The 60,948-nt window shown below is 43.9% G+C and overlaps 2 protein-coding genes across 14 annotated transcripts; one reads left to right on the forward strand and one right to left on the reverse strand.

Annotated features, from left to right (window-relative positions):
• The first annotated feature begins 15,066 nt into the window (after positions 1-15,066).
• Gnpda1 (glucosamine-6-phosphate deaminase 1) lies at positions 15,067-27,525 on the forward strand. Of its 2 annotated transcripts, none has more exons than XM_034518444.2 (7): positions 15,067-15,170; positions 15,822-15,951; positions 18,785-18,886; positions 21,571-21,753; positions 22,827-23,011; positions 24,639-24,813; positions 26,104-27,525. In XM_034518444.2, the coding sequence occupies exons 2-7, from the start codon at positions 15,828-15,830 to the stop codon at positions 26,202-26,204; spliced, it is 870 nt and encodes a 289-aa protein (XP_034374335.1). In that variant the 5' UTR covers positions 15,067-15,170; positions 15,822-15,827; the 3' UTR covers positions 26,205-27,525. The 2 variants fall into 2 exon arrangements, with proteins under 2 accessions (XP_034374335.1, XP_034374336.1); XM_034518445.1 differs by having other exon boundaries at positions 15,165-15,479.
• A 9,436-nt stretch (positions 27,526-36,961) lies between these two features.
• Positions 36,962-60,618, reverse strand: Rnf14 (ring finger protein 14). 12 transcript variants are annotated; one of them, XM_034518021.2, is made up of 9 exons: positions 60,461-60,618; positions 57,380-57,549; positions 56,733-56,894; positions 55,584-55,735; positions 48,949-49,479; positions 47,579-47,807; positions 44,325-44,497; positions 42,137-42,267; positions 36,962-38,204 (listed from the first exon to the last, which is right to left on the reverse strand). In XM_034518021.2, exons 3-9 carry the CDS (start codon positions 56,884-56,886, stop codon positions 38,144-38,146), a joined length of 1,431 nt encoding a protein of 476 aa, XP_034373912.1. In that variant the 5' UTR covers positions 56,887-56,894; positions 57,380-57,549; positions 60,461-60,618; the 3' UTR covers positions 36,962-38,143. The 12 variants fall into 12 exon arrangements, with proteins under 12 accessions (XP_034373912.1, XP_076768859.1, XP_076768857.1 ...); XM_076912744.1 differs by having other exon boundaries at positions 56,839-56,894; positions 60,461-60,617; XM_076912742.1 differs by lacking the exon at positions 60,461-60,618 and adding an exon at positions 59,987-60,453.
• Between the last annotated feature and the right edge of the window lie 330 nt (positions 60,619-60,948).

Consider the following 60,948-nt stretch of genomic DNA (forward strand, 5'->3'; position numbering starts at 1 on the left):
CACTCAGAGCAAGCCTGACACTGTGCCCTGAGCACGAAGGGCCTTGCTCACCCAGGATCTTTCTTGTGTTTTGGGCTATGTATAAGAGACTCTGCAACCTAAACAACCCCACCCCCACCCTCCACACACACACATACAGGCCTCAACTCTCCATGTCCCCCCCACCCCACTCCCATCCCCACCTCCACCCCTTCCCTGACGGTATGCTCCCACTTCATCCCCTAGCCACATGGCCAGGGTCACATGATCAGATCGTTGTGTCACAAAGCACCATACCATACCTCCTTCCCTGGCAGCACATTTTATTGTTAAAATCGTTGTTTCCCAGGCTGTGGATGCAGCTCACTTGGTAGAGTGCTTGCCTCCCACACAAGAAAACCTGGATTCATTCCCCAGCACTGTATGAATATGTTCAGCACTCTAGAGGTAGAGGCAGAAGGATCAGAAGTTCCATATTTGTCCTTAGAGAAATAAGTTTGAAGCTATCAATGGAGAAGCCACTGCTCTCACCTCAGAGAGGGTACGAGTTTATTCTGGAGCCAAATATGGATGACTATGGTCTGAAAATACAGATTTAGGTTACCCCAAATGTATTTCAACATGGCAGCAGTCTCATGAAGCTTTTATAGTAAGAAGTAAAAATTAGTAAGTTATAAAAGCCAGGAGTACTGGCTCATAACTTTAATTCCAGCACTTGGAAAGCAGAGGTGGATCTCTGTGGCAGATCTCTTGAGTTCGAGGCCAGCTTGTTCTACAGAGTGAGTTTCAGGACACCCAGAGCTCCATAATGAGACCCTGTCTCAAGACAACAACAAAAGAGGAGGAGGAAGAAGAAGAGAGGAGAGAAAAGAAGAAAGAAAGTTGTAAGTCAAGACATTTTTCAAACATTGATAGAAATACCAGGTAGGTGGGTTATAGCAAAGCTGGGAAACCTTTGATCTAGGCCTCAGGCACTGGCTGATGATACTGTTTTTGTACATCCCCAAAAGATTTACACAATAATCACAGGATGTTAGGTTGTACACAAAGGCTGGCAGTAAACGTCTGTTGTGGGGACTGAAGATAGCCAGAGACAATTCGGCTCCCAACCTCCGCTATCCCAGGTCTCCACAGCCAGGGAGTTTGAGTTCACCAACCAGCCTGTAGAATGTTCCACACAAGTGTGGATTTTATCTGGGAACTTTAGTTCATAATGCCAAAGTAAGGAACTTAAGACTCAATGTTTAGCAATATGTCACTAAGCATAAATAGATCAAACAGCATCAGAAGGATTCAGAGTCCTCTGGTCCCTGCTTGCAGTTCTCTCCTCCATGTGTCCATTATCTTTCCAAAGACAGTCTGGGTATCTGAAATCATTGGGGGTTCTCTTCTTTCTGATTCTTAAGCATATTTTAACATTCCTTTTTTTAAAAATAATTTATTTATTTATTTAATATATATGAGTACACTGTAACTGTCTTCAGACACATCAGAAGAGGGCATCAGATCCTATTACAATGGTTGTAAGCCACCATGTAGTTGCTGGGAATTGAACTCAGGACCTCTGGAAGAGCAGTCAGTGCTCTTAACCACCGAGCCATCTCTCCAGCCCCTTAACATTCTTATGTAGTAAGAATTTTGGTTTGTTTAAAAATCCAATTGTTATGTGAACATGTTTTTAATCCCAGGTGTGGGATAAGAGACTGCTTCACTGCAGGCGATTATGATTTGCCCTGTGCACTAGCAGAGGTGTGTGATTAAGCTATAGATAGTTTAATTCTGGGGACACTGGAGAGAGAGAGCCCATAGAGGGCCACTGGAGGCTGCTCCTCCCTCTGCTGCTGGTTCCTGTTGTTGCAGGTTGTCAAGTGGTCATGAGCAAAGAGACAAGAAGTTGAAGCATTCCTGATGATGAACATTGGACTAGCCCCAAGAAATATGATGTCTCTAACCAGCACAAAGTAATCTAAAAAGGTCTCTGCCCCCTTTTCCCTCTAACTTTCTTTCTCTCCTTCCTAGTGTTGGGAAGTTTGGAAGGGATTAGGGTAGAATACAGGTTGGAAGGGAGGTAGCTGTATAAGAACCCAATAAAAAAAGGCAAAAAAAAAAAAAATTCAACATTCTTATGCTGAACACTGTCCTCACAGAGGTTTATAGAACCAGGCCCTTTGATTTTATTTATTAATTTGCTTATTTTGCAGCTCTGATTGAACCCAGGGCATTTTAGGTAAATGCTGTTGCATTGAATTATATCTTTAGCCCATTTTGCATGTTTTTTTTTAAATTTGATTTTGTGTATGAATGCTTTGCCTGTATGTATGTATGTATATATGTATGTATGTATGTCACATGTGTGTCTGGTGCCTGTGGAGGTTAGAGAAGAGGGCAATGGATCCCCTGGAACTGGAGTGACTGATGGCTATGAGCCATCACGTGGATACTGGGAATCAAATCCAGATCCTCTGCAAGAGCAGCAAGTGTTCTAAACTTTGGAGCCATCTCTCTAGCCCCAAATTTGTATGTTTTTTGTTGTTGCTGCTGTTGTGGTTTTTGGTTTTTTAATTTTGAGACAGGGTTACTAAGTTGCTCAAGCTGGCCTTAAACATACTCTGTAGCTCAGACAAGCCTTGAATTTACATTTTTGCTGCTTCAGACTCCAAGTAGCTGGGATTTTAGGCCTGGCCTCCACACCTATATGTCCTTCTGTGTGTGTTTTCATGCAGGTGCATATGTGTATGCACATCAAGGTCAGACGATCACCTTGGTTGTCCGTCCTTATGTGCAATTCATCTTGTTTCCAGGACAAAGTCTCTCATTGGCCAGATCTTGCCAAATAGGCTGGTCCATCTGGCTAGCAAGCCCCAGGTATTGGCTCTCTTGCTTCCCTACCACTGGGATTACAAGCATGAGCCATCACACCCAGGTCTTGGTGCTTACAAGGTAACCACTATGGCAACCGAGCTATCATATCACCCCTAATTGTGACTTTCCAATATCTGCAATTTATTCTACATTATAGCAGCACCAAACTGTTCAGGTTTTGATGAACATTTTTGGCTCTTCAACTGTGTTCCTTGAACAAGCCTGGTTCTTTTAAAAGGAGGTAAGAATCCTCTTTTTCTTCTGTTGCCTTGGCCCTCCTCTACTTGACCCGCCCCTTCCTTGAACAATTGCTTGCATATACTGAGTACGTCGTGTATTTTGTCCTATGACTTTTATCTACACACACACACACACACACACACACACACACACACGAAAGCTCTGTGTTTTTTCGTCTTCCAATGCATTCGAAAAATCTGTCCGTGTTATTTTTCTTCCACAGTAACGGGCACTTAAATCACTTTAGTGGCTGTGCTTTGCTGAAAAGCTTATTATCTCCACAATAAAAGAACTGAAAAGTTCCTTCTGCTCTGAAGCAGATTGGGCCAGGAAAGAACAGACGGGAAGACCTAGAATTAAATCCATATTCAGGAAGGAAAGCGCTGTTCTCAGCAGAAATCCCAACAGTAGCCACCATTAATTAAAGAAGATAACAGCGCAGGCGTCCTCATCCTCAGCCAGTCAGAGACAGCCTCACTCCAGTAACCAAGCTGCTCCGGAGCCAGAGTTAAAAAGACAGCCAATCACAGAAGTCCTTCCAGACCGCAGCCAATAAGCGAGGACTTCTGGTGACGTCAAAGGCAGCCTTGAGCTGATGAGCTAACACAGCTGAAAGTCCTGAGATGCCTCCACGCTTCTTCTTTTGAAAGTCTGCCAGGCTCGGAATACCAAATTCCCCAAAACCTCATAATACCAATTCTAGGTTCTTGAGGAGACTTTGTGAACATGCGCAGATGTCTCTTTCTGGCAAACAGGAAGTTCTTTTTTTTTTCTGCTTTGTTTTGCATTACATGCCAACTTCAACTTTATGAAACTCTTAACAGCTGGAAACCTCCACCCTTCTGCCATCCCTGTTTATGGTTTACAGCGAGTTCAGACTTGTGAGTGACTGATGAAAGAAAACACTCTGCACTTAGCAAATTCAGTATCTTCCATTATTGCGGGGGTGGGGGGCGTACATTTTCTTGGTTATGAATATTTATCAAGTGCTGAAAGAACGCCATTACGCTCCTAGTGCATCATGCAATTGTTCGTTTAATATAAAAAATGGTAGAAAGACTAAAATAAACTAGCATATATCAACAGGCATAAAGAAAATACATGAGCCAGGCAGTGATGTGTAGGCCTCTAGTCCTCTAACACTTGGGAGACAAAGGCAAGCAGATCTCTATGAGTTTGAGGCCAGCCTGGTCTACAGAGCAAGTTCTAGGCCATCCTCTGCTACATAGTGAATTTACAATAACAAAGAAATGTATAGTTTCTTCATTTGTACTAAGAGAACTGCAAATCGGATGAAGTTTTGATGAAGAGAAATCCAGGTTAAGACAATAGTGAAAGTCGGGCATGACAGTACAAGCCTTTATTCCTTATTTTCAGGAGTCTGGAGAGAGAAGACTAAGTTTGAAGGTTTCCTGGGCTGTATATTGAGACAATCTTAAAAGAAGAGGGTGGGAGAGTATGAGAAGAGAGAGAAGAGTAGGGGAGTGGAAGCAGAGGTTGTAAGAACTCCCCACCTGAACTGCTAGAAGCATTTTCTAGTTTGGGGGGGTGGGTATTTCTGTTTTATGTGTACAGGTGTTTTGTCTGCATGTGTGTCTGTGCACACATGTACACCTGGAACTGGAGTTACAGGGAGTTATAAACTGACATGGTTATGGGTACTAGGAATCAGACTTGGGTCTTCAGGGAGAGCACTGAGCCATCTCGCCAGTCCTGCATTTTCCAGTTCTAAACTTGAAAGCACATTTCAAATGCTGAAATAAAATCTGTTGCCAAAATACAAGGAGCAGTGACCCCATGTCTTATCATAATATCACAGAATGCTTACTTGGTATGCTGTAGCCACAACACAGGTGATCAGCATGCAGAGACAGCTTGTCCTTTGTGCTGTATTTTTCTCACAGAGGTTTGCTTATAAGGCTCTTGCAAGTAGAACCCTTTCCAGATGAGACTTGAGAAACTTCGCAAATTTCACAGTCTTTTACGGAATTAGCAGTTAATTGGAAAACTTTGCTTTTGTTAGTGATACTACAAAGAAAACTTGTGGTGAATGTTTGCATAAAAGTACACATAGTGGTTATTCAAAGATGAGGCAAAGCATGAAGGATGTTATAGAAGGTGTCAGCTGTTGCTCATATTCTGTGTGCTGCTGCACAAACAGCACCCGGTATCTTCCATCAAGACTGTGGTAATTGTCGTGAAGCTTTGTCTGCGTCAGCATCCCTGGTTTCTAAAGGAACAATTCTGAGATTTTAATGATGTCATTGGCATTCAGAGTTTTTCATTTCACTCACATCCAAAGATCCAGGACAATCTGTAACAAATGCTATTGACAGAATGCTTCACTTATTTGAAGCACCGTTAATTCTAAGTAAAAGAACCCCCAGATTCTTGACCATTATAATATTCATTAAATAACCCATTGAATGAAGCCTACTTGCTCGTTTAGAGTTTTCTATGTCAATTTAGCAATAGGATTATGCAAATTGAAGAGCCATGTGTGTCACTGGAGTACTCCATTGTTAAAGGTGGAGTGCTGACTAAGATTCTTTTTGTCAGGGGGCAACATTTTAGAAAGTCATCGACCGGAGAGTCCCTGTGGCCTTGGAGCACGGAAAAGAGAGTTATGCGCCACAAAATTTGTTATGTGCTTCAGCCAATTAAGTCTGGACCACGTTTCTCAGCACTGTTAAGTCTAAGCTAGTGTGTAACAGTACTCTGGCTCAGGTGCTAGTCTTAAGGACGGGTTCTCATCATGAATGCAATGGCCAGATGCTGAGTTGATGCTGAGAGGGGAAGTTGGTATATAAAAGTGCTTGTTGTAAAAATAGGAGGACCTGAGTTCAAGTCCCCCGAAGCTTAAAAAACAAAACCAAACCTGAAATTTCATCTGAAATCTCAGTACTCTTGTGGGAAGGTGACAGACAAAGACAGGAAGCTTGTGGGCCAACTAGACTAGCCTATTCATCAGCAGACTGACAAAGAGACTTCTCCTCTTCCTCTTCCTCCTCTTCCTCCTCCTCCTCCTCCTCCTCCTCCTCCTCCTCCTCCTCCTCCTCCTTCTTCTTCTTTTTTGCACTTGCGAGCACAGGCACACACACACACACACACACACACACACACACACAAACAGTAAGTCCAATAAGACACTGGGAAGCCATGGTAAACTGTTAATGGAACAGGGACTATATCTGTAAGAAGTTTTCAAGAAAATTCTGCAAAATAATCTAGAATTAAGGTTAAGCAAATCATCAGAGAAATAGAGGTATGTGGTTAAGGCATAATTTATTTCAGAGAATTAATATGAGTATAGCAATATATTTCTTTTAATGCACACATGCACAGAGTAATCAAATGTGTTGCTGTATCTCACGTTTTTATGTATTAAGTCTATAACCTGCTTCCCGAGCACATGTGCCTCTGTGCCTTTGTCCATGCCTGGCTGCATGCCTCTCTCCTCCTCTACAAATATCAAATCCTACTTATTTTTCACATCAAATCAAAATCTTAGTAATGACAATAGGAATTTCTTAGGGTTTTAAGTACACTAAAGCATTTACTTCTCTCTAGAGATCTCACTCTCAATAATAATAGTTCATACCATACTGTAAATTTTTCTGTTTTATAGACAAAGGAATTAGGGCACAAAGAGATCAACTAGTTTATCAGAAGTTAAACAATGTCCAGTGGTAGTAGCTCTGAGACTCAGAACCAGACAAAGTGTTACCAGACATGGTGGCACATACCGTAATCTCAACACTGGACAGACAGAGATAGGAGGTGCTCCACTTTCAGACCCATTTAAGCTACATAGTAAGCCCCTATCTGAAAAAGCTGCCACCTATGAGGTGTAGCTCTGATGTTCTTTACCTGCTCCACATGGCACCCTCTGGCCTTTGACCTGCCTTCTCATGTCACTTTTTTTTTTGAACCACACCATCAGCAACTTATATAATTGCCATTCCTTTGTGATGACAATAACTGTTTGTTCTCATTTTTTCCCTTTTAAAAGGAATTCTGCCATAGCCAAGGGGTGGGGCCAGCCAAGCATCAATCTTCAGATGAAGAGCTACTTAGAACTGGATGAGGAAAGGCAGAGACTTTCCTGACAGAAGACAGCTGAGTAACCAAGCAGAGGTTTTCTGTTGTCATTTGGTTCTGTGCGGTGAAGCTACACTGTGTGATAAACTGTAGATACCTGGTGCTCTGCATTTGCTAAAACTTGCAGATTTTTACCACAAAGAATGAATCTTGCTATATACAAAGGCTTTTTGTTTGTTTGTTTCTTCGATACAAGGTTTCTCTGTGTAGTTCTGGCTATCCTGGAACTCACTCTGTAGACCAGGCTGGCCTCGAACTCAGAAATCCACCTGCCTCTGCCTCCCAAGTGCTGGGATTAAAGGCGTGTGCCACCACTGCCCGGCAACCAAGGCAACTCTTATAAGAACAACATTTAATTGGGGCTGGCTTACAGGTTCAGAGGTTCAGTCCATTATCATCAAGGCAGGGGCATGACAGCACCCAGGCAAGCACAGTGCAGGAGGAGCTGAGAGTTCTACACCTTCATCTGAAGGCTGCTAGTGGAAGACTCACTCCCAGACAGCTAGGACAAGAGTATTAAAGCCAACACCCACAAGGCCACCCCTACTCCAACAAGGCCACATGTCCCAACAGTGCCACTTCCTGGGCCAATCATATACAACCCATCACAGCTATAGTCCCCCTCTTAGTTTAGATACTTGTCCCAAAATGACCTTGTATGGAAAGTGAGTTGCAAGCTTGGTCCTAGACGGAGGTGGTAGAAATTTGATGCCGTGAGACCTCATGGGAAATAGGTTACTATTGCTGTGATGAAACACATGACCAAAAGCAACTTGGGGAGGAAAGGGTTTATTTGGCTTATACTTCCACATCACTGTTCATCATCGGAGGAAGTCTGGATGAGAACTCAAACAGGACAGGAACCTAGAGGCAGGAGCTGACAGAGGCCACAGAGGAGTAGTGCACTCATGGCTTGCTCAGCCTGCTTTCTTATTGACCCAGCCCAAGGGTAGCTCCACTCTGATGGATTGGTCCCTCCCATGTCAATCACTTATTAAGAAAATGCTCTGGAGCTAAGCAAAGAAACCCTGTCTCAAACTGCCTCCTCTCCAAAGAGAAAATCTAATTAACTAGTTGGGCCTGGTGGCATATGTCTTACATCTCAGCATTCAGGAGGCGGAGGCAGGTAGATCTCTAAGTTCAAGGCCAGCCTGTGTGGGGCAGTGGACTGTACCCCCTTAGTAAGGTTGAGTGTGGGCTCAGAGACCCCAGCACCCATCTGAGGACAGTAGGTGTGTCCTTGCTCCCTACCAGATTCCTGGCCTGGAACGCATGACCATACTCCCCACATAGGGACATGACCAAGGGTCACAGTAGCACAGAACAGAGTTCTCCATGAGCTATCTAGATGGATTCTAGGGGTTTAGCCAATAAGTTTCCCTTCCCAGACATACCTTCCTGCAAAAGGTATGTAATCTCTGGTCCACCCTGAGGAAGTGGTATGCACCCATTTCCCACAGTAAACAGTCAATAAATGGTATGGACAAGCATGGACTGTCTCTCTCATCAAGAACCACAATAGGGAGCATGGGGGAAGCCTTCATCTACAGAGCTGCACCATCTAAGTCTCCAGCAGAAGGCCCCTCTGCACTCTCAGACAATCGCTGCTAAGCTAAGCCAGAGCCCCACCCCTGACCCCCATTTTCATCTTCAGCCAGAGGGCCACCTCTGTTCCGGACTCCTTGAGATTTCCAGCAGTGTCTGGATGTTCAGGAGTCAGGGAACCCCAGCTTCGGCCTCAGCCTGTGTCATTTCTCACTTGGGCTGAGGCCCCCAGCCGGGGTTGCATTCTCCCACCCTGAGTGGTGTATCCACACTTCCTGCAAGCCCATCACCTGACAGTGAGCATAGGTTAAATGCAATCCAGTATCTCCCATTTAGCCTGCCCAAGTGGCATTTCCACACCTGAGCCGCAAGGCAAAATGCAGGTCTACAGAGCAAGTTCCAGGACAGCCAGGGCCGCACAGAGAAACCTTGTCTCAAAAATCCACCACCTGCAAATATATATATTTGTTTATAGTCTAGTCTTATGGAGGCATTTTCTCAATTAGATGCCTTTTAGCCTATGTCAATTTGATATAAAATTAGCCAGCACACAGAAGTCTTCCATCAATTGAAGGCATATCCTTGAAGAGAAAGTTGGGATCCTAGAAGCTTGAGAATCAATCAATCAATCAATCTTTCTTTTGTTTGTTTTTGAGGCAGAGTATCACTCTAACACTGGTGGCTGGCCTAGTACTCACTGTCTATATGTTGTCTAGCCTTGCACTCACATGCCTATAATCTTAGCACCTGGAAAGCAATGTCACTGTGAGTTCAAGGCTGCTAAGACTTTGTACTGCTTTTGGAGAGGACCCAAGTTCAGCTCCTGGCACCTAAGTCAGGCAGCTTCCAAGTACATGTAACTTCAGCTCCAGAGGATCTGAAGGCCCCTGAATTCACACCACACACACACACACACACACACACACACACACACACACACACACACACACAGAGAGAGAGAGAGAGAGAGAGAGAGAGAGAGAGAGAGAGAGAGAGAGAGACAGGGAGAGACAGAAAGAGGCTTTTTATTTTAAAGAATTTGATTATCCCAGACATCTGTTACAGTGACACAAAGCTGAGGCACACAGCTAGCAAATCTTAAAGCCGACATAGCCCTGTACTCTTTGGTGAAGCTGTTTCCCAGGGGTGGTATAGGTTAGCAACCCTAATACTGTTACACACGTGTACTAGAATTGATGGATAGCAGATGACAGGTAGAAATATGTATATACAATGAAACATTACTGTCTTAGGAAGCAATTCTGACCCACACTTCAACACAAACGAACCGTAAACACTTATATGAAACATGCCAGTGTCATGAGACTTCTCTTCTGACTCCTCAGGGTAACTCCATTTTGTTGCAGGCTGCAATGTAGCTGATCTACTTGCCAGATGGCAGTGAAAAGAGGCATCCTCCCCACAAGCAGACAGTGTTTGCTGAGACCAACAGAATCCCCATAAGAGAAAGGGCAGAGTCCATATGAACATGTACCTTTGCCAGAGTCTGATCTGTCTCTGCTGCTCTAACTCTGAGCAGTGATCTAAGCTAGGCTTGCTTCTGAGTCATGGAAAACAGAAGCCCAGTAGACGTAAGTAACCCTAATAAACTCATTTACCCACCAGGTAAGCTTGTGTGAGTCATTCTTATTGGCTGTTAGTGCCATCTCAGTTTGGAGGCGGATAATAATTCTACATTTTCCCTGAAGAGACACCTAATAGCATAAGAAATAACAAAGCAACACATTATGCGTCATTTACTTCTGAGAGCAATGTAGAATAGCCAAAGACCAAAGACAGAGAGGAGAAAGGTAGCCGTCAGGGACTGGGGATGGGTGGGTAGGGCCGGACAAGGAGGAAACGGGAAACCAGTGTTGGTGAGTATACTCTTCCGGTTCTGCCAGGTGAAAAGGTGTATGGTTGGAGCATAAAGACATGGGCCTGTAATCCCAGCACTGGGGGAGCTGAGGTGGCAGGATCAACAGGGCTAGACCTTGAGCTCGTGGGGATACGAGCATGAAGTCCTGGGTTCAATCTCCAGGACAAAAAAAAAAAAAAACAAAAAAAAAAAAAAAAAAAAAAAAAAACCCAGGCTCTGTGTGGTGTGTGTGTGTGTGTGTGTGTGTGTGTGTGTGTGTGTACAGCCTGAGCCTGGGCTTTGTAGCAAAACCCTGTCTCTCAAAAAAGAAAAGTTGTAGAGACTGGTTATAAAGCACTGTGAACATATTTAACACTACTGTAGATGACAAATGATCATTTGCTTGAGTTACTGCCTCAAGAACATGAGACCAGCCAGATCAGTCACAATTCCAGACATTTCTGATTAACTACCAGGTTGGCTGGCCCCAGGGCTTTCAGGCTTAACAAGGGCTAGAGGGATAACTCAAGAGAGATGGGGTCAGCTGCATAGAGGCACCCTCTCCTCTTGGGAAAGATCTGGATGTGGATGCTGTAGTCCAGGCCTGTGCTACCTGATATCTTTGGAGTTTGAGGTTGGAACTTCCCTGTGGAGAATCTGCAGTCCTCATGCTGAGATGTGATTTCTCATTAAGTTCAAAAGCAGATAAAAAAAAAATAAATGAACTGTTAGCATTCCGTCTAGGCTCCGCCCCACAGTTACTTGGCAATAGCCAGGTATGCCTGACTCACTATAGAAGGGGATGTTTCCCCCCTCCTCACTCTTATCCTCTTTCTCTCTGCCCCTTCTCTCCCCATTCTCCTCCCTCCTCTCTCCACATGTTCCTTGCTTGCCTCTCCTCTCCTCTGTCTACCTCTTCTCTCTCTCTCTCTCTCTCTCTCTCTCTCTCTCTCTCTCTCTCTCCTCTCTCTCTCTCTCTCTCTCCTTCCCTCCTTCTCTCTGCCTCTACTTCCTCAACTCCCCCCCATGCCCTAAATAAACTTTAAACTCTATTCCATACTGTTATCCATCATATGGCTGGTACCTTAGGAGGAAGGGATACCTCCACATGGGCCTGCCCCCTTCCACCTCACCATACTGTGCCTCTACCATACATATCCTGGTTCATTCTTTCTTTTTTATAAAACACAACATTAACACCTTTTGTTTGTTTGTTTGGTTTGTTTTTTTTTTTTTTTTTTTTTTTTTTTTTTTTTTTTTTTTTTTTGTTTGTTTTTTTTTTTTTTTTTTTTTTTTTGGTTTTTTTTTTGAGACAGGGTTTCTCTGTGTAGCCCTGGCTGTCCTGGAACTCACTCTGTAGACCAGGCTGGCCTACGAACTCAGAAATCCGCCTGCCTCTGCCTCCCAAGTGCTGGGATTAAAGGCCTGCGCCACCACCACCCAGCCAACATTAACACCTTTAGTGAGGTCAAAGAACAAGTCCCTCAGATTGTAAAGGTCTACTTCATGGACTCTACCACCTCTGGTCTTAGCGGACGAAGCTCCCCTTGACCAAGAGAGTCATGCATACAGCCAGTGGAAAAGACAGATGAGCCCCTAAGTCTGTCCATTAAATACAGCCACTGGATAAACTGACCACATGGCTACTCCACGGAATGATTAAGGGGAAGGTTTTTATTGTCGATATGAGAGAACAGCCAGAGGCATCTGGAAGATTCTAGAGCAGAGAGAAAAAGAAATAGACCAAACATGGTAAAGCTGTCAGTGAGTGAAGGGCAAGTAACAGAGGAGAGAAGATAGGGGAAATGCAGTGAGAATGAGAGCCTGGGGATGGGGTGGGGAAGCCTGTAAGATGAAGGTGATTGAGGGGAGGGAGGAGGCCAGAAGGGATGCTGGCATGGACTTCGAAATGTATCACAGATACTTATGATACCAGCATGAGGTTTGATAGCCAGCCAGCCCCACAGGCAACCACATCTCCCTCTGCCAGAGGTAAGGGAAATCGCCCCTTTTGGCAGATGGGAACCAGTTTCACAATTTCCTGAAGAACGCTGGCTTTTATCTAACCATCAGATGTCCTCCTTTAGCCCAGGTTGAGTTTTGTTTTGTTTTGTTTTTTTCTGGATATTTGAACTGCCTTTTGGAGTTTGGGGAATTGGAGTTTCCTTTGGACCTAATAGCCACCTCGTGGTTTGTGAATGGAAATGTCACCAGGAACCAGAATAACATTCCTTCAGACTCCTGTCAATGGAGAGCTAAATGGATTTAGGAAATCTCTTCCCTATTATGAAGAGCTTACCACGGTCTAGAATGTCCCAGACTGTGAGGCCACAGGTACGTACCGTATATACACCTATAAAATGTTAACCGTCACACCTGACTCTTGAAAGGGATCACTTGAAACCATCCTTTTTAAGTTTGTAAAATATTTTCTATTGTAATTTTTTTATTAATGTGTGGTCTTGGGAATGAAAAAAAAACAAAGGTTGTAGTTTAACACTGATACATTTGTGTATCAAGTTGATAAGGGGTCAATTGTGCTGAACAGTTTTACGACAATCTGACACAATCTATAGTCATCTGAGAAGAGGGACCGTCAGCTGAGGAAATGCCTCCATAAGATCAGGCTGCAGGCAAGCCTGTAGAACATTTCCTTAATTAGTGATTGATGAGGGAGGACCCAACCCACTGTGGGTAGAGCCACATCTGGGCGGTGCTCCTGGGTTCTGTATGAAAGCAGGCTGAACAAGCACAGAGAGCAAGGCAGTAAGCAGCATCCATCCATGGCCTCTGCATGAGCTCCTGCCTCCAGGTTCCCGCCCTGTTTGAGTTCTCATCCTGACTTCCTCTGATGATGAACAGTGATGTGTAAGCCAAATAAACCCTTTCCTCCCCAAGTTGCTTTTGGTCACATGTTTTATCACAGCAATAGTAACCCTAAGACATATGGGTACCAAAGCTCTTGGCAAAGCCCAATATAATAGAAGGGGTGACCACACAAGTCCTTCCTCCTAACCTGAGTATAGGCATTTCCCAAATACCCCCAGAAGTTTGATATACTCCACGGCAGACAACTGGAGAGGTGGCTTAGCAGTTAAGAGGGTTTTCTTCTCTTATGGAGGATCTGAGTTCAGTTCTAACACCCAAGTCAGGGAATGTCACAACTTCAGCACCTGGGGATTCAATACCATTTTCTGGCCTCCTTGGGCTGTAAGGCCCGACAGAAAGGGAGAAACTCCCTCTCAGCTCACGGAATTCACGGCCACACCAATAACTATAAGACACTGAACTTGATGTAATTAACACGAGGTATATTTGATTTCAACGCGTTGAGGCTGCACTTCAAGCCTGTCCTATGCAGAGGCAAGCAATGAAGTACGACCCCCACTTAGAGAAGAGATAGAGCTTTTAAAGGAAGAACTGCAATCCAGGGAGACGAGGGGGGAAATCATGATTAAGTATCTATAGAAAGCACCTGTCCAGTGTTCAGCTTCTGTGACAGGTTCAAGGAACGGTCATGGGGAAATATCAAACCCTATCTAATTTGTCTTGTGATCAGTTCTGTTCCTGGTATCCAGAGTGCACGGGCACGCTGACCTGAACTCCCAGCTCAAACCCTATTCAATCTATCTTGTCTTGTAGATAGCTAGTTTCCTAGGACCCAGAGTGCAGAACAAGCTGATCTGCACTCTTGACTCCATCTGTGGAAGACTTAAAAATTTTTAACTCTTTCAGGCACCTACATACATGAGACTTACATACAGAAAAACACATACATTTTAAAAGCCTATATCTTGTTTGGATACTACAAAGTTTAAATGCAGACAGGAAGTAGGGAGGATCTAAGGATGTCAAGGGCCCTTCTTATTCTCCTTGTTCTGACTTCCGCTCTGGCTGGCTGACACCCAGTAATTTCGACATAAGTAACCAACCTGACTCTCTGCAAGAGAACAGTAGATCCTTCTGAGAGGCATCACAGATAAGATCATTTACGTGGTAGTTGTGCCTTTTGCCCAGCTTCCTTGTGACTTGAGCATACGGAGTCCCTTGACAGACTGCTCTCTTATCTCTGTTGTGATATACAATCGGGAGTCTGCACAACCATACCTTTTAAAAAAGTCTCCTTTTCAAGGTCCAAATTCTATCAAAAAAAAAAAAAAAAAAAAAAAAAAAAAACCACATGTTTTCCCTAATAGCCATATTAAGCTACAGATTTAGCTGTGTCCAAGGCCCCAGCGCACACAGCCAGTGCTCAAACAGAATGCATCCTCTCCTAAGGCCTACACCCCTGCATCTCGTCCAGGGCTTAGTGGACAACCGCCCTGGCTACTGCTGTATCTGTGTGCACCCCACACCGGGCTGAGGGGAGCCGCGGCTGCACAGTCAGCAGTCCACTTTGCATTTTGCATCTAATGGACACACCCAGGTCAGGAAGCCACATCTTGGGGCCTCTGGCGGCGCGGCCTGGTAGCGTAGGACCGCCCTGAGTCAGCTGCGCCGCGTGCACCGCGTGACCCGTGGCCACGTGACGCGCGCGGGCCGGGCCGCTAGTGCTGTAGCCGCTGCAGCCAGGGGAAGCCTGCGAGTAAGTGGGAGCGACCCGGCGGGATCCTCCGACCCCGGGACCTAGGTCAAGGCGGGCCTGAGGGGCGACGCGAGCGCAGTCCGGGCTGGGGACGCCGGGCTGCACGGACGGCGAGCCGTTAGCCCTCTCCGCGCAGGGTTACCTGTATCCCTTGGTGCTTTGGGGGAAACTAGGGACCTCTGGCAAACTGTGCGGGCGGGAAGTACCCCACCCTCCCCGTGCCTTGCCACCTCCTTCTTTAAGTGCCCCAAAGTGACCCCGAGGCACCTCTGGTAGCGAAGGGTGCCGGAGCCAGAGGACCTGCCCTAGGTGAGGATGAAGATGTGGGCAGGAGCAGGCCCAGCTGCTAGGTGACAGTGGCTCGCCGACTGTATGCTATGTGCTGTCGTTATATCGAGGAGGCAGGTACTACTCAGTCCAATTTTATGCAGGAAGGAACGGGCCCAGAAAATTTGGGTGCTTTGTAAGGTCCTCCCCAGCCAAGGACTGACCCCACAGTACCGCCTCCTGGTGGTTGGTGGAGACAAGCGGCCCAGCCAGTTCACCTGTGAGCTGGGAGAAGGCTGTTTGGCTAAAAGGACTCTGTCCCCCTCCTCACCTTTCTCTGTCCCTGCCCTCCCCTTAATTCGACTTGTTATCTCCATGCTGCAGGTCGAGATGAAGCTCATTATCCTGGAACACTATTCCCAAGCCAGTGAGTGGGCGGCCAAGTATATTAGGAACCGTATCATCCAGTTTAACCCAGGGCCTGACAAGTTCTTCACGCTGGGGCTCCCCACCGGTATGCTGTGGAAAAAGAGGGTGGTGGGTAGGGGGTTCCATGTGGGGGGAAATAGGGTTTACAGGAGCAGAAAGTAGCAGGTGGTCAAAACAAGGTAATCACAACTAAGGCGCGCGGGGGGGGGGGGGGGCATTCATACAACCTTTGGGTTACAGTATGGTTATAAATAACTTTTTGAAATAAAGGCACAATTGCTGTTCCTGGGACAGGCAGTAAAGAACCAGCCCTAGTTAAAGTTCCAGGTGAGGCATAGCCGGGTCCTTGAAAAACAGAGGTTTAATCATAAACAGGAAGCAGAAGTTAAATCGTAACTCAGGCCTGTAACTCAGGCCTGTTCTCTGCGTGTAGAGGGTAATTAGCTGAGCCCTGTTCATAAGAGAGTTGAGAAGTTAACCATTCGAATACTTCTCTATAAAGCTTAATTGATTATAAAATCCAATTGTCTTCTGGAAAAAAAAAAAAAGTCTGAATGTTACCTTTACAGGAAGATATTTTGTCCCAATGCCTCAAAAAAGTATCCTAAATATTTCTTTCACAAGTGGGGAGATGGGTCTTGGTAGTTTTGTCTGACTCATCCACCATAAAGAGGCCTTCAGACTTTTGCAGTAAATATTTCAGGCCTCACTATTGTAGTTCTTCATTTTGCCGTTGTAGGTAGGAAAATAGCCGCAGGCAATAGATATGTGGATCCATGTGGCTATATGTCCGTAAGACTATCTATAGACACTCAAGTGTGAGCTTACGTAATTTTCACATCATGAAATGTTCTTTTGATTTAAAAAAAAAAATATTTAAAAAAACTTTAAAACCATCCTTGGGCCGGAGAGGAGGCTCAGCAGTTAAAAGCATGGCTGGTCTTGCAGAGGACTGAGTTCAGTTCCAAGCATTTATATCAGTATGCCCCCAACCATCTGTAACTCCAGTTCCAGGTGATGTATGGCCCTCTTCGGGAGTCTGCAGACACCTGCATTCACGTGCATAGTCTCACACATAGTGAAAAGGAGATTTTGGTTGGTTGGTTGGTTGGGGTTTTTTGTTTGTTTGTTTTTGTTTTTTGAGACAGTGTTTCTCTGTGTAGCCCTGGCTGTCCTGGAACTCACTCTGTAGACCAGGCTGGCCTCGAACTCAGAAATCCACCTGCCTCTGCTTCCCAAGTGCTGGGATTAAAGGCATTCGTCACCACTTCCGGGCTCGTTTGGTTTTGAGAACAAGGGCTCACTAGGTAGTCTTGGCTTGGAACTTGCTGTGTAGACCAGACTGGGCTCAAACTCAGAAATCCGTCTTCATCTCTCCTCAGTGCTAGGATTAACTGTGTGCACCACCATACCCGGCAAGTAAAGCTGTTTAACTGCTTCTCAGCAGATAAGTTTTTGAGTACCTGCTGTTATACCAAGCAGTTAAGGTTCTGGGGATATAGCAACAACATTTTTTTTTTTTTTAGAAAAGCATAAATGCCTACTTCTTAAAGCTTAAATTATAGTGGGAAAGACAGAGGGTAAGCAAGTTAAGTAGCAAAATGTAGAGTATGTTAGAAGGGAACAGGAGAGAGAGGCTGGGGGTTATGCTTAGTGGGGATCGTGTCAGATGAAGTGGCAGAGAAGGTCTCTGAAGGCACTGAAGGAAGGCCTGAGGAAGTATTAGCCATGACGTGACCTGAAGGAAGAGCATGGCCTGCCAAGAGGACAGTGGTGCAGAGGCCTTGAGGTAAAGCCCATGACAGGCTGGAGCAGCCTTTGCAAGGTTATATTTATGAGGCAGAAGGATGACACTATTGGGTTTTGAAAAGGAGAATGATGGTCTCGGCTGGATGAGAGTAAGTTTGAAAGTTTCAACTATTTAGAACTGACACCCACAGTATAAAGCTGTCTGTCTAGATTCACCAGTTAATATCTTGCCACATTTGCTCTTTTCTCTGGCTCTTGTTCTCTGTCTACCCTTGTAGTTTGTTGTTGGAATCACATGAAAGAAGGTTCTGGGCATCCTGACACTTTAAATCTTGTGGCCCTAACCTCCCAAGAATAAGGACATTTGTCCCCTATAACCACTGTAGACCCAAGGACAGGTCTGCCACAGCATGTTGCAGTATCATCTGATACACAGCCTATATTCAGAAGCTTTCCCTAATAGTCTACATTAATCGTGTTTGGGGTGTTAGTGTTCATTTCCTTCTCCTTGTCTGTACACCTGGTTAGGGACTATTCCTGCATCTTTAAGCCCTCCTCCACCACCACACTCCATCTTGGAAGGTTAGTTTTAAACTAACCCACTCTCCAGTGAGTGTTCTTGTATCTGTGTTTTTGGGGGCCCATCACTGAGCCACACCTGCTGTTCAGCTCTTCAGTCTTACTCTCTGTGGTCTTCCTGCCTTTTGTGTGCTTACCTGCTCGTGAGACCTCACTCAGGCCTGTGCTGTTGTTCCAATAAGTCTTCCCTGAACTCTGAAGCACAGGGTGACCCTGTCACGGCTTACATCTCTGTTGTGTCCCCATTTCTACAGAGTCTCTTCTAGGCTTGTTGTTTCTGTCTTCCCAGCTACAGCCCTGTGCCTTGCACATAGTCGATACTTGTAGAATATCACATCAGTAATCAAGCATGGTACTCACATAGATGCTAACCAGTGACTTCTGTCAGCTGTGTGGCTGGCCACCGGGAGACCCTCACAGTCCTGTTCCCTAGAGCAGAACAGTCTAGTGGGCGTTAGACACCAAGCAGGGAGTGGATAGGTGGTAGGTGGGGCTGGAGCTTTGGTGAGACTGCAGACCTGACAGAAACTTCCTGATGCTCCTGGGAGCTGAAAGATGTTTGTGGTGACATTCCTACTTGCTTCTCACAGGGAGCACCCCGCTTGGCTGCTACCAGAAGCTGATTGAGTACTATAAAAATGGGGACCTGTCCTTCAAATATGTGAAAACCTTCAACATGGACGAGTATGTGGGTGAGTCTTCCATGTTCTTCCTGATTCTTGGGGAACCGTCTCCTCACAGGCTCAGCCTTGAAGAGGAATGGTTTATTGGTGCTTGTCTCTTGCAGCCTTGCTTGGCCAGCTGTAAAATGGCACTTACCTTAGTAGTAGTACTAAAAGATGCCATGATTAATACAGACGCTTCTTGTGCATTGCAGACATTTTAAAGAATACTTGCTAAATACGAAAGTGCTTTTTCCCCTTTGCTTAGTCCCCAACTCCATGCCATGTCTCTCTGCAAATTTGATCCTGGGATCCAGGTTCTGTGTCTGGACTGTGCTCCCTCTTTCTGCCAGGCACCCTTGGTAGAGGCTTTTGGTTATCTCGTCTGTCTCTCAATCATTTGTGACAGTTTCTTTTTTTTCCTTTGGTTTTTCCAGACAGCCCTGGCTGTCCTGGAACTCACTCTATAGACCAGGCTGGCGTTGAACTCAGAAATTCGCCTGCCTCTGGCCAGGGGACAGTTTCATTTAAATGTTAAAAAAACAAGCAAACAAATAGAAACCTAGTAAAATACATAAACATTTGCCATCTCCAAAACTAGGTATTTTGAAATAGCCCAACTCCTGGGGTCTTTGGAAAGGGTTGATAAGGTGTAGGAGGTTGCGTTAGACGGAGGAATTAAGGGGACCTGGGAAACACAGAGGCATTTTTGTCTAAAAAGCTCAAAATCAAGGCTGGAGAGATTGCTCAGTGGTTAGGAACACACACTGGTTTTAAGGCTATCACTAGGAAGGCAGAAGGAGGATTTCAGTGGGTTTAAGTGGTAGCATGTTCAAGGTCTCAGTGAAACCAAGCCAGCCTGGTCTACATAGCAAGTTCCAGGATAGCCACAGAGTCCCTGTCTCAGCCCCACTCCCTACCAGAAAAAGAATACACACTGTTCTTACATAGAACCCAACTTCAGTTCCCAGCACCCACCTCAGATGGTTACCTCTTAACTCCAGCTCCAGAGATCCAGCATCCTCTCGTGACCTCCAAGGGCACTACACTCCCACTCCAACTACCACAACAGACATTTTTTTCCTTGAGCACTTTTTATCATACAGTGCAGAAGTCTCAAGTGCCTTCATGGCACTGTGAGACTCCTGTCAGAACTATGCACTCTCAGCCTGCTGAGCCGTGGCTTCCTGTCAGGCAGCTCCTGGGTCCCCTTAAGTGCCAGAAAGAGCCACTGTTTCTCCCTTTTCCCCAGAAGCTGACTTCTCCAGGCATCTCGTGAGTCAGGTCATTAATGTGTCTATTTGGCTATTTGTGCCTGGATGGTGGGTAGCATGTTTTCAGGATTCATCCATGTATGGTATGTGGCAGAATGGTTTTCTTTCTCCTTTGTTCTGAGGCAGGATCTTGCTGTATAGCTGAGGTTGGCCTGGAACATGTGATCCTCCCATTTCACCTCTCAAGCGCTGGGATTGCAAGTGTGTACTTCTGTGCACAGCAGTTTCTTTAGTTTAAAGACTAAATGTATTTTGAAAATTGTGTGTGTGTGTGTGTGTGTGTGTGTACGTACGTACGTGTACATGTGTACACACCAGAGGATTACTTGATGGAGTCTGTCCTTCCCCCATATAGATCCTCAAGCCCATCTTCAAGCTTGGTGATAAGTACCTTTAGCCACTGAGCCATCCTGCCATCCCTGCTTTTAAATATGTTTTGACACAAATTTTCCTTTTGTTTTGGCATAGCTGAAGATTGAACCTGAGGCCTGGGGTATGCCTGGCAAATACTCTACCCCTGATAAACATTCTCAGTATGATTTTTAAAAAAGAATTATAGTGTATAGAGATGGCTTCACTATGCAAGCCTTGGTTGGCCTGGAACTTACTGTGTAGATTAGGCTGGCCTTGAACTCTTAGAAATCCATCTGCCTTTGTCTCCTGGGTGCTAGGATTAAAGACATTGTCTTTAATATTCTTATTTGTTTTGCTTTGAGACAGGGTTTCTCTGTGTAGTCCTGGTTGTCTTGTAGCTTGACCTGTGGAACAGACTGCTCTCAAACTGACAGAGATCCACCTGCCTCTGCCGCCCAGGTGCTGGCATTAAAGGCGTGCACCAGCACCACCAGGATGACTTGAAATATTCCTAACATTGAAATTCTTCTGACTAACAATAACAAGTTTTAGGAAACTCTGATATTTCCCCCAACTACTCAATACTTAAGTCAAGGTTCATGTTTAGTAGAAATAATGGAAAGGGGGGTGAGATAGAAGGCAGGGGATGAGGGATGTGCTTGCTACCTTTCCCTGTGGGCTCCGTCCTGCTACCCAGGTGGGCAGGCTACCTCTAGCTGCACAGTGTCCCTAGACTGCAGCTTGTGATCATTCTCTTATGTAAAAGTGATGAATATGTGCCTCCCAACCCCAAGCCGGTGCTGGAGATCAAGCTGAGGGTCTCACATGCTAGGCAAAAGCTCCAGGCAAGTGAGCTACAGTGGGGTGAGAATGAGGATTCCCAGTTCCTAGCACCGTCCCCTCCATCTGTAGCTACAGCAGAGTGCAGATAGTGCCTGTGGTTGACTACACACCAGCTCAGCCTGTTGTACATGTTGGCGGTCAGATGGACAGTCCCCCAAGTGACCCTGAAGCCAGTGTGATCTGGCATTCTCTTGAGAGGAGGGCTCTGGCTCAGTCTCAGCTGAGTGTCCCCTGACCCCACAGGTCTTCCTCGAGAGCACCCAGAGAGCTACCACTCCTTCATGTGGAATAATTTCTTCAAGCACATTGACATCCACCCTGAAAACACCCACATTTTGGATGGGAATGCGGCAGACCTGCAGGCTGAGTGTGACGCCTTTGAGGAGAAGATCCAAGCTGCAGGAGGGATTGAACTCTTTGTCGGAGGTGAGCATGGCACATTCCACGGTGCGGTACATATCCAGGTCCAGGCCTGGAGTGGCTGCAGTGCAGTATGCGAGCAGAACATACCTATCTCCAGGTGGCCACTCAGTGCTAACACCCCAGACTCATCCATCACCATGCGGGACAGGGAAGGCACAGATGGGAGCCCTATCTGCCTCATCCTGCCTCAGCCCTTCTGCTCTGGAACTGTGTGACCTGAGATGGCCTCTTCATGCACTCAGTGCCTCTTGGAGAGGTTTGGATTTGGATCCTGATATCCTCAAGACTGCCTTACCAAACAAACATCCATGTAACTTCGCTAAACATTTAAAGTCATAGACTCCAGTTCCAAAACACAGTGTTCAGTCCTTGTGTGCTGTCTATCAGTTGAATCCCAGGAAAGCCAGGAACATGGGGAGAAGGTAGGAACCTGGGTGTCTACCTCTTGGGTGCCCAGTGTCCACATGCTGTCATGTTGGGAGTCACCTTGGGTTTAAAGCTGGATGGTATCTTACTCCTTAACCTAACTCTTATAAGAGAAAGAGGAGGGCTGGACAGTGTGGCAACATCTTTAATCCCAGCACTTGGAAGGTGGAGGCAGATGGATCTCTGAGTTCAAGGCCAGTCTGGTTTACATACTGAGTTCCAGCACTGCCTGGGCTATATAATAAACTCTGCCTTTATTTAAAAGAAGGAAAGAAAGAACATAGTAATGAGAAGGCAGGAGCTTGCAAGTTCGGAGCACTCATGACCTCAGCCATCCGGGCTGAGGTTTGTTTGCTGGGTTCCAGCTCAGGGGAAGGGGAGATGTTGCTCTCCTCCACAGTATGGGGTGAGAGGGAAGCTATCTTACACAGTTCTGAGCTGTCCGAGGGTAGGAACAAGTCACCAGAGTCTTGTGTATGCCTCAAGTCTGAGAGATGGCGGGGAGAAGTCGCATGCTTAAGGGAGATCTGACCTAGTGTACAGTGAGAGGAAATGCAGTTTTCAGAGATCTTTTTCTGAGCAGAGGACATGATTTGTTTGTGGAGTTTTGGGTCCCTGTAGCTCATAGAGCTGCTCTGCCGTCTCCACAGGCATTGGCCCCGATGGACACATTGCCTTCAATGAGCCAGGCTCCAGTCTGGTGTCCAGGACCCGTGTGAAGACTCTGGCCATGGACACCATCCTGGCCAACGCTAGATTCTTTGATGGTGATCTTGCCAAGGTGCCCACCATGGCCCTGACCGTGGGTGTGGGCACCGTCATGGATGCTAAAGAGGTAAACGTGCACGGCGCAGATGCAGCTGCTGCTAAAGCTGGGCAGAGGGGTTGGTTATCTGAGTGTAAATGTTAAGCTGCACTCAACAAGTATTCATTCTTACGAAAGCTGAACACTTGACAAATAAAGCCAAACTCCTAGCTAGTCTTGGCACTGCTTCTCCTCCGCTTTTAGAGGAGAGGTCATTCCTGGGGGAGGGCAGTTCTCTGGCATCTCGTCTATACCTTAGAGCCAGGGGCTGGGCTGTCTGCCTCGGCTCATGTACCCCTTTCATACAGTTTGTGGGCAGACGCTCCCAGCACTGAGGGAGGAATAAGAATTTGTACCTGCCTTGGTTCTGAGCAGACACGTTTGGTCCCTGCAATTGGTTTGAAAGTACACATCCTGCAACCCAAGGATGCTGTGTCAGTAGCCCCGTGCTTGAGGGCCCGGGATGCTGTGTTGGCAACCCGTGCTTGAGGGCAGGAAATGCAGCAAATTGTGATTCAGTGTTTTGGGTTGAGTTTAGTGAGTTTTCACCTAAAAAGTCAGATATTTTAACTCAGTTTTATTTTGTGGTTCCAGTTTCCTTACTCTGTCTAAACTTCATCTTATTTTTCAAAATCATATTTCTTATACATGTCTGCATGTGTATGTATATATGTGAATGCAAATGCATGTCAGAGTACTCTCATGGAGTTCATAGGATAACGTGTGAGTCATTTTTCTCTTACATGTGAGACCTGGAGATGACCCTAGATTTTCAGCTTGGCTGCAAGCACCTTTACTTGCTGAGCCATTCACTGGCCTGTGTGTTTGAATTTTGAAGCAGTCTTTGTTTTTCTGAGGTATTCTACTCAGTGGGAAATGGCTGTACATGTTTACTTCCCAATCTCTTTGCTCAAGTCCATAAGTAAGCATATAATCAGTGGAGAGGTGAACTGTAGTGAATGAATGGTATCAGGATTTCCACTGGGTGGCCTGAATCCATCCCTCGGGGTCTGCTTGCCTTTTGAAAGCATGAGGGTTTGCAGACCAGCCATAATGGGGAGGGATCTGATCTGGAAATGGAACAAAGACCAGACGTAAGTTAGGGCTTTAGTCACCTCCTGTGCCTCTGTGTTTAGTCCTTTGAGACAGGAGCAGTAATGCCTGCCTTTAACCCCAGCACTCAGGGGACAGAGGCAGGCAGATATTGAGTTCAAGGCCAGCCTGGTGTACAGAGCAAGTTCTAGACCAGCCAGAGCTTCATGTAGTGAGACCCCATCTCAGATTGTCCACTCCCTGAGTAGGGAGTGGAGTACTCAGATGAAATGACAGTCTGTAGAGCTGACTTCTTAGGGTCACCTCAGCACCTGTGCTCTCTCTTGTCCTAGCTCCAGTGCAGCTGGACCTTTGCTTTCTATAAACAGAACACCACACTGAGTCACACGAGCACTTCCAATGCCCTGGACCTGAAAGAGAGCAGAAAAGGGGTAGCTTTTCTGAGAGTCAACCTCAGGGGCCCACCAATACCTCCCACCCTGGCTTCCCAAGCTGCCCTGTCTCCATCGCTAGTCTGTCTCCATTGCTGGTTGGCCTGCCTCTATCACTGGTCCGTCTCCGTTGCTGGCCTGTCTCCATCGCTGGCCTATTCTCTGATCCCCAGGTGATGATCCTCATCACAGGTGCTCACAAGGCTTTCGCTCTGTACAAAGCCATTGAAGAGGGCGTGAACCACATGTGGACAGTGTCTGCCTTTCAGCAGCATCCTCGCACCGTGTTTGTATGTGACGAGGATGCCACCTTGGAACTAAAAGTGAAGACAGTCAAGTATTTCAAAGGTGAGACTCAGGCCTGGGTGGGAGAGAGGCATGGATGTGGTGTTCTGGGTTTGATTTAATCTTCATATATTTGAGTCAAGGTCTCCTTGTGTATCTCTGGTTGACCTAGAACTAGCTTTGAAGAAATTGACCTGCCTCTGCCTACTGAGCACTGGGATTAAATGTGTGTAGCACTACACCCAGCATGTATTTTATTTTTTATTTTCAGACAAGGTCTCACTTTATAGCCTCCAAGTCATGATTCTGCCTCAGCCTCCTGAGTGCTGGAATTAGAGACATTACTACCACATATGACTTATTCTGGATATTTTAATCCGCACCTGTGGTGTGTGTGTGTGTGTCTGTGTGTGTGTCTTTGTGCATGTATGCCATGGTATACATGTGAAGGTCAAAGGGCAAGTTTGGAGTTGGTTCTTTCCACCAACTTTATATGGGTTCTGGGGATCAAACTTGGGTGGCCAGGATTATACAGCAAGCACTTTACCCACTGGGCCATCTTCCTACCCACCACCTGTGGCTTCAGTAGCAGTCACACCCTACTGCTCCATGATATGGTCATTCCTTTTTCTATCCGTGAGTTTCTGGAGATCTGTTACTGAGGAGACAAGGAAATGCATAGACCACAGATAGGGCTATGGTAGAGATGGAGCCTTGAGTTTCCTCTGTCAGACATTATACAAGCATTTCTCCTACAGCTGGGGCACTAAACCAGCCCGGGGGAGGGGGGGTCTTTATTTCCTTTACAAGATGCCTGCTAGGACAGTTGAGAGGATAGCGTTTCTAAAGTGCCTGCCCAGTAATTATAAAACCCTAGTTTTAAGCAAACTTACATGGCAATCCTCATTGGTTAAGCAGTTAAATTAGTTTGCCCTTTGCTGAAAAGATGAATCTTTAAAAAAAAAAAAAAAAAAAAAAAAAAAAAAAAAAAAAAAAGCTTTCTCTGTGTAGTCCTGGCTGTCCTGGAACTCACTTTGTCACTTTGTAGACAAGGCTGGCCTTGAACTCAGAGATCTGCCCAACTCTGACTCCCAAATGCTAGGATTAAAGGCATGCACCACCACACCTGGCCCCAAAAGATTAATCTTTATTCAGCCCATTCCCATAGTGGCAGGGATGACAGAGTTGGGAACTCTGTCACTCCCCAGAAACTAACTGTATTTAGTGTTTGGAGATCACAGAGATCAAGGGCTGCTCGGGGCCACTTGAGAGCCTCACCGTGTTCCTCTTGATAACTGTGGAACTTTTTGCCTCTGCCTACTTTGACTACTGTTTACTTTAAATTTGTTACAGGTTTAATGCTTGTTCATAACAAGTTGGTGGACCCCCTGTACAGTATCAAGGAGAAGGAAATTCAGAAAAGCCAATCTGCTAAGAAGCCATACAGTGACTAGCTTGTGCTGGGACGTGGTACTCAGTACCTCAGAGGAACAGGCAGGTCTTTTCGGAAGGTGTGTGTAGGAGAGTAGAATTACTTTTCAGTCCACTATGGCTGCTGCAGATCCTTGGCTAGGCACATACAGGCTGGGGAGGTTTGCCATGGGGAGCATTGTTCATAACTTTCCCCCCTCTTTTTCAGTACTGCGGGCTAAACCTGGGGCCTTGCACATGCCAAGGAGGTGTTTTGCTAACTGAGCTATGTCCCCAACTTTCTGCCCTCTTTCATAATTTTTTGTAACAATCAGAGATCTGCATTACTAACTGTCATTATACCCAGGTAAGGACTCCGCTTCCCTTCTGCCCCTGTGCATGTGGCCAGCACATTTCCACCGAGGACTCCTGCCCGTTATGCTCCTTTTCTCAAGTGGGCAAGGATTAGGGCTTGTGCATTTTAGACATAACCTTTTTGAGTTTTGAGAACTCCTCTTCTGCCAGCCTTCCTATTAGGAATTTTTGTTTTAGAGAATACACTTCCAGAACCTGAATTATGCACAAGGAAGCAGTCCTTCTTGCCAGAACCAAGTACCCGGGGGAGAAGCCTGTCCCCTGTTCCCATGGGGTGGATTATCTTTCCTGCTGTCAATAGCCTTTCTGTAAACAGACTTTCTGGGTAGGACTGGGCATGTGGGGCTGAGATGGCTTTCACAGATAAACTCAAAGTTCCCAAAGGCCAGCTATGTCTTAAGTCTCTCTCAAGATTCCAACAAGAGAAAGGTGGAAAGCCCTCCTGTCTGAAGTCTGTTCTCCTCAACAGATTCTTCTACACTCCCTAGTAAGCAGATCCCCTCCGATCACAAACATGGCCATGATTTCAGTGTTTTCTACCCAAGGTGGGGAGCTTGCATCTGCACATATGTGCTGTGCTCTCCAGCCTCCTCAGAGCTGAGTGCCAAGATTATACACGCTAGTGCTGTCTCCTCGCTTAAACCACCCTGGCATTCTCACCTCAGGTTTACAAGGTACCCTCTGTTCTCAGCATCACAACTAAACCTTCACCCACCTGTCCTTCAAGCTCCTGTCCTTCCCAGGCTCCTCTGCTTGGCCTCCCTTTCCATCCTTGTGCCTGAAGCTAGAGCTGCCTATTTCCAGGAGAGTTCTTTCAGATCCTGGCCCAGGCCCCTCCAGAAGTACTGTTTGGTACCAGCATTTGTTTGTAGTTTTTAATATGTGATTGTGCTGTCGTTCTGTGTTAAGCTAATGGATCAATGGACTTGTTTACAATGTGATATTTTCTATTAAATTTAATATTTTCAAATAAAATGTGTTTTTTGTGGATTTTGACATTCTCCTGAGTTTACTACACCTTTGTTGTGAAGAGACACCATGGCGAAGGTAACTTATACAAGAAAGAGCATTTAATTGGGGACTTCCTCACAGGTTCAGAGGATCAGGTCATTAATGTCAGGACAGAGTGTGGCAGCAGGTGGGCATGATGCTGGAATAGTATTCAAGACAAATGCTGATGGGGAGATACTGGCCTGCTGGGGGCTTTTTGAAACCTCAAAGCCCACCTGCAGTGATACCTCCAACAGAGGGACATCTCCCAGCCCTTCCTCAACAGTCCACTCACTGGGAGCCACAACACTCAAATACATGAGCCTATGGAGGCCACTCCTATCAAAATCTCCCTAGGGTGCAGAAGATTAATGAAATGTATTTGGGGAACCCCTGTAAACATGGTGTTGTAAGGAAAGAGGAGAGTGTGGGTCACAGCCTGTGTCTACAGCCTGGCTGGTTTTCTTGGCCCTGGGGGCGAAGGATGGGTGCTGTCTGGATGACGCACACTGGACCTGGTCTGCTCTCGGGGCCTTTGTTCAGAGAAACCTGTCTGAATAACAATGGCACTATGACAGCAGGTCGTCGTAAACTGTACAGGGAGCTTTGGAGGCATTTACTGAAGTCTGAGGTTGGACAAAACTGAAAAAGCAAAATAAGTGTAGTGCTTCAGGAAGTGTGAACACTGCCACTTCACCACCAGGAGAGTAACTGAAAATCAGGGGTCATCAACAAGTCGAGTGAAGATGTTTGATCAGGTTGACACTGGGCCACCATTCAGAACTGGTCAACTAATGAGCAGGAAAATCCAAAAAGGAGTGAATGTGGCACCCTAGGGTTCAATTAATTAAGAGTAGCTCCTTACGTTGGGGTACACTGTGTATATCCTTTCTTACCTACCTATTGGCTTTAATAAAAATCTGGTAGCCAATTATCTGGGCAAGAAGTGGACGGTGGGACTTTCTGGGAGAGAGAAAGAAACTCTGGGAAGAATAAAGAAGGCTTTTTCTCCAGCAGACATGAGAGAAGACAGACATGACTATGGGCTTGGCAGGTATAGCTAGCCATGTGGCTGGATGAGGCTAGGTGGTCCAGTTAACTTAGATGAGCTGGTTGAGAGTCTGCCCAGCTAGGGCCTAAGGTTTGAAATATTAAAAGGTCTCTATATTGTTATTTGGGGAACTAGCTGGTTAAAGAACAGCTGCCTCTATATTAATTTCCAGCACTAATAAATACTGGATATTAATTCCTTTTACACCCATAGACATCTATTTGAATGCTTAGTCACTAGGGAGTGGCACTATTTTAAAGGATTAGAAAGATTATGAGGTATGGCCTTGTTGGAGGATTTATGTCACTGAAGGTAGGTTTTGAGGTTTCAAAAGACCATGCCATGCCCAGAGTCTCCCTCTCCCTTCCCCTCCCTCTCCCTCTGCAGATCAGGATGTAGCCCTTAGCTACTATCCAGTGCCAGGCTGCATGTCACCATGCTACCCACCATGATGATAATGGACTAACCCTCTAAAAATAAGCCCTCAATTAAATGCTTTCTTTAATAAAAGTTGCCTTGGTTGTTGTGTCTCTTCACAGCAATAGAACAGTGACTAAGACACGCCCCTAAATAAACTAGTAAGGAATAAACAAAACGTAGCATAACTTCATACTCTATTCTCACAAGCACAGCAATTATCTGCTGATCTCCTCAATCTTAAAGGTGAAAAAAGACTAATAATTAAGCACAGAGTACACAGGCAATCAGCTGTTAAAAATAGGCAGGGGTTGGAGAGGCTGCTCAGTGGATGCTCGCTGTCTTAGGGTTTCCATTGCTGAGAAGAGACATCATGGCCAAGGCAACTCTTATAAAGGACAACATTTAATTAGGGCTGGCTTAGAGGTTCACTCCATTACCGTGGCAGGAAACATGGCACTGTCTAGACAGACATGGTCCTGGAGATGGAGCTGAGGGTTCTACATCTTGATCTGAAGGCACTCAGACGACTGGCATCCCCAGGCAGCTACGAGGAAGCTCTTTTGCCCACCTCACAGTGACACACTTCTTCCAATAAGGCCACACCTACTCCAATAAGGCCACACCTCCTAATAGTGCCACTCCCTGGGGCAAGCAAATTCAAACCATGCACTTGCCTAGTACCATGAAGCTCTGGAGTTACCCCAGCACTACCGCAACATTAACAATTGCATGGCATGGTTAAATGAAGTCAACATTTGAGTATTTTGAATCAACATAACCAATTAAAGAGGCACAATAAGAAAGTGGGAGCCGCCTTTGATCCCAGCACTCAGCAACAAATATATGTATATATATGTGTGTGTGTATAAAATTTTAAGGTTAAAACAGACATAGTATGAAACAAAATATGAATTAGGAAAAAGGCTTAACGATTTCAAGTTGGATACATCAGATACAATGTGGGACCTTGCAAAGGTTTGGCTCTGAGGTCTATTTTCCTTCGTATCCCCACAGTAGTCATCCTGTACCAAGCAGTGCTGTTGTAGGTCAAGTGGGACATGCACCCCTGTGCCAATCTGTGCTCCTTGGAGAAAAACACATCATACACTTGGGGCAGAGATCATGGTGGGCCTGAAATAATCGTAGAAAATATAGACTCTTTCAAGATATATGGCTCAGTGTTGAGAGGGTATATGATGCAAGCCTTACTAAGTCAGGTTCACGAGTTCAAGGCTAGCCTGGGCCACACAGCTAAAGCCTACCTCAATAACACAGTTTTTGTTGTCTCTACAGACAAGCTGAATCTATACAACAGCAAGCCTAATATTCAAAGGGTGGCTGGGGTGGGGTGGGTGAAATACAGATATTTCAGCAGGAATGGAGAGAATAAGGTTTTTCTTTGTTTAGTAAAAAATGGCAGTGTGGACATGTGTATGCCATCATACATTGGGTTCCTCTGCTCAATAGAGACAGAAACAGGAACCCAGCCCACAGGTCCTCCGAACCAAATGTCAATCACCAGAGCCATCCTCCCATCTCTTGCATATAAACTACAATCTCTATTCCCTAGCTTCTCTGCCCAACTCTCTTCTCAGAACTGCTTACAGGCTGACAGGGGTTTTATTTCCTCCTAAGTAGAAGCCTCACAGGGGACACTGTTTGTATTGACATGCCTTCAAGCTCACTAATTCTTCCCTAGCTGTGTCTAGTCTACTGAAGAGCTCACTAAAGAAATCTGTGGTCATTATAATGTTTAACTTTTAACTCTCTTTTGGGTTTTAGGGTTTTTTTTTTAATTATTTATTTTGTATATATGAATACATTGTAGCTGTCTTCAGACAAACCAGAAGAGGGCATCGGATCCCATTACAGATGGTTGTGAGCCACCATGTGGTTGCTGGGAATTGAACTCAGGACCTCTGGAAGAGCAGTCTCTTAACCACTGAGCCATCTCTCCAGCCCAGGTTTTAGTTTCTTATCTTGCTGACTTTTCTATCCCTTCATGTCTTTTGTTGTTGAAGACTTTAGTATGTTATAGTTACTTCCCAGTCAGCTCCAAAAACTATGTCATATCTAAGCCTGGGTCTGATGTCTGCATTGTGTCTACTTCTCTTCTGGCATTGTTTTACAGAGACTGGACCTGCTGTATAGGGAACAGGAGCTAAACCCAGAAGGTCTTTCATGTACTCATTCATGTTACATGTTAGCCTGTGTCTAAAGATCGCTGTAGCTGTGCCCAGAGGTTGTTTTGTTTTCTCACCTCATCGTCAGGTCTCCTTTAAAAATCCTCATAGCACCTGAGTCTTACTTCTCTCTCGGTGGCCAACCAGGTTCTCAGGAGTCGCATGGATGGCCCATTTTAGTTTTTTGTTTGTTTGTTTGTTTTTCTAGACAGGGTTTCTCTGTGTAGCCCTGGCTGTCCTGGAACTCACTTTGTAGACCAGGCTAGCCTCGAACTCAGAAATCCGCCTGCCTCTGCCTCCCAAGTGCTGGGATTAAAGGCGTGCACCACCACCACCCGGCCATTTTAGAATTTTTTATTAAACTTCTTTTGAGACTGTCCCATCCCCATCCATTCTCGGTAGGTGAAAGCCCCTGGACTGGGAATTTCCTAGCTTTCTTCCCCAATCCCCTACCCCACCCTTCAGACAGGAGGCCAGAGGGGCCTAGAGACATGCAGTTGGCCTTGTAGTGACAGATCAAAGGGTCTAGCAAAATAATAGTCCCTGAGATCAGGCTTCTAAGAACAAAGTCTGGACTTTATGTTTCAGTGGCTCCCTTCCCTTCTTCTGCCTAAAGCACAAGAAGATCTGTGGTATGTGTATGCGTGCGCGTGTGTGCACGTGTGTGTGCGTGCACGTGTGTGTGTGTGTGTGTGTGTGTGTGTGTGCGCTCATGTGAGTGCATGTGTGCATGTGTGTACATGTGTGTGTGTGTGTGTGCATTTGTGTGTCTGTGTGTGCATGTGCATATGCCTGTGTGTGTGTAGTGTCATGGTCCCTGTGGTGGTGGTGTCCCCAAAGCTTACCCCGTACATGCACCGTTTCAGTGAGAGTTGTGAGGTGGCTGGAAATAGAAGTCACCGCGGTATGAAGAGCCACTTGAGGGAGGACATGGATCGTTCTACCCTTTTATGGTTGAGGATAACCTGTGATTGCAGTCCTCTGAGTGACCTCAGAGAGCTGTTGCTTTTCACCTTAAGCTTGTTTTCCTGCTATAACACCCAAGTCTTTTTAAAACATACTCCAGATTTTCACACACACCCAACTCAAACGTGAATCACTTTAGGGGCAGTCATTAGAATTCATGTTACTGACCTATGTGCAATATGCTAGGATATTGATCATGTCTCCCTTTAGATGACATGATTTCTATATCACACACTGCTGGCGTGGAACTGACTGGCCTCTCTCCCTCTCTCCTTTGCTGGCTTGGATTCTTTGCCTCTTAGCATTTAGAGTGTCCCAACAGTCCACAGTAGGACTATTATTTATATACAGTGCTACATAGTTGTTGGGAGCCAACTTCTAGCAGAGGGCAGCTGTCGACTTTGCAGCCATCTCGGGCTGTATACCCTGACAAGAGCCATGTTTTTCAACAGCCTACAACAGCTGAGCACACTCTGATAAACATCTTGTTTATCCCACATATCTTGTTTTGTTGTTTAGTGACCTCAGCTGCATGGTGCACGTGGTAAAGTGTCTTCAGCTGTGTTCCCCTGCTTGTGCTTATAAATACCCAGGCTTTCCTTGCAATGGGAGACAATGAGAGAGACAATAAGAGGAGACAATAAAGGAGAGACAATAAACGAGAAATGAGACTGGATCACATACCCTGTCTTGTCTCCATTCTTCAAGTCTCTTGCTCCTCCATTCCCCACTCTCTCTCTTGCTAGACCCTGTTGTCTGATCTGCTCAGACCAGAGCACTTAGCCCCAAAGCGTGGGGGCAGTGTGGACAGCAACACAGTGGCCCCCAAGCATGGGGCAGTGCAGACTTCAACACATAGTGGGACCCTACCTCAAAGCAAAACAAAATACATTTCACTAAAAATGTACATCCCAATTTTCTTACTATAAACCCTCAGTAGGCTGAATTTAGGCAACAGTATCAGTGGCACCAGTGTTTCTTCATCCTACCTGGGAGCTTTACATATAACTTAATTGCTTATGTCAATGTCTAAGGCTAAGCACTACAGTCAGGTGTGGCACTTTGCTACATAGAAACTGTATAAGATACCAAGAATGTATCTAATATACTTTTGAGTGCCTTTAAAAGTTTTCAGCAATACTGTCCTTTCTGTCTTGCTGTTATTTATCATGTTGAATCTACCAAGGAAAATCAAAATCCTAGAAATTAAAACTGCTTTTGCTGTCAGGTGGTGATAGTTCACACCTTTAATCCCAGCACTTGGGAGGCAGAGGCTGGTGGCTCTCTGAGTTTGACGACAGCCAGGTTTACAGAGTGACAGTCAACCAAGGCTGCATAAAGAAACCCTGTCTCAAAAAAACAAAACTGTAACAACGAAATTGCTTTTACCACAGAACAAGTTATCTGAGTTATCTGAGATACTCTTGGTATGTCACCCAGACTCCACTGGAATTTCCTGGGTTCTAGCTCAGTCCATTCAGGTCTGATTAGGGCCAGCAGCTCTATTTTCTAATGACATAGCAACTGCTGACACCTGCTGGCCATGTTAATAACAGTACTTTGGAGATGCGATTTCTGGTCAATTTTTTGACTTTTTTTTTTTTGTTTTTTTTGTTTTGTTTTTCTAGACAGGGTTTCTCTGTGTAGCCCTGGCTGTCCTGGAACTCACTCTGTAGACCAGGCTAGCCTCGAACTCAGAAATCCGCCTGTCTCTGCCTCCCAAGTGCTGGGATTAAAGGCGTGCGCCACCACCGCCTGGCTTGACATTCATTTTTAAAGCAATAAGCATATGCATAGCATTAAAGTTCTTCCCTAGTTATTCTCTTGGCAGAAACATAAAGAGATTTAAAATGTTAACTAGAACCTTCTACTGCTGCAAATGACTCTAATTAACCCTGGTGTGGTGATCCACTCCCTTAATCCCAGCACTTGGGAGGCAGAGGCAGGCAGATCTCTGAGTTTGAGGCCAGCCTGGTCTACAGGGTGAGTTCCAGTACAGCCAGGGCTACACAGAGAGACACTGCCCGCCCCCTCCCCCCAAAAAAAGAGTAAGAAAAAAGAAATGAGAAGGAAGAGGAGGAGGAGGAAGAGGAATCGGAGGAGGAGGAATGAGAGGAGGAGGAGGACTAGATGGAAGAACCACCCTACTGACCATGCTACAGTTAGCTAGCCAGATCGAGGCTTTTCTGTTGCTGTAGTTAATCTGCTCTAATCTCCTTGGTGGTGAGGGCATATGTTCCTTGCTACCTGCCCCAATGCCTTAATCATTGACCAGCTCAATGGTTGGGCCACTCTCAAATTTCCACCTTGTTAACACCTCCCTTCCAATACTGAGTTATTACTTACTAAAATCTATATTCCATCTTTGCTACCCTAGACCCAATTTTGGGGAGTGGGGCCACTCTTCCCTGGCACTTACATGATTGGTTTGCTGTTTCTTCTGCGGCTTTCAAGCCTGGATCTTATCCCAATCCTGACATGGCAAACCTCCTTTCTCTCTCATGCATTTCTTGGCCGGGGAATCCTAAAAGTTCTGCCTCTGTCTCCCTGCCCAACCACTGGCCACCGACAACTTTATTTACCAATCAAAGCCAACTTGGGGCAGGGACCCTCAGCGTGCATCCTACATACTGACATGTGAATTCCCGTGTAATTTTGGGAACCCAATTAACATAATACAAACAGTAAACCAAATCCACAACACTTTCTGTGCCATGCACATCCTGGTCCAGTTGGGACAACAGACTGGGAACTGGAATGGGTTGACTGCCATGTATTCTGATTCACTTGTTCAGTGTTTAAATGCTTTTTCTTCCTTTTGGTAACCAAGCAGGGAAATGATCGTAACAGGTAAACAACTTAAAACTGGAAACAAAGCCAGTAAAATGTCCTGAATGGTAATTTATCAAAGTTACTAATAAAATATAATTTCATTGTCTGGCTGAGTTTGTAGCTTTCAGCCTATCAATCCAGATGCATCAATATATAATGGATATTTATCTATATGATAAATATGGATGGGACAACTATGACAGCCAAGGGGTATCTATGGAAACAGGGGACTAAATGTAATGTGATGTGCAGAGATATGAGATCCTGGAACAGAAAACATAAACAAGGGAAGAACTAAGAAAATGGTGTAAGTCATGGCCAATAATCGTGTCTGCCACTGATGATGCCACATTACTAATACACAGTATCAACAATGGGGAGACATGGGGTATAGAGAGTCATGAGTATCATCTTTGCAGTGAAGGTGAATTCCTGCCTTGGTTTTGAGACAGACTCTTAAGTAGCCAAGACCAGCCTGGAACTCACTAAGGCTGGCCTTGAACCCTTGATCTCCCGATCTCACCTCTCCAGCACTGAGATTACAAGCATGCACCATCACACTCTGCTTCTTTGCAGTTTTTCTATGAATCTAAAATTAAGTTTCTTTTTAAAAATATGTTAAACAATATGCATCTCAGTTGACAAAGGCAGGCCAAAGTCACAAAAAGTGATGGCCCACATATAAGAAAAAAAGCTATTTAGAAAGTTATTTTCTTTTATCAGCCCCAGACTCACAAGTATTTTATAGTAAAATAAATCAGGAGTTAGAGCCTCTTTAAACTCACAACTCAAAGTCTTCCAAAGCTCATGTCAATTAATGGAATTAATGGCAAGTTTCAGATCTTATATCAAACAGGCCTTGATCCTGAGGGAGGGATAAATCTCTTTATTCTATCAGTCATTTCCATGACACAGCAATCTTGCAGAAACTCATTTCACAGGGCAATCAAGTCTCTTACTTTATTTACCTAATAAAAATAAATTTACTGAGGCTGGAGAGATAGCTCAGCAGATAAGAATACTTGTTGCTCTTCTAGAGGACCTGAGTTCAATTCCTAGCACCCACATGGAAGCTCACAGTAACCTTTAACTACACTTCTAGGGGTCTGAAAGCATCTTCTGTCTTCCATGGGAACCAGGCACACATGTGGTGTAGAAACATACATGCAGGCAAAATAGCCATATACATAAAAAACAAAACAAAAAAACTCCCAAATTCTACTAAAATTATACCATCTCAAACTAGCTGCCTCAAAAATAATAATTTAAAAACCCTATCGTCTATGTTAAAATTGAGGGTTAGGATTTTGTGCCTAAGGAAGAAATAAAGATTATCAGATGAGTAAACAAGTCTTGGACTAAGGACTGCTGGCTCTCTAACAGCCACACACAACCAAGGGCTCTGCTTCTTTCATGACAGTACTGTAAAGGCTTTGTTCTCACTTCTCAGATTTCACCAACAAACTGCACAATAGCTAAAATGATCACTATCGTTTATCAAATAGCTCATGAACCAGGGCGTGTCAGTGGTTCCAATGAACTCCAACCCGAATTCCTGCTAACATCTCTCCTGGATACTCAAACAGTCATTTGATTTCCTTTTCTTACCTTCCACTTATTTTTTTAACTCCAGTGATAATATAAAATGTGTGGCTGGAAGCCCATGAAAAGAACATGTTCAAACAAAGTATGTGCCCTGAGTAGGAAAGGTGGTGCTGTTCTGGGACCCTTCCTTCTCTCTTTAAAAATGTCTGTGTGTGTGTGTCAGTGTATGTGTGTCACTTTGTCAGTGTATGTGTGTCAGTGTGTGTGTGTCACTTAGTGGTAGGCTCAGAATCAGCACAATTGAGGTCATGAGTCAATCTCTAGAAGAAAACCCAACAGCAAAACACCCCAACCACAAGAACAGACAGACACACAAGTCAGTTTTCAATTCAGTCAGTGCTGTGGTGACAGAATTAACAGGACATCATGTCTACTTGAATTACAGGAGGATTTTAAATTACTTTATTGTTAAGATTAAGCATCCTCATTGACAATCCAGAAGTAGTCTGAGCTGACAGTTAAGCAATTCCTTAATTTTCAGTGTCAAAGTAGAAAACACATGTTCACAAGCTACAGGTGAATTACTGTCCTTTCTAAACATCCACCAAGTGACTACCAAGCCACTTACTGAATCATGAGAAGACAGTTTTTCAAAAAGCCAGTAAAACCCAGAATTAGGAATCTAGCTATCAAGCTACTATTATTACTCCAAACACTGCTGTTTAGGAGGGGAGGGTAGGAAGCCCAATTCCTGTAGGTGACTAGAGAGGACCCAAGGGTTCAGAAGTTGTGGGTAGAACCATGATGCTCTTCACAGGTTAGAGAGCATTCATGAGGAATATACTGGGCTTTTTTCTATTCTAGCAGAGGAAATAAGACACACACTGCAGGAATCAACACTAAAACTGTCGAAAGGGAGAAAGTTGAGAACAAAATGGGGCAGAGACAGCTCTGACTCTGAATCTGGAGGAATTCTGAGCCAGAATCCTAAATTCTACATTTGGCTATAAACCAGTGGATTCAATACACTATTCATAAATATCAAGTGACCCACAGGGATTGTGGTACTAAAAATACTTTTAATATACTATAGACTTCTATTCTGGCAAGCAGTAGACAGAACGACACTGGGACAACTGGTCAGTTACAGAGCACAGGCTCCTGCACAGCACGGATGGAAATGAGCAGTGTACAGAGAATGGATCAGGCTCCCAGGACAGCGTGGCTGGGGCTGTGACTGTCCCCAGCTGAGAGCACTCCAACAATGCCAGGCCTCTTGGAATGGTCTAAAGGCTTAACTCTTGACCCTCTCCCTAACCTAAAGCTTGGGGGAGAAAATAAATATTTACTTTTTAACTATTCACAATTTGGGCATATTATAATTTTAATCTCCTATAGTTTTCATTTCTGATCCTTTGGCAAATAATTTTATCAGATTATGTTACATGGAAAATGTACATGCCTTAATCGGAAACCAAAGGAAAATATAAACCCTGTTCTTCGTTCTACACTGGAAGAGTGAATAGATGGTACCCTAAATATCCTTCAAGGTCTCTTTGTGTACTTGACAGAAGATCAGGCTAAACCATTCCACTTCTATATTGTGAGCAGAAGGAATGAACTAGTCTTCCTCAATTTCATCTTCCCAAATATCTCCATTAATATCCACGGCATGGAACAATCTGAAAGCATAAAATAAGGCACACACTTAGGCAGTTGGACAAAACAGCATAATCTGTCTTTCCTTCTCTCAAAAGCAGTCTATTCTTCTGGTAATTCCTCTGCATAAATTTTCTTCTGTAACCGTTTCATTAAGGAGGACTAAAACCCAGGTCCTTCTAAAGATGCTGAGAGATGTCTGTGTAAGGAGACAGACAGTATTAGCTCAGGACTCCCAAACCAAGTTCCCAACCAAAGGAGATTTACTTGCCCCAGAGAGACAAAGGGCAAGAAATAAGAGACAAAGACAGGAGATATAGGATGAGGGAGAAGGGGAAGGTAACAAAGGAGAGAGCAAAGGGGTATCTGTCTCAGAGGGACAAAGGCCTGCCTCTAGACAGAGAGGAGACACACATGGCCTACAGGCAAACAGGAGTTTACAAAGGTAAAGGGGAACAACCCGTCCCTTGTTAAGACGAGGTGTTTAATTTTAATTGGGCATGTTAATTATATAAGACAAAGGGGGCTTTTATTTCTGGACTTCAATAATTTGATAGCTGGACCTTGGTAGTCAGTCTCAGGTGGAAGAAGTAGTCAAATAAGGGAACAGACCTTGGTGGCTAGCTTTAGGAATGTAATCTAATGATTTTTATCAAGGCCAGGGGAATGGGGAGAAAGGCAAGGCCCTTCTCAAAAAACCAGAAACAAAGCTGGTAGTAATACATGCCTTTAATCCCAGCACTTGGGAGCCAGAGGCAGGTAGATCTTTGAGTTCAAGTCCAGCCTGGTCTACAGAGGGAGTTCCAGGACAACTAAGACTTCACAGAGAAATGTTGTTTAAAAATAAATAGATAAGAAAAGTATTGGTCACTGTATGCTTTTTGCATGCCTGGAAACTTCCTCTAAGTTGTACCCCATTCTTCTTTTTATTTGCAAAAATGGGGAATGGACATCACCAAACTGATAACGTATATAGTTGTGAAATAAACAAGCATGGGGAATCATGTAGCCTGGAAGAAGCTGAACTCTTTCAGGAACCACCCAGCCATGTGCTAATCTTCCCATTGTCTCTTAAGGCCTTGCAACTTTGTGGGTAGTATGCTGTATAGAGAGCCCTTTGTCTTCTTTTCCTTATACTCTCTAAAGTTGGTGCAATTTCCAACACTAACTTACAGCAGTCCACTGCAGGACTAACCTTTTCCATTTCTCTTACACTTTTACAGTGATGAGTGTAGGTTCTACAGAAACCAATGGAGAAAAACACCAATGCTGACTTTGGAGAGCTTCTAAAAAATAACCCATACTGTGTCAAAGAATCACCTCAGATTCTTTTCTAATAACAAAAGGGAAACATACCTCTGCATGAATTAAATGATAGCACACTAACAGAGAGTCAGCCTGGGCATAGTTTTCCCTAAGGGGACCATACTCAGTACATCACATGAAATATCTTTGTTAAAATGGTTACTACAACTAATCAAGCTTCCATCCAGATGAGACTTCCAGTGTCAGCAAAGAGAGAAGACAGAGAAGCAAGCTAACAGATATCATGGAGACACAACTCTAGAGATGTCACCTAACAGTACAAGCTGGTTTGGAGTTTTTAAAGAGTTAGTTTTTCCTTGACAAATAAGTGACCCAAACTTTATATTAAGAGAAATAACCAGACTGAACCTGACTAGTTCCTGGCTCAATTAACTGATGTTAACAGAAACTTGGAATGTTAAGTAGGAAGGTGTATTATTATTATTATTATTATTATTATTATTATTATTATTATTATTTTTTACTGTGTGTTATGTAGTTGGAGGTCAGAGGGCAACTGTAAAGTTGGCTCCCTCCTTCCACCTTTATACTGGTTCTAGGACTCTAACTCAGGCCATCAGATCATGAGAAGCAAGGGCCTTTGACTGCTGAGCCATCTTGCTGTCCCAATGAATGAAAGTTTTAAACAGGTTTTGCTTATCACATTTGTTTGTTTGTTTGTTTGTTTGTTTGTTTGTTTTAAGACAAGGTCTCTATGTAGTACTGGCTGTCCTGGAACTCACTATGTAGACCAGGCTGGCATCAAACTCAGAGATCTTCCTGCCTCTGCCTCCTGAAAGCTACAATTAAAGGTGGACACCACTGTGCCCAGCCATCATTTCCAGCCATCATTCACTCTTAAAGTTCTATCATTAGCCGGGCAGTGGTGGTGCACGCCTTTAATCCCAGCACTTGGGAGGCAGAGGCAGGAGGATTTCTGAGTTCAAGGCCAGCCTGGTCTGCAGAGTGAGTTCCAGGACAGCCAGGACAACACAGAAAAACCCTGTCTCGAAAAACCAAAAACCAAATAAATAAATAAATAAATAAATAAATAAATAAAATAAAAATAAAGTTCTATCATTACATAGGAACACTCTAGTTTTGGGGGAACTGGGCAAGGGGAGGAGATTAAACTCATAGCTCCCACACATGCTAAGCATTGAACCTACCTCAGAGCTACACTCTCAGTCTTACAGGCATTTTCTAAATTTAGGATATATAATGAAGTAACAGAGTAACACCATTGCTATAACTCATCTCCAAGCAGTTTAGCAATGCCTCCTTGAGACAGTAAAGAGAATACATCAGTGAATTGTTTACTCACACCAATCAGAGCTGTAGTCTCTCAACCTTTCCACATGCTTAAAAACTTTTATCATAAAAGGAGGACCAAGCTCAATGTGGACTAAGGCAGGTGGATCTCTGAGTTCGAGGCCAGCCTGCTCTACAGAGTGAATTCCAGAACACATAATGCTACACTGAAAAACCTTGTCTTGAAAAACAAGCAAACAAACAAAAACCAAAAAACCACAAAAACAAAAACAAAAAAAGGAGTACTGACTTCAAAGCCAGGGCTAGCACAATGGCCCATTAGACATTTGCTCTCCCTGAGCGAATCCCAGGACCCATTCCCAGTGGACTGTGACAGAAGCAGGTAACAACTACTGAAAGCTGTCCTGACTTCACCTGTGCATCATGACACAAACACACCAATACCCAAACCCTCTCACACACAAATAATTTAAAATATGTTTAAAATTCAAGACCAGCCTAGATCACATATGCTCTGTCTTTAAAAATGTGGGGTGGGGATAAAGAGATGGCACAGTTGTTAAGAGCATAGCTGCTCTTCCAGAGATCCTGGGTTCAATTCCTAGCACCCACATAGTGGCTTCACAACTATCTGTAACTTCAGTCCCAAGGGATACAACATGCTTTCCCAGACTCTGCAAGCACTAGACATACATGTAGTGTACAGGCGTACAGGCAAGCAAAACACCCATAATTTTTTCCCCAAGGCAGGGTTCCTGTGTGTCCTGGCTGTCCTGGAACTCACTCTATAAACCAGGTTAGCCTTGAACTCAGAAATCTGCCTGCTTTGGTCTTTCCAAGTGCTGGGATTAAAGAAGTGTGCCGCTACTGTCCAGCTAAGCATGAATTTTTTTTAAGGTGAGGATAAAAAATAAATTGTTCTCAAGAGATGCTATACAGAGAAATCCTGTCTTGAAAAATAAAACAACAACAACAAAAAAGAGATGTATACTCTGATCATAAACCTATTTTCAAGAAGACTCAAAAATCACATGTGGGAAAAGAGTTCTCCAAGTCTAGCTACTTAGGGAAAAAACTGGTACTCAGGAAATAAACCAGCCTGCATACTGGTATCAAAACATCCAGATGGGCTAGGAAGATGGCTCAGTGGTTAAGAATGCTGTACAATCATGAGGACAGGAGTTTGGATCCTAGTACTCAGGTAACAAACCAGGCATCCTGCAAATATTCTGTACTTCCAGCTCCAACTCTGAAAGACAACACACCTTCTTGGGTCTCTGCCTATCCAGGGTACACCTGTGCACACATTCATCCTCATGCAGGCACACCTGAGGTTTTTTTTTACCTGTTAAGTCTAAGGAACCCTGTGTGTACAAACCTGTTAAAGCATGGAGATTCAGGATCAGTGAAATGTCTGTAAGGGTTTGCTCTTGAGAGAGAACCCATGCAAACCCAGCAGAAATACTGCATACATCCAGTACAGGTCATCTTGTTGCAGCCATCTAATTTCTGATGGGAAGGAGAGACAAAAACAATATCATGGTGGTAAAAGCGGAAGATGATGCATGTGCCGAAAACAACCCAGCACACCTCTCCTGGTCTTTTGTCCTTTCTCCAGGACTAATGTGCAGGCAAAAAGCATAAAGATGACCACTTATGCCTGCAGTTTTTCATTGCAAGTAAAATACAGAAATACTGAGTAGGTGTTCCCACAACTAGATACTCAGCAACATCTCTCTCATAAATACAGACACAACTGAAGCACAGGAGACAAACACATAACCTGATTAATATTAAAATGTTACTTTATTTTCAGCACCAGAGATAGAATCTAGGTTCTTTTACATGCCAGGCAAGCATTCTACCATTAAGCTATATCCCTTTCCTTTTCTACTTTTTATTCTTAAGACAGGGTTTAAGTTGTTCGCTGGCAATCCTCTTGCTTCAGCTTCCCAAACGACTGGGACTACAGAATACACCAACCAGGCTGGGACTGAGTTTAAATTTCTACACCAATCAAAATTACTAAGTGGAGTCACAAGGCTGAAGCTTGTCACAAGTGGTCAGATATGCTGCTGCTTTCTGTAAGGATGCAACCAAGGAATTATCATCAGTGTCAGTTACAATGTACAAGATTAAAAAAATAAAATCAAATGAAAGACCATGTTTTAATTTTAAAATCTGTTAAAATTTTGGTGAGAAGAAATAAATTTCTATTTGGCTCAGAGTAATAGAGAAAATGCTTCTACTTCCTGACTACATATTTTGTTAAACACATTTGGTATTTTGAAGGATAAATAGTTCTGAAAAGTCAAAACTATTTTTTTGAGACGGAGGTTCATAAATCTATGTTGGCCTTGAATTTGCTACACACCTACTGGTGACCTTGAACCTCTGGTTTTCCAGCCTCCACCTCCCAAATTCAAGAACTCCTGGTGTCCATTCCACAAAGAGTGAAGTACACATATTTGGCTTTTGTCATATTCATCTAGTCTGTTGTACTAGGGACTAAACCCAGGGCTTCCTTAATTCTAGGCCAGCACTCTACCAATTGAGGCATATCCCCAGACCCAGATAAAACTGTTTGAGAAACACAGATTAGGGCTGGAGAGATAGTTCCTTGGATAAGAGCACTAGCTGCTGTTCCAGAGAACCCAGGTTTAATTCTCACCACCCACATTGGGGCTCACAACCACCTGTAACTCAAGTTCCAGAAAAATCCAAAGCTGCCTTCTGGCCTCTGCAAGTACCAGACATGCACATGGTACTCAGACAAACATGGGCACAGCCATATACACAGAATAAAAATAAGCAATCTTTAAAACCACAGAGATTAAGAGTTGACTGTAGCCGGGCAGTGGTGGTGCACGCCTTTAATCCCAGCACTTGGGAGGCAGAAGCAGGCAGATTTCTGAGTTCGAGGCCAGCCTGGTCTACAGAGTGAGTTCCAGAATAGTCAGGACAACACAGAGAAACCCTGACTTGGGGGGGGGGGGGGGGATTTGACTATAGCTCTGTATGTTCTTACTAATGAGTTTGTTCCTTTCAAACCTCATGTTGGGAATTTACTCCCCATTGTGGTATTAAAACATAAAACTTGACCTGAATGTTGTATCTAGAAGCAGGGCCCTTGCAGAAGATAAAGGGTGAGATAAGGCCATCAGAGTGGAGCTCCATCACTGGAGACTGATGGCTTTATATAATAGAGAACTATCAGTGGAGAGAGAACCACACTTCCCACCACTGGGTGCTCTGCATGGTCTCAGGACAGAACCAGATCAACCCAAAATAAGCTTTGTAACTAACCTAGCCTGTGGTCTTGTTATTAACAAAAGAAAGCAAAATGGAGCATCATCTATTCAATTCTGGGGTGGGCACAATGTAAGATTAATTGTCTTTGTATAAAAGCAGTCTGAATAGAGAAGCCTATGTACACTTAAGGTCAGTTACAGTATTTACTACTGAAATTCAATTTTCAGCCAGAAAGCTGAGTAGATACCCAAATGCTTTTCCATAACAACTGATCAGTGGGCTCCTGAAGGTCCCTTCTGCTCTACAGAGGTTACCTGGATGGGTGTTCCACAGCAGGGGCAGCTCTTCGAGTTCTTTTCCAGCCAGTCTTTACTTTCCATCTCCTCCAGGGCCTTCTGAATCACCCTCTTGCCATACCTCTGTTCCAAGAACCTTTTAGTAGCTTCATCTGCTTGCAGGTATTCATTTCGTAAGTCTATCAATTTCTCTAAAAAAAAAAAAAAATTAAAAATGGCCATAATGGACATGGTGGTGCATAGCTTTCGCCCCAGCACTTAGGAGGCAGAGGCAGGCAGAGGCAGGCAGAGGCAGGCAGATCTCATTGAATAAACTTTAAAGGTTAGCCTGGTCTGCATAGAGTTCCAGCTCAGCCAGAAATATGTGGTGATACCCTGTCTTGAAAACAAAACAAAAACTCCACAAAAAAACCCCACCCATAATATTTAAATATAAAAAATTTAGATCAGTGGCGGAGAGGGGGAGACAAAAAGGGGCAATGGAACTATTATGATAAAAATATATACATATATAAAAATTTCATAATGAAAGTCAGGTAGTGGTGGTGCATACTTTTAATCCTAACCCCCAGGAGGCAGAGGCAGGTGGATCCCTAAGTTTGAGGCCAGCCTGGTCTACAGAGGGAGTTTCACAACAGCCAGGGCTACACAGAGAAACTCTGCCTTAAAAAAAAAAAAAAACCCAACATTATTATATATAAAAAAACCCCATATATATATGTGTGTATATATATATATATATGCCAGTAAAAACCGTAAATGTATTGTATTTGAAAATGTGAACACTCTTTTGTATTTTAGATCTATTAGATAGTTTTCAACATGCTGAAAAAAAAAAATCAAGACACACACAAAAAGACTTATGATTGGAGTAGCTACCATTCAATCTAAATCATAAGATCCAAAAAATACTTACACGCCAACCAGGTAAAAGTTACTTATGTGCCACAGCAGAGGCTGGAGGAGCCCATCCACTCCAAGAGTCATACTTGCTAAGGTGGCAAGTTTTCTTTCTACTTTGATTTCTCAATGTCAGTATGTTTATATAACTGGCAACATTCAATTAAAAACTGGTTTGTCAAAAGAAAACAAAACACAAAAAGAAACCCCCCCCCCCATGGAGCCAAGTGGCAAAGTGCTTGCCAAGACCCTGAATTCAATCCCCAATGCCATACCAATATCTCTAAGTTATAGACACAGATTCTATAATATATAAATATCAGTCATCATAAAACTCCAAATTTTGACATACAAAAACAGTGACTAAATTTTGCTTTGCTGCAGATGCTGACAAGCTCTTCCTAAGGCAGGTAAGATGGCTCAGTGGTTGAACTGGCTGCCAAGCCTGACGACCTGACTTCAATATTCAGGTCCAATGGTGAAAGATCAACTCCCTTAAGGAGTCTTCTGACTTATACATTCTCACCAGGATATGAGTGTGCTTCCCACCATGAGAATAGACAGACAGACAGAAAGGCAGACTGATGGACAGACAGACAGACAGAAAGGCAGACTGATGGACAGACAGACAAATGTAAATTTTAAAGCAGTTCTTCCTTGACAGTGAAGAGAAGGCTCAGCTATTAAGAACACTTGCTGCTCCTCCAGAGGAGGACCTGGGTTTTGTTTCCAGCACAAATGCCACGCGGCTCAACAACAGCCTGTAACTCCAGCCCCAGGGGACTGTAATGCCCTCTTCTGGCCTCCACAGGCACTGCACTCACATGTTTTTTTAAAAAAAGTTCTTTTCACCTTTCCCCCCAATATTCAACTGGCTTATACTGCTTCCCTTCTACTTAAATGGATTAGGCTACCATTTGCAAGGGTTCCAGCTGTTGACAAAAGCTTTTGTTCACAATCACATTTCATCAGTTTTTCAATACAACTGAAGACCTCTCATTAAAGTCCCAGTTACTTAATTTTTATTTGGGAGATGTGTGTAGTGTGTGTATGCGAGAGTAAAGACGTGTGTACCTGTCTCTACTGTGCACACAAATGTGGAGGCCAAAGGAGGACATCTGTTATCTTCCTCTATCATTCTCTGCCTTATTCTTCTAAGACACTACACCAGAAGCTTGCCATTTAGGGTGCGCTGGCTGGTCAGTGAGCTCTCAGGATCCACCAGTCCTTGTCATACAAAGATGGGGTTTCAGGTATATGTGGCCATACCCAGATTTTTACATGGATGCTGGGGATTCAAACTCAGGATCTTACGCTTACCCAGCAAGCACTCCTACTCACTGCACCATCTCCCTAGCCCTGTTCCTGTTATTTTATTAGTCTACTTTCCTCATTAGAGCTCTGCTCCTCTCAAACAATTAGTTCACTGTTTCTCACTTGGCCAAGGATGAAAGATGAATCCTCCTGTCAGGAATCAATACTTTTGTAAATACAATAGAAGGAATTACTAGAAAGATTACTAACAACTACAAATTTTTATTAGATTTGAGTTATTCTGAAATTGCTCTAACTTTTTAACCCTGACTTTCAATTTCTCTATTTACCTGTCACAGACACTTTCATTAGCTCTCTTCCATTCTACAACACTTGACTATTGTCATCTTCACTAACTGAGAAAATTTGGGCACCAAGGACCAAACTGACAAAAAGGCCTGATTCTCTAGAGCACCTGCACCCAAACTGGCACGCATGTGTTACTCCTGTGCTCACTCCAACATAGGTGCTCAGGGAGAAGGCATCTGGGGACTGATGAGACACACGTGCCAAAGAATCCAGAGTGGGAGCTTGGATGCCTGCATCTGCCATTAGGACCCATTCGAGTCCACATGCTAGTCCTTTTCCTAGAAAGCATTCCCATCTAACTGGTTCTGCCTGCTTCCGGCTAATTAAGTCCCCTCCCCTCAGAACCCTTCCTAGCCAGCTCTTGCTTGCTTTCTCCTCCTTAGCACTTACCACTACTTACTCTGTTGTCTGTCAGGCCCACTAGACTGGAAGTTCCAAAAAAGGATTTTGTGTCTTCTGCTCATTCCTTTCCCTAGAGCTAAGATAGTAACTAACCAAGTAGCCTCTGAGTGAGAACTTCAGCCAGCACTCAGCAAGATGTATCAATACACCACATCTGCCATCAGGCCCAGGTACACTGGAGCCAAAGTTGGTCATAATTGGCATGCAACTCTGCTTCTAGCAGCTCTCTGACTCAGAGAAAAATACAAACTCTATAGGTGCGAGAACTCTAAATGTATGAATGGAAGTCACAGGCCTTCACAAGGGAAGGCTACTGGATAAAGGTTGGGTTCACAGTTACAACATACCTGCAGTTACCTTACATGGAGAAACCCCGTGATAGGTCAGTCTGCATAAGGTGCAGAAGGCAAAATTGCAGCTGGAGCAGATAGCCATGGTACCACCAGGCTCTTGCATCACAGGGAGCTGGCAGCATGGACGGGGACAATACACCACATCTGCCATTAGATCCAAGGTAGACTGCAGGAGGAGACGGTCATAGCGAGCAAATAAGTCTGCTTCTACCAGCTCTTTGACCTGAGAGGGAATATAAAGCACCATAGAACTGAAGATTTCCCAACTAGTTCTGATCCTATGAAGACTCTGAGGCTGCTGGTACAAGATAGACAGGTACAAAAGTCACGCCCTATTCTCATTTCAGAATCAAAGCAGGTTTGGCAATAGTTTATACTTGTGTGGGGGAGGCATGGTTGAGATGGGCTTTCCTATGTAGTCCAGACTAGCTTTGAATTTTCAGCAATCCACCTGCCTCAGCCTCCTATACCTTTCTCTGACTAAGGTTGTGGCTGGTCAAAACTAAGACGGGGTGTGGTGGCACACACTTTTAGTTCCAGCACTCAGTAGGTGGATCTCTGAGTTCAAGGCCAGCCTGGTCTACAGAGCTAGTTCTAGGACAGCCAGGGAGGGCTACACAGAGAAACCCTGTCTAGAGAAAGAGAGAAAGAGAGAGAAAGAAGGAGAGAGAGAGAGACAGAGAGACAGAGAGAGAGAGAGAGAGAGAGAGAGAGAGAGAGAGAGAGAGAGAGAGAGAAATCTGCCTGTGTATTTATTTGTGGGATGTGGATTAAAAGATGACCTGAGAGAGTTGAACTCAGGTCATCAGGCTTGGTGGCAAGTGCCTTTACCTGCTGAGCCATCTTGAGTTTCTGAGATGACTCTCATGCAGCCCAAATTAGCCTTAAACTTACTAAGCAGTCAAGGATGATACTGACTCTGGCGTCTACTTCTGGAGCACTGGGATTATAGGTGGTTGGGTATGTCCACACCCATCTTACAGCATTCTTAATAGATACAATGAAAAACTGTGAACTGCATCTAAGTTCCATTGGTCCATTCCATAAGTACTATCAAGAAAGTTTGTGAGGGTTGGGGTGTGACTTAGTGGGAAAGGGCTTGTCTAGCATAGGTGAGGCTTAGGGTTGCTCCTCAACACTGCTAAATAATACATTAAGTAAAATTCCTATGGTAAGTGTAGTGGCGACACCTTTAATGTCAGCATTTGGGAAGTGGAGGCAGGAGAATCATGAGTTTGAGTCCAGTCTGGGCTATACAGAAGGAACCTATCTCAAAAGGAAACAAACAAACAAACAAAATTCTGAGATCTTTCCCTTTATGAAAGAGGACCTGGAGGGCACCTGATATTGACAGAGGACAGTACCTGACCAGGAGTAGCCACTGAAGAGCACTGTGGTTCTGGACAGTTGAGGCATTTAACTTGACCATCTTTGATCTGGATTTCAAAGTAATCCTTCAGACAGGCTTTGCAGTACACATGTTTGCACTCCAAGAAGTACATACACTCACTACCCAGCTTCTCACAGAAACAGATACTGCACAAGAACAGTTTACTATTGAAGCACTTTATCTGCTGAGCTTGATTGAAGTCCAAGATTTCCTGGATCAGAGTTGACAATGATTCTACATCCTGTACAGCTCTCTCATCCACAGCTTCTTCTTGGTCTACATCTGCTGCAGCAGCTCCTCCCAAACTAGGCTCTGGGCTGGAAGAGGCCTGAGCCGTTGTCCTTCTCTGAACTTTTTTCTGAGACCCCATCTTGAGCTCAAAGGGGGAGACAATATTCAGGTAGTTGAGGGTCTCCTCCTTAAGAAACTGCATCCAGGCAAACAGCACCACTCTGCCTCGGTGTTCTTCCCACAGGTTGTCTAGGTGCTTGCAGAGAGCAGAGAGCTGGGAAAAAGCACATGAGGATGCTGAATTTGAAAAGATGATGATACACCAGCTCCTGATCTTTTGAAGCTTATTTTAGCATAACTTCCTGACACTTCTTTTCTCACTAACAAAACAGTACCAACATTCTCACCAAATTATTCAACTATTCAGCAACAGGAGCCAGAGTAAAACAAAATCACAGTCTAGAAGTAGTAGCATGAAGACAACAGATTGCCATGGGATACAGAACCAGGTTCTGTTTAGGCTACGGGCAACAGTGTTCAGTATCCTCTGTACCTCCTGTGTGAGGAAGGACTCTAGTTGTAAAGGGACTGTTTCTCTTTAGAAGCCCTAACCCTTCCCTGTAGGTGATCTGGAATGGTGATTAGAAAAAGAACACTGTACAGAAGCTATCCAAGCCCTGCAAGTTCTCACTAAACCTGTATCTGGGTAGTAAAATTCAGTAATTACCTGTGTTCTCTTCTCCCATACCCTTCTGTTCCTCTTTTGGATTAACTGTACTTCCTATAACAAATCTATCCAACAGAAATTTGTGAGGCACATATGAATAGTAAATGGGCTGAAACAAAAAAATAAATAAATAAATAAACAGCAACAAAAAAAAAAAGTATCATTTAAAACCAGGAACACAGCTCAATGGTAGAGTGCTTGTTTACCTAGTCCACAAGAAACAACAAAGCAAAAACATCCAAGAAAGGATAGCACCTTCAACACATGATGCTGGAAAAACTGGATATTCACACTCAAAAGAGCCAAAGTAAAGGCACACCCCCAATACATACACCAGTTACAAAAATCAACTCAAAACTGATGAAAGGTTTTGTCAAACTGAGCAGTTCTGTAGAGCACAGGGAACAATGGACCGCAGGGATGACCTACCAGGTGGGAGAAAACAGTCACGCTGCATGCAACACCTGACAAGGTAACACTTAGTATATATGACAAATTTCAAAAGCACAAGTCTCTAAAATAATCTGCTTCTTTTTTCTTTTTCTTTTTCTTTTTGGCAACAGTGGGAATAGAATCCAGGGCAGATACACTACCAGGATCTAGAGTTCTGAGTCGTCTCTTTACTTGGTACACTCTTGCTAAGTTGCCCAGGTTTGCCTTTAAAAATATTTTGTATGTAGTCATGTGTGGGTACAAACAGGCACATGCTATGGCCTGTATGTTAAGGTCAGAGGACAACTTGCAGGAGTAAGTTCTCTCCTTCAATCACATGGGTTTCAGGGATCAAACTTGGGTCATTAGGCTTGGGGACAAGTGCCCCTGCCTGTGGAGCCATTTTATAGGTCCAGCCCTTGAACTTTTGATGTTTCTGCCTCAGCCTCCTGAAGAAGATCAAAGTCTACTGCTACCAGACCTGGTTTTAGCAGTGATATTTAAGTAAGCATTAAGTAATATTAAGTAATACCTGGGGTATTACTCAATGACAGAAAGAATACACAGCATGGTTTAATTCCCAGCCACTTTTAATACACACAGGGCAATAACCAACAATTCTTAAATGAAGACATGAACTTGCCAGTGAAGCTCAGTTTCACTAACTTGGGTGATGTAAAGTCCAGACACAGTGAGGCACTGCCTCACTCTGGCATGAATGGCTGGCATCAAAAACTGAGTGCTGGCAAGGATGTCAAAGGGAACTCGTGGCATACTGTCAGTAAGAATGTGAATTAGTGCAGCGCTATGAGAAACAGAATCAAGGTTTCTCAAAGACTCAAAACCAGAACTACACTATAATCCAGCAATCCTACTACCAGATATATATCATCAGGAAATGAGATGGTGTGTTATACACACTCCTGTGTTGCAGAGCTATTCACTATTGCCAAGGAACAACCTAAACATCCATCAATAGCTGTATATAAAACAATGGAATGCTGCCCATCTACAAAAAGAAAAGCCTCTTATTTGCAACATGGATGCAATTGGGAATCAACAGGCTCAGAAACACAAGTACTGAGTGGTTTTGTTCATACGTAAAATATAAAAGTTAACCTCATAAAGACATGGCAGGGTATACCTTTAAGTATACCTGCTTTAAGTATACCTGCTTAAGCAAGGCAGAAGAATCAGGAGTCTGAGGTCATCTTCCTTTATTGTTCTTTGCTTTGTTTTTGGAGACAAAGTCTCTCTGTGTAGCTTCAGCTGTCCTGGAACTCACTCTGTAGACTAGGCTGGCCTCAAACTCAAGAGATCTGACTGCCTCTACCTTCTGAATGCTAGGATTAAAAGCATGCACCACCAACACCTGACTTTTTTTGGGGGGGGGGGGGGGGGGGGGGGGGAGCTGGAGAGATGGCTCAGCAGTTAAGAGCATTGGCTACTCTTCCAGAAGACCCAAGTTCAGTTCCCAGCACCCACAGTGTGGCTTGCAACCATCTGTAACTCCAGTCCCAGGAGACCTCATGCCCTTTTCTAGCCTCTGTGGGTATTGCATTCATGTGGTACACAAAGACATACACACAGAAGAAAACACTTATAAGCATAAAATAAAAAAAATTTTAATAAAAGAAAAAACCAAAAGTAGATACAAAAGAGTTCATTTTACAGAATTTGAGAGCAGAGGTGGGACAGGGAAGTGTGGGATGAAGGAAAACTTACTAGTGCTCACTAAGTCACAGAAACAGGAACACAAGGTCCCACGTGCACATAGTAAGGAGATACTGATAATAATCTGAAAGCACAGGCCTAACATCCTAACACTTGAGAGGTAGAAGCAGGGTAATTGTGAGTTTTAGGACAGTCACAGCTACATAGAGATAACCTGGACCACAGGAATCCTGGACTGAAAACAAAAGCCACTATATATTTCAAAAAACTAGGAGGGGAAAAGCCTGAAGAAAGGATTTTGAGTGTTTTCACTATAAATCAAATATTACATATTTCTATATATCAAAATATATAACTCCATAAGCATACACAATTCATATTAAGTTGAAATAAATTTAGATAAACTAATATCCTAGTGCATACCTACAAGCCCAGCACTTGAGAGGCAAAGCAAGGAGGATCAGGAGTTCAAGGGCACCCACAACTATACAATGGGCTGAGGACCAGCCAGATCCACAGGAGACTTTGTCTCAAAACTTCTTTTAAAATTATTAAATTTAAAATACTGTTCAAAGTTTCAAAATTGATTTTAACTTTCAGTCCTATCAAAGAGCCAAGTCAGCTGGAATAACCCTTTTTTCTACATTTACAATAACCATTTTCCCTTTCAGTCAGGGAACTGGATTCAGGACCACACACTTGGCAAGAAGCACTCTAGAACTCAGCAAACTTCCCAGCTGACAGGTTTACAATCTTCTTGTTACTTAGAGATCTAGAGCAGAGGGAAGCAGAGGGCCACTTCCCTGAGCATTAACTACAGGCCCGCAACAGGTTTGCTACCACAAAACAAGCTCTCACATCCATCAAAGTTCAACTGTTTTTAACTTCCATCTAAAACTGGTCCATCTCATTAGAAATTCAAGCATAAGAGGATTTCTCAATAGAAATGCAAAATATTTGTAACTGGAGCTCAGAATATTATAAGCAGCTTTTCTTTTTTCAGGTAAACACCCGAAAAAAAAAAAAAAAAAAAGCCTTCCAGATGGCAAGCAAACTTTGTAAATTAAATCCCAATGAAAAAATACCATTTTCTGTTCCTTGCTCTGTATGGCATTTCTGATAATTCTGCATGCACATTTACTTAATATTTACTGACAACTAAAGCTTTTTGTTTTACATGTATGAGTGCTTTGCCTCATATATATGAGAGCCTGGAATCCACTGAGGTCAGAAGAAAGCGTCAGATTCTCTCCAGTTAGAATTACAGATGGTTGTGAACTGTCATGTGGATGCTGGGAATTGAACCAGGGTCCTCTGTAGGCACAACAAATGTTCCCGACCACTGAGCCATCACCTTCTCTAGCACCAAAGTATAATAATTATTTTTAAAATTTATTTATGTATATGAATACATTGTAGCTGTCTTCAGACACACCAGACCCCACTGCAGATAGCTGTGAGCCACCATGTGGTTGCTGGAAATTGAACTCAGGACCTCTGGAAGAGCAGTGAGCATTCTTAACCATTGAGCCATCTCTCTAGCCCATGTAATAAATGTTTAAAGGGGAAGCTCTGGATGCCATGTAAGTGAAGTCTGATAAAGAGGCCATTTTTTCCCCTCCTTTCTTCTCCAGTCCTACTTCAGAAGAGACATGCATATAAATGTGAAGTAGAGAATAAAGAGGAGAGAGAGCTGTATACTGGTGGAGTAGGGAAAAATACTAGATAACTAGATCCACTTCCTGATTCTATCTGTCCACCCTGTCAGTGACTGACAGGTCCATGTGTCAATTTCACAGGTAAAGTTCACAATGCTATTGAGGCAGGGTATAGCAACAAAGATTGAACTAAGAAACACAACCATAAAGACACATGCAGATCTCTGTGAGTTCAAGGCCAGCCTGGTTTACAAAGTGAATTTCAGGACAGTTAGGACTGTTACACAGAGAAACCTTGTCAGTCTTGAATATCAAAATCAAAATCAAAAAAAGAAAAAAAAAAGAAAAAAGAAAAAAGAAACACAACCAATTAAAACATGAAAAGTAATGAACCTTTCTCTATGCCCTAGTACCCAAAGCTAGCAGTAAGTAGACACTAAGATGGAAAGTCACATATCCAACTAACCTAGCCTTTTTATGTGCGTGTGTTTAAAGCACGTCAAAGTAAGCAGAGTATCAGCACTCTATGGATCTCTAAACATCTAAGGAACTTGCTAGATGTCAGTGATCACAAACGGTAGCCTCGACAGATAATGAGCGACCCTCTACCTACTGTTTCTGGCACGTTATTACAGTATCTTCTTCTATTCTACAAGCTTATCCCCTTTAAAGTTTAACTTCCTTTCCCTAATTCTTTGCAAAGGTAACTTTATAGAAAAAATTAGGTGGGAGACAAAAACTATAAAATAAGATCAAGTGGGTTGTTGTACACATATAATTCTAGCTCTCAGAAAGCTGAGGGAGGAAGATTCATGAGATTTAACCCAGCCTGGGCTTTGTAGCAAAACTCTATCTTCAAAAATAAACAAACATATCAAAACCGTATGACTAAAGGGAAAAACTAATGAGCTATTTTTTGAGGTCAACAACAGACAGCTTTTGTCTTAATATCAGCTTATCGATCTTCATAATGTCAAGAAAAGTAGCTATTGATCTATCACATCTCAGAACACTGTACTAGCTTCAAGTCATATTTATGTCTTAATTAAACACTGAAGTTGAAGAGAGGCGCTTGAAGGCTCCAGACATAAATGATACAGAGTCAGAAATGCTAATTACCCTAGTTTGATCAATGCATGCTGTACACAACTGAAATATCACACTTGGCCCCATGAATATGTACAATTATTACCTACTAATAGAGGAGCTGATCATATTAGGAACGGATCAACAGCACAGAGAGAAAGAAGGCTTTTAACATAAGGTAGCAAGTCTTAGAAAGTGTCCACAACAATCGCACACACTTCTATTAGTGTGCATTTACTGCTAAGTGACAATTATCCATTATTAATACACAGATTTTATGGAGAAGCATTTATTACATTTATTCAGAAATTTGATTATAGCAATTTAGCTCAATTATCTGTTGTAATTACAATTAAATCTTTCATTTAAGGAATGAATAAGAAACTAAGAAAAATAATATCATTATCTAAGGAAAATAAGGAGGACTTTGTCTCAAGGAAAAGAAACAATACACTTGATTAAAAATCATTGCTGTTGCAATTCATAAGGATTAAGTTTTGTTTACTGCCATTTCTTTCTTTCTTTCTTTCTCCAGTACTGAGGCTAAAACCCAGGACCGTGCATATGTGGGGTAAGAACTCTACCTCTGAGCCACGTCCCCAGACCTGCCATTCTTCTAAATTCATCAAGCATTTTCAATTCATTAGCATTAGGATTCATGAACACTAGGGGGAAAATTTACAAAATCAAAGCCATTTGTTCTTTATGCACTGAATTAAAGATCATCAAGGTAGTCTTCAATTAAAGATGGTTTTTAAAAGTTTCTAAAAATGGATAGGAGAAATTAAGTTTTGGGTCTACCTGAGTTGGTGACAGCCATTTGCCACTAAGTGTGAATGAAGGTGGGGAAGAGGATGGATAATCTGGTGGCAGTTCAAAGTTCAGCACAAGTGGTGGCAGAAAGCAAATGGTGTATTCAAAGCCACTATTCTGGAGAGACTCATTTGAATTGCCTGAACCAAAAACAAAAATCAGAAAGAATCAGTTGATCAACACTGGAGTGTCCAAATCTACCGAGCAATGCTCAGCCCTGAAGCTTTAGTAAAGGGGACAAAAACCCTCCCGAAGCACTTTCCATCCCTTAATGTTAATTTCCTAGTCTCTGCCTTCAAAAACAAACAACAGTTTTTAAGCCCTTGAAAAATCCTCTTAGGTGCCGTGTAATGTATAAAGTCACATAACTCATTCTTGTAAACACTTCCCAGTACAATTCCTAACACTAATGACCAAGTTATTAACAATGTGTGTTTAATTGTTGATTTAGAGTAGACAAAGACACAATCTAGAGAAAAAGACATTTATTTCTATGAGACGACTATGACTTACTAAGACCAGCACATGCCAATTAGTCATTAATCGGTTCGGGAAGTTTGTGCCAACAAAATACTATCAGGCTTGAGGACATAACACGGCACACAACACAGCCACAGGTTCATCTAAGTGATCTCAGCTTCTAGAGAAACATTGTGAGAAAATGTGCATCAAGGTCTCTGTAAATGAACCAAACAGTTTTGATTTTCTCCAACAAAAGGTGGCAGAGTAACAGCATGTCCCACACCTGTCCCATACCTGTAGCCCTGATTCTAGAACTCAAGCAGAAATCAACCGCCTGGCACTCTAGGGGGCTCCAAGACTCTCCACAGCTACACATCACCAGCTGATTACCTCCGATAACCCACGACTGTGCTGATCAACTACTAATTAGAAGACTAGATGCATAAAATATACAGGCTATCTTCAATTCAGTGGCCAAAAAAGGCAGGATCAAATCGAAAACTTTTACACCCCCTCTCCCCCCAGGTTTCTTTTAAAACAGAAAACACACTAAATCTGTGCCACCGATACTTATCAATAATCCCTTAGAACTATAGACACAAACGACAAGTATAATAAGAAATCGAGAATAATTTTTATTTTAGAAAAAGCTATGTTAAGATATTATTAACTAACCGCTCACGAATATCTTGAAATTCTGTGGCAGATCCAAATAGATCCTGGTTTCTCCTCCTTGGACAGACTCTGCTTTTCTAAACTCATCTGCATCATAAATACTTGCCAGGGCCAGTAGTTCATCCTCCTGGGCTTCTAGGTCTTCTGACGACATTGAATTAGCTGGTGATTGAAGACAATCATTCAAATCAGTTAACAATAGAAACACACATAATGGAAGAAGTTTCCTGGTAAAACTTCCTCACAAACAACTGTAGAGGACTTATCCATCCTCTCTTTTCGGCTAAATCCACAGGTACTCCCCAGCTAACAGCTGGTTGCTGTGCTTCTAATGCATAATCCAGAAAAACAACTTTGCGTTGCTTCCTACCAACTACTTTCTGAAACTGAAATGGGAACTGGTCTGGAACAAACGTGAGAGTGTATGTTGCATTCAAAAAGATAATGCTATAAAATCTGAACAGCCGTTTAAATGACTCCATTTTCTTTCTTCTCATTTTTTTCCTAAACCTCTCATATCTGAAACAATTCCATTTTCAAAAAAAAAAAAAAAAAAAAATACTGCTTTTCCTGGGCAGTTGTTAAGCTCTGCTTAAGCTTAGCCTTGTCTAAAGCACAGACATGTTCCATTTTAGGTCACTTAATACCTGTTAGTAACAACCAGGAGAAAAGGATATTAATGCTGCAATCTGTATTTCACTTTGGCTTGGAATTTGTGCAAATCCCATTTACTTTCTAGCCAGTGAAGCTAGACTGAAGCTGGATAAGAAACCAAGATGTGGGATTTGCATCCGATATACTACAGAAATTCTGCCATCTGCAAAAAAGAAACAGGGAAGATGTGTGAGGATCCTCTCCAGATCCCAACTCCCCTTCTGTACGATCTCAACTTAAGTCATACACTAACACACCAACCCTAGTCCACAGGTAGTATTACTGTCCCAGGGCAGACTGAGTCACATGGTTAAAGGGCGACTGCATGTTCCCCAGTAATAACACCTTATCGGACTGTCCTCAGCTCTGTAATTGAGGTGGTTACACGAGATGATAGGACACCACGCCCAAGGAGTCTCTTAAATTTGTTTTTTTGCTTTCTCCCTCTCTCTTCTACTTCTGTTCCTTCTTTCCCATCCCCTCTGGCTTTCATTCTCACCTGCTAATAAATTAGCCTCACAAGTGAGATAGTTAACTTTGAAGTTAAACATTCTAAAACAGAACAAGGGCATTCATATACACATAAGCTTGGAAGATTTACTCAGTGTTTACAGCCAGACCTCCAAGATGGAGGCTGTAGCTCAATGGGAGAGTGACCTCTAAATTGGAGTTTACTTTTAGAGAAGTGTGGTCCATAGGTGGATTATGAAATGTGAGGAACATCTTGAAATTATGTGTAAACATGTTACATAAAACTTTAATTTTTAGACCATAGTCTCAAAAATGATTCCCAAATAAGCCATACCATAATTAGTATCCTAATTAGTTTATGCTTATAGAACACCAAATGTGTGTGGTACTAAGTCCGATCACATTACCTTACTGAATCTTCAACAATCTGACCAGAAAGTAGCACATGGTGAGGATAGGATTAAGCCTTTTGTTTCATTGTAAACAAACTATTTTCAATACGAGAGATGTATTTATTGACTTCATGGTTTTAGGTAAGCATTCTCCATCTTGTCTGCACATTAGAATCTCCTGAGGAAACTGCTTTTTGAAATTCCAAAACCCAGGTGGGGCGGTGGTGGCACATGTCTTTAATCCCAGCACTTGAGAGGCAGAGGCTGGTGGACCTCTGAGTTCAAGGCCAGCCTGGTCTACAGAGCAAGTTCCAGAACAGCTAAGGCTACATAAAGAAACCCTGTCTTGAAAAAAAACAAACAAACAAACAAACAACAAAATTCTAATATCCAGGCCATATTCAAGATCAATTAAGTCGCCCTCTATTTCCCATCCCCTCTGCTTTTATTCTCACCTGCTCAGGACATAACTCTAAAGGCAGGATAACATTTTAAAACAAAAATGGGTTTAGCTTCCCACCCCCAAAACTTTTTAGAAATCAGACTACAAAAAGATTTCATTGTAGCATTTTCATACATAATTTGCTTCTGTTCAAATTCCTCCCAATTTAGCCTTGAATTCCTAGGCAGGCAGTGATGGCATATACCTTTAATCCCAGTACCCAGGAAGCAGAGGCTGGCAGATCTCTGTGAGTTCCAGCCTGGTCTACAGAGAGAGTGAGTTCTAGGACAGTCAGGGCTACAAAGAGAAACCCTGTCTGAACAAAAACCAAAACAAACAAAAACACTCAAAGGAAAAACATTCCTCCCCCTTTCTCTGCATCCCCTTTTGTACCCCTCCCCCTCCCTATTTAGGCCACACGTGCTCTATTATCCCTTCCTTCCTGAAAAATCTCTATTTCCCCTTTTAGTCTCCTTTCTAATTGCATAACCTATCCCCACAATCAATCAATCAATCAATCAATATCTCTCTCTCTCTCTCCCTCACACACATACACTACAGAACGCTTCGTGAAGTTGCATGTCATTCTGTCACAAGGCCTTGCTGGTCTCTGTATCATTTCAATTTCAGTATGTGTGCTGTCAGAGAGAGCAGACTTCCAGATTTCCAAGAAGTACAGATCCAGGCTGATAATCCTTACTCTAAAAACCACCTCTCTTTGACAGTCCCTTATGATTTATTCAAAGGCTGGGTCTAGATGGCCCTTAATCCAGGTTGCTAGCTTTCACTTCCTCTGAGTCCACCCACTTAGCCTTTGAGGGCAACTTCTAAAATCCTACCTCCATATAGTAGTGTCTTCTTTAAAAAACGAACCTTGCACTTCCTCTCCTACTAGCCTGCATTAGTCCTTTACATAACAGGCCCAAGTCTTCCCCATCTACCTATTATTTTAGCATCCAGCCCTGCCCTGGAGACTGAGAAAATACCTGGAGTAAAATGCAATGCGCAGGAATGGAGGACCAGGGGCACAAGAGTCAGTGACCATTTTGTCACATTCCACTCCTAGAAGGAAGTTGGGACGGTTGTCACAGTAACACTGGTAAGAACAGTAACAATTAGTACGTTCTTACCGGTGCCAGGCATTGTGCTAAGGCCTTTCGGTGCACTAACTGACGCTAGACTCCACAACCACCTGAAGCAAGTCTTATTACTACTTCATTAATCAAAAATAGACAGATAACAGCCTGGGCTCTTTTCTGGACTGTGTCCGGCCATAAAATGCGTAATTTCTTCACCTGTAAACCGGGAACAAGAATAAATCCTGGCAACAGCAAACAGACAAAATTTAATTACGCTACTGTTGCAAACCGGAAGCCACTCCAGCAGGACGTGGAGCCCCTCCTCCACCAGGTTTCCCTAGCTTGGGAAAATCCTATTCATCTTCCCGGCCACTCCCTGCAGGCTCCGGCGCTGGGGTCGGCCCGGGTCTCTCCCCGCAGTCTGCCAATCGTCATGCAGACGTGTTTGTACGACGCCCCAGCAACACCGAACAGGATCAGGTAGAGCTACAGGCCCGGGGCTAGCAACGGCGCAGAGGAACTGTCCCCGGGGCGTGCCGGAGGCGCAGGGCCCATCCGCCCCGCCCCGTACCCACGGCGCCCTCGGAGCGGGCCGCCACGCTCCGGCCCAGGCAGGGGAGCCGGGTGTCCACAGAGCAGGCCCGGCCACTCGGCTCTGCCTCGCGCGCTCACAGCGCCTCCCCGCCGTACCTTCCGGCCGCTCAGCCGAGCCGGGCCCTAAAGTTCCACAGTATGCCCTTGACTGGGGCCTCGCAACCCGCTTGCTGCCCAGGCCTGCAGACAACCCGCACCACCTGAGCACCGCCTCTTCCGTCTCCAGAGCTGTCAGCTGAGAGGGGCGGATGCCGGCGTAGGGTAGGCTCTGCGCAGCCGCCTTGAGCGCAGCCGGCTCCTGCGCGCCCTCTACAGGCCGTGGCCCTCGCTGCAGGAGCCGCCCCCCGACCGTATGCGCAAGCTTCAAACCCTCAAATTTGTACAAATACGGGTTCTGAATAGCGAGAGAGTTTTTTACCAATCCCAAAACGTGAACCTGAAGGACTACACAGAGAAACCCTGTCTCGAAAAAACCTAAAAGAAAAACAAAAAAAACAAAAACAACAACAACAACAACAACAAAAAAAAAACCAAAAATCCCAGAGCTGGGATTCACACCTTGAGGTGAATGCTTGAGGTGAATC

The sequence above is a fragment of the Arvicanthis niloticus genome, chromosome 14, assembly GCF_011762505.2.
Source record: "Arvicanthis niloticus isolate mArvNil1 chromosome 14, mArvNil1.pat.X, whole genome shotgun sequence".
In the NCBI taxonomy this organism is placed as follows: Eukaryota; Metazoa; Chordata; class Mammalia; order Rodentia; family Muridae; genus Arvicanthis; species Arvicanthis niloticus.

Excerpts from the sequence above, each read along its gene's own strand:
- Gnpda1 (XM_034518444.2), top strand. The coding sequence starts at position 15,828 with ATGAAGCTCATTATCCTGGAACACTATTCCCAAGCCAGTGAGTGGGCG. Across the intron at positions 21,754-22,826 it reads GATTGAACTCTTTGTCGGAG|GCATTGGCCCCGATGGACAC; the intron begins GTGAGCATGGCA and ends CCGTCTCCACAG. Across the intron at positions 23,012-24,638 it reads CCGTCATGGATGCTAAAGAG|GTGATGATCCTCATCACAGG; the intron begins GTAAACGTGCAC and ends TCTGATCCCCAG.
- Rnf14 (XM_034518021.2), bottom strand. The coding sequence starts at position 56,886 with ATGTCGTCAGAAGACCTAGAAGCCCAGGAGGATGAACTACTGGCCCTG. Across the intron at positions 44,498-47,578 it reads TCCATGTAAGGTAACTGCAG|AGAAATTGATAGACTTACGA; the intron begins GTATGTTGTAAC and ends TTTTTTTTTTAG. Across the intron at positions 38,205-42,136 it reads GAATCTCCATGCTTTAACAG|ATTGTTCCATGCCGTGGATA; the intron begins GTTTGTACACAC and ends TTATGCTTTCAG.